At 32.5% G+C, this 72,089-nt stretch overlaps 3 protein-coding genes and 1 pseudogene across 3 annotated transcripts in view; 3 read left to right on the forward strand and 1 right to left on the reverse strand.

The window, feature by feature from the left end:
* The first annotated feature begins 29,473 nt into the window (after positions 1-29,473).
* LOC130833363 (NKG2-A/NKG2-B type II integral membrane protein-like) lies at positions 29,474-33,658 on the forward strand. Its single transcript, XM_057702936.1, has 6 exons — positions 29,474-29,660; positions 30,050-30,148; positions 30,627-30,680; positions 31,254-31,405; positions 33,123-33,223; positions 33,538-33,658. The coding sequence occupies exons 1-6, from the start codon at positions 29,474-29,476 to the stop codon at positions 33,656-33,658; spliced, it is 714 nt and encodes a 237-aa protein (XP_057558919.1).
* Positions 33,659-39,290: 5,632 nt separating this feature from the next.
* Positions 39,291-44,072, forward strand: LOC130834031 (NKG2-F type II integral membrane protein-like; annotated as a pseudogene).
* A 22,131-nt stretch (positions 44,073-66,203) lies between these two features.
* On the reverse strand, positions 66,204-67,335 carry LOC130833286 (PRELI domain containing protein 3B-like). Its single transcript, XM_057702756.1, has one exon. It carries the CDS (start codon positions 67,308-67,310, stop codon positions 66,789-66,791), a length of 522 nt encoding a protein of 173 aa, XP_057558739.1. The 5' UTR covers positions 67,311-67,335; the 3' UTR covers positions 66,204-66,788.
* Positions 67,336-68,283: 948 nt separating this feature from the next.
* The window catches only part of KLRK1 (killer cell lectin like receptor K1), a 9,181-nt gene continuing 5,375 nt past the window's right edge, over positions 68,284-72,089 (forward strand). The window contains exons 1-2 of the mRNA XM_057702933.1: positions 68,284-68,359; positions 70,294-70,401. Of these exons, the coding sequence (XP_057558916.1) occupies positions 70,296-70,401 (106 nt within the window). The 5' untranslated portion in view covers positions 68,284-68,359; positions 70,294-70,295. The remainder of the gene's footprint in view (positions 68,360-70,293; positions 70,402-72,089) is intronic.

The following is a 72,089-nucleotide window of genomic DNA, read 5'->3' on the forward strand; positions in this document are numbered from 1 at the left end:
ATCTTTTGTTAGATTTAATCCTAGGTATTTAAAATTTTTCCTAATGTAAATGGCATCGTTTATTAAACAAATTCATTGTGGAAATAAAACACTCATACAGAAAACTGTGCAGACCATTAATGTTTAATTTATAACTTTAATTAATTAATCAGAGCTTGTTTACTTTTCACAAAATAAATATACCTGTTGTGGGATATACTGATCACCCCCAAAATACATGTTAAGGTCCTAACCCCCCAGTACCTGAGAATATGAACTTATTTCAAAATAGGTTTTGGTAGCAGTAATGAAGTTAAAGCTAGTTCTCTCTTTAGAGAGAAGCCTAATCAAGTGTGCTCACATGTCGGCCCTGCTGATAACTTTATTTTGAACTTCCAGCCTCCAGAACTGTGAAAAAAATTTTTATGTTTTTTAAGACACCCAAGTTGTGCTACTTTGTTACAGAAGCCCTAGGAAACAAATACAACACCCAGGTAACCAGCACACAGGTAATTAAACAATATTACAAGCACCTGAGAAATACCTCTTGGACATTGTATCAGGAATGACTCTCCACCGTGGTAAATATTATTCATTTCTCATTATTATTACTTCTGGGAATATATCCCCTCTATGGTAAGTTTTGTCCTAACTTATAAGAGCAGAAATTAGATTTACCTGGTTTTTTAGAGTGTATAAATAAATGAATTCTTATACAATAAACTATTTTGGGTTTTTTTTTTTTTTTTGTCAAAATTGTTTGTGTTATTAATCCACAGTGACATGAACAGATAGTTTACATAAAAGAGATACCATAAAGAGATGCTCAGCATCACAAACAATAGGAAATTGTAAATTTGAATGACTCAGGATAAGCCTTTCTATTGGTAAAGACTTTATTGGCAAAATCGAAAAATGGGTAACACATTTTGTTGGTAAAGATGTGAGGAAGCAGGCACTCTTGAACGTTGCTATTTGGAGATGATGGATACACAACCTCTATTTAAATATTAAATATCTATTAAAGTTTAATTTACATACAGAAATTTTTGAAACAGAAATTACACTGCTGGAGATTTACCATATAGATATGCTCTATGGCAAATGATACTGTATTAAGTGCTATTCATTAGAGAATTTTTCTACAGTTACAAAATTCTGGGACAGAACTAAATATCCACTGAAATAAACTAGTTAAAGAAATTTTAGTGTAATACTTGCAACTGCTTACAAAAAGTGAGACAGCTCTTTATCCACTGATATGGAATAATCTGCAAGGAAGTTTAAAAAAAAATAGGACTATTCTTTATAGTTTTGTAACATTTGGCTTAGCATATAGCATGTATATAATTTTACTTTCCTAGTATCCCTGAAATAATATCTAGGCAAATATAATATTTGCTCTGAGAAGGAAATTAGGTGAATAGGAAAAAAGATGGGTAAAAAGACTATTCATTATTTCATATCTTTCCTATTTTGAACAATGTGAATATATTAATGACCTATTCAAATAAATTTAATTAAAAGATTAAGAAAGATAAATATAAAATATTCACTTGATTATATGAACTTGTTTCATATATTCTGATTTATTGGTTCTTGAAATTTCAGAAAAGTATACTTACTTTTTGGATTTATAATTTTATTGTATGTAAAACTTCTTGTTTTATCCTTGCTCAGGAATATTCGAGAGATCATAACCCATAAATCATGCACAGTTGAGTAATTCAAGTGAATATCCTGTTTTTTACATAACATCTATTAAAAACTTAAAATATTGACTCTGAACACAGTAATTCTTTTAATTATCAAGGCAAATAAGCTTCTTTTCACAAATGTAATGAAATTGTCTAGTACAAACATCAGGAATAATACTCACTGACTCGAGGTATCCATATTTTCCATCAGGTGAACTCTGTTGGACATTCCTACATCAGGAAATATATGTATTTTAGGAAAACATTCTTTAGGAAAAAATTTGATAATCACAAATTTAAAACCTCTGTGTGTAATTATTTCAATGGACATATAAATCTTGTGACAGATATACAGCTATAAAGTTATAAAGTATAATTATATATAAAACTAATAGAAATATTGCCAATTGTAACTTGATATAAAAATATTTCCAGATTGTTATGACTCAGATTAATGACTACAGAAAGCATGTGTCAACTATGCTAGCCTCACTTTGAACATAGAAAGTGTTTATTTGCATTTAAAATGAGAGCATAGGTTTTGAAATCAAGATGACTGAGTAGGAAGATCCTGAGCTCATTTCCTTCCACAGACAAAATAAAACTACAACCACATATAGAACAACTATCTCTGAGAACAACCTAAAGACCAGTAGAGCAGATTTCCTATAACTAAGGATGTAAAGACACTACAGAGATGCAATAAGAACCTACATTCCCAGTGCCACGACCTATGAGTGGGAGGGATATTACAACTGCAGAGTTCACCCCTGAGGAGCAGGGGTCCAGCCCCATGTTGGGCTCCCTAGGCCAGGGGACCTGCAGTAGGAAGATGAGCTCTCATAATGTCTGGCTTTGAAAACTAGTAGGGCTTACATCCCAAGGACCAGAGAGTTATGCAATACTGAGACTCTGCTTTTGAAGGCCTCATATACAAACTAACTTGCTCTGATCCCAGAGCAGAGGCAACAGCTTGAAAAGTACCTGGTCATACAAGAAAAAGATTCAGTGAGTAATTTTAGGGCATGTGCTGAAGAGACAGGGATATGGTGAAAATTTCTATGTGGATGGAAGCACTGGTGGGTACCACTTTTTTATTATTTTATTTTTTATTATTATTATTGTTGTTTTTTACTTTTCATCCATCTAGTTAACCTGGCACTGGTGGGCATCATTTATGTCACTCTCCATCAACCTAGATAACACTGTGTGCCCCACATCAGTATTCAATGAGGATGAGCCCTGCTCAACATGACTACTCTGGTGGGCTCCTCCAAAGTAGCACCAACCCTGCTCCACTTGGTGGGCTATACTAGCCAGCACTGGCACCCTCCAAAGTAGCTTTTGCTCTGGGGGTCCAGACCCACACACTGGTGTGTCCAGGACTCACAGACAGCCAGGCCAGGACAGGTCAGCTCCACCCACAAGCACAGCTGCAATAGTGGAGGCCAGGGGAATAGCCTTGTCCACTAGTGTGTCTGCAGCAATTACAGCCCATCCACAGCAGAAGGGTACATGCAGCCCATGCAGGAGATACCTCTGGAACAACTGGCTCTGGGAATCAGGGGGAATTGCACCACTGGACACCACAGGGCATCTTCTACATAAGGCAACTCTCTCAAGGTGAGAAGGTGTAGCAGGTACACTTATCATATAGAAACAAGCACAAAGAGTTATGCACAATGAGGGGATAAAGGAATATCTTTTAAATGAAAGAACGAGGAAAAAACCTCCAAAAGAGAACTAAAGGAAATAGAGATAAGCAATTTACTTGATAAAGAGTTCAAAGTAATAGTCATATTACAATTTCTATTAGAGAAGAATGGTTAAATTCAGTGAGAACTTCAACAAAGATATTCAATATAAAGAAAGAATCAATCAGAGCTGAATAATAAATAATTAAAATAAAAAATATACTAGAAGAAGCCAATAGCAGATTAGAGGATGCAGAAAAATGGATTAGCAATCTGGAAGACAGGGTAGTGGAAATCACCCAATCTGAACAACAAAAACAGAAAGAATTAAAAAATGATGATAGTTTAAGGGACCTCTTGGGTGACATCAAGTGTAATAACATTCTCATTATTCTCTAGAAAAGGAGGGAGGCAAAGGGACAGCAAACCTATCTGAAGAAATAATGGCTGAAAACTTCCCTACCTGATGAAGAAAATAGGCATCCAAGTCCAGAGTCCCAAACAAGATAAATCCAAAGAGACCCACATCAAGACATATTAAAAGTAAAATACCAAAGTTAAAGAAAAAGAGAGAATCTTAGAAGCAGCAAGAGAAAAACAACTAGTTACATATACTGGAACCCTCAGAAGACTATCAGGTAAATTTTCAGCAGAAACTTAACAAGCCAGAAGGGAATGGCATGATATATATTCAAAGTACTGAAAGGAGAAAACTTACAAAAAGAGCACTACCCAGTTAAGGTTATTCAAAATGGGAGGAGAGATAAAGCATTTCCCAGACAAGCAAAGCCTAAACTAGTTCATCACCACTAAACCAGCCTTATAAGAGATGTTAAAGGTGCTCTTGCACCAGAAAAGAAAAGGCCATAATTAGAACAAGAAAACTGTGAAAGAAAAAAAATCATACTGATTAAGGTAAGCATATAGTAAAGTTATGGATCAATCATGTATAAAAGCTAGTATAATGTTTAAATGACAAAAAGAGATAAAAGGCATCCAAATTGAAAAGGAAGCAGTAAAACTGTCACTACTTGCAGATGACATGATGTATATAGAAAACCCTAAAGACTCCATCAAAAATCTTTTAGAACTGATCAATGAATTCAGTAAGTTGCTGGATATAAATCAATATACAGAAATCTGTTGTGTTTCTATATACTAAAGGACTATTGAAAAGAGCAATTAAGAAAACAATCTTATCTACAACTGCATCAGAAGAATAAAATACCCAGGAATAAATTTAACCAAGACTGTGAAAGACTTGTACACTGAAAAGTATAAGATGCTAATGAAGGAAATTAAAGAGTACACAAATAAATAGAAAGATATATTGTGCTAATGAATTGGAAGAATTTCTATTGCTAACATACCTATGTGATCCAAAGAAATCTACAGATTCAATGCAATCCTTATCAAAATACCAATGATATGTTTTATAGAACTAGAAGAAATAATTCTAAAATTCACAAAAGATGGCAAATAAACAAAACAATCATAAGAAAAAAAAAACAAACAAACAAAGCTGGAGGTATAACACTCCCTGATCTCAAACTATCCTACAAAGGTATAGCAACCCAAATTGCATGGTACTTTCACAAAAACAGATCAGTGGAACAGAACTGAGAGCCCAGAAATAAACCCACACTTACAGGGTCAATTAGTTTACAACAAAGGAGCCAAGAATACATGGGGAGGAAAAAGACAATACCTTCAATAAATGGTGTTGAGAAAACTGGAAAGATAGATGCAAACAATCAAAGAGAACCACTTTCTCACATCATATACGAAAAAACTCAAAAAAGATTTCAGTGTAAGATCTGAAATCATAAAACTCCTAGAAGAAAACATAATGAGACTATATCAAACTAAAAAGCTTTGCACAGTGAAGGAAACCATAGAAAATGAAAACATAACCTAGTGAATTTACAAATGATACAGGGTAAATATCCAAAATATATAAAGAATTCACACAACTCAATATAAAAAACCAGACAGTTTGAATTTAAAAAATGGGCAGAGGACCTGAATAAATATTTTTTCAAGGAAGAAATACAGATGGTCAACAGACACATGAAAAGATGCACAACACCACTAACATCAGGTGAATGCAAATCAAAACCATGAGATATCACCTTATTTTATCAGAGTGGCATTTATCAAAAAGAAAAAAATTAACAAGTGCTGGCGAGGATGTGGAGAAAAGGGAAACTTCAGGCACTTTTCATGTGAATATAAATTGGTGCAGCCACTAGAATAAGGATGCAGATGCAGAGAATGGACTGGAGGACATGGGATTGGGGGGGTGGGGGGCAAAGGGGAAGCTGGGACAGAGTGAGAGAGTAGCATAGACATATTTATACTACAACTGTAAAATAGATAGCTAGTGGGAAGTTGCTGTATAACAAACAGAGATCAACTTGATGGGTGATGCCTTAGAGGGCCAGGACAGGGAGGGTGGGTGGCAGTCATGGGAGGGAAGGGATATGGGGATATATGTATAAATACAGCTGATTCAGTTTGATGTACCTCAAAAGCTGGTACAAGAGTGTAAAGCAATTATATTCCAATAAAGAGCTTAAAAAAATAGTATGAAGTTTCTTTAAAAAAATTAAAAATAGAACTACTATATAATCCAGAAAATTCCACTCTGAGTATTTATCTGAAGAAAATGAAAGCACTAATTCTAAAAGATATATACAGACAATGTTTATTGCATCATTTTTTACAATAGCCAAGATACGGAAGCAATCTAAGTTTCTTTTGATAGATGAATAGTTAAAGAAGATGTGAGATATATATATATATAATTACTTAGCCATAAAAAGAATGAAATCTTGCCATTGGTGACAAGACAGATGGAGCTACAGGGTATCATGTTAAGTGAAGTAAGTCAGACAGAAAAAGAACAAACATCATAAGATTTCACATATCTGTGGAAATCTAAAAACCAAAACAAATAAACAAAGAAAGCAAAACAGAAACAGACTCACAGATACAGAAAACGAACTGGTAATCATCAGAGGGGAGGGAGGTGGGGATATGAAATAGATGAAGGAGATTAAGAGGTTATAAAATAAATATAAAATAAATAAGTCAAGGGGGATGTAATATACAGCATAGGGAGTATAGTCATTAATATTACAATAAATTTGTATGGTGACAGATGGTTATGACTTATGGTGATCAGTTTATAATATTTAAAAATGTTGAATCACTATGTTGTACACTGGAAACATATTATTATGTGTTAACTATATACGTCAACAAAAAATTTAAATAAATAAATAATTAAAATGAGAATATACTTTTTTTCCCACTGACCTTAAGAACTTCCACACCAAAGAAAGCATTAAAATGCTGTGAAATTGAGCCATGAGATTAGGGAACACGGATTTTAAATTTGAGAGCAGGGGGAGGCTACAATATACAGAAGAAAATGTTAATTAATTTTAATTTTCCTCTAAATATTCATGAATCTAATTGATAGTAAGTAAATAACAAAATTATCAGTGTGAAGTCACCAACTTTTTAAATTCTGCTTGCTATTTCAATTTCTTTTTAAGGTATCCCATGGTCCTACCTGCCTCATCGTTTTGCTCCTGTCTCTTTAACCACTTTTCTCAGTAATGTTTCCAGGTTATCCTCGTCTCCCCATTATCTTAACGTTATCTTAAACATTTGTGTCTCCAAAAGTTTGAGCTTCAATTTCCTTAAGATCACTTGCAGCTTCATAGTATTGACACTGTCTTTGTACTGATGCATGCTACACTTGCATCCCCAGCACAGACCTCTAATTTGAACTTGATAATCATATACCAAAGTAACCATGTGACATCCTGTGGATAGTTAAATGTTTAATAGATTTATCCAACCTATATCTAGAGCTGAATTCCAGATATGCCATATCAGAGTTAATGGCAACAGTATCCTAACAACTGCTGACCAAAAATCTTGGAACCATCCCTGACATCTCTCTCACACATCTTTGAAATATGTTTAGAATCTGACCACATTGCACCAGCACCAGCTCTACCATTGTTCATCAAGCCACCATCATCTCTCACCTAGATGACTATACTAGACTGTCTATGACCCAATTTATATTCCCTCTACCCCCCAACACACACACACACACACACACACACACACACACACACACACTCTAACCTCAACAGAGTGCTCAGAGTGAGTATCTGAAACATGGAGGCTGCATTTGTCACTCCTCTGCCCAAAATCCTCTAATAGTTACCCTCCTGAAAAAAATCAAACTTTGTGCAATGACTTCTGATGTCCTACATGTTCCTACCCTTATTACCTGGCTGCTCTTTAATCTACTTCTCTCCCTCTTGCTCACTTTGTTCCAGCCTCGCAGGATCTCTTGCTATTTCCTCATGCATATGACATACATTCCAACCTCTGGGTTTTTACACCAGCTGTTTTTGCTGTGAGGAAGCTATCCCATCAGGCAACCCATGTAGCTTGCTCATTCAAGATATTGTACAATCATCATTTCTCAAGAAGGCTGTCCCTGGCCCCTCTATTGAAAACAATAAATATCTTCCTTTTGCCTCCATACATAAGGTGGTAATTTGTGATACAGCAGAAGGTATGGGACTGCGTGTCACTCCATAGCATTTATCATCTTCTAATGCTACATAATTCACTTGGTGTATTTGGCTTGTTGTCAGTCATTCTCACCACCAGTATCTCCCATGCATTCAAATGTAATCTTCTATAAGAGTAAGATATTTTTGCATGTTTTACTTATTGCTATAGCTTCAATGGCTAGAATAGTGCATGGCACATTGTGGGTAATCAATAAACAACATGTTAAATAGCCCATGTCTCTCATATTGTTCCCCATGTTACTTAACTTTAAATTCTAACAGATAAGTTTTTTCATTTTCTAAATTAGCTTCCTGGACATCAACTGACAAATCTATGCTGACTTACTAATGAGAGAGGACTACCAGGAATTATGTGAACTTATGCAAAATAATGGCATGAAAGATATTACCACATTAGCAATTTGAGATTAGTAAATGATTTATTAAGAAATGGATTTGTTTTAGTTCTAAAGTGATACCAGTCAATAGCTACAAATTTCACAGGGAGGGCTGAATTTAGATACAACTTTTCTTTCCTTATTACATTTTTTACTATTTCCTCCAACCACCTTTAAACACAACTGCATCATATAATATACAAGAGAAAAATACAGAAGCAAATTGTTATTTTACTATATTTGGAACAAACTTCCCTTAAAGAACTGGGAATAAATAATGCTCCTTGGGTCTGATTATTTGGAGAAATGAGACCCAATGGATTACAGATGTTCCCTAAGTCCCCAAGGATCATTTTCTGTTCTTGACCTGTAATCTATGAATCAGGTATTGAGAATGAAAGGGAGGGGAGATGATGAAATGAAAACTTACGTGTTCTGAGAAAGAGATGAGCCATCCAGCCACATCCAGGGATGATTAGCTCCTTTTTTATATAATCCAACCCAATAATTGTATTTTATTTTTGATTGAATAAAGATCTGTGGAAAAATTAGAATCACTAGTATTATTCATAATATCAATGATAACACTTTACTACAGGGGACTCTCATAAAATACTGGGCACATTTGTCTTCAAATGCCCCTATGATAAATAGAATAGGCACTAACTTCTCCATTGTAAAGAGAAGAAATGAAAGTGGAAAGGCCTCATGAGCGAAACACACAATTCTTCATGTCTGAATGAAAGGTATCAAGGAAGGGACATGGACTAAAAGAAATTTCATGTATAATAGGTTAGACAGCTTACTATGGGTACTCTAAATGTAGAATTTCTCTTCATCAAAAGCTACATTAAAGAATGTGAAAAGACAAAACTCAAATCTGGAGATATCTGCAGTATTTAAAGACAAATAAAATATCCTGATTAATCAATAAGAAAACAAAAGTATCCAATAAGAAAAAAATGGGCAAAAATTAAGAACATATTTCAAATAAATAAAACATGTAGCCAATAAATGTGGAAAGATTTCAACTGCACTCCTCGTTCAAGATGCCCATACCCTTTCTCTCTGGGTGTGTATTTCTGCCTAGTTTCTGGCTTAAGTGAATAAACTGTTTCTCTCTGTGTGCTCTCTCAAAAAAGGAAAAAGAAAAAAGAAAAAAAAAAGGTGGAAAGATTTCAAGCTCACTAGAAGTCAGGGAAATGTAAATAAAAACTACAAAGATATATTGATAGCTATTCAATTGGCAAAAATTAAGAATAACAACACTGAGTTTGTGGGGGATAGTAGAGATGAAAGATATCTTTAAAACTGTTGCTAACATTATATTGAAAAATAATTTGGAATTATCATATAAAATTGAACTTTTACATACCCAATTATCCAATGATTCCACTCCTACAGTGATTTGTGATAAAGAAAAGATAGGACACAGGGAATGATCTTTGGAAGTGATATGTCTAGGAATGTTTAATAAAGGATAATTCATAACAACAATAACTGTAAACAACCCAAATTCCCATCATCTAGACTATGGATAAAGTATATCTGCACTATGGTATATTATACAGAAGTGAAAATGAAGAAACTATACTTACAAGTTTTAAAACAGGTTGTCCCATTTGCCTGCATGTAAACTTAAGCAAATAAATTTTCTTAAGCCTTTTCCTTATCTATAAAATGGGAATCATACTCTGTTTTGAAGATTTTGTGCACTGAAATAATGCATGCAAAGTTTCTGAAACATCTTTAACATAAAAATACTGTTAATTATTTACAATCATTACTTAAATTAGTGTTTTATTCCCTTGAAATATTTTCTTACAAATGTAAATGTGGAGCTATAATTTTCTTTCCTAAAACAACATCTGTCTCTCCCTCTCGCTATTTGTTTCTTGGTCTCTCTCTCACACAAACACACCAATATTTTTCTACTGAAACTAAATTGTATAAGAAGAAAATTTAATAGTTTATCTTTTAATGTCTAGGATTATATGGGTATTATAGAGCCATATCAAAAAAAATACCTTATCATTTCTAGGTCTCTGAAAAGCACTAAAATTAAATGTCCGTTAATTTTTTTCATTTACATATTTTTGTTACATATTAGGGGTATACATAATTTATAAAAAACTCTCTATTTTCAAATATCAGTGGGTTTAAGTCACTGCTTTACCTATACTCTTAAGCTTTATAAAGCAGGGAAAGACTAAAAATCCTAAACCATTAGTGTGAGAGTAACGCTGTTCTACAACAAAGTGTGTCACAGCGTTTGCACTGTGTATAGCTTTCACTCTAACCAACCTCAAAAGTTTTCAGAACTTTCAATGGAGCTAAAATAGTTCATGGAAATATTGAGATGAAAGCTGTAAGCAGTTTCACTGAAACATCAAAGTCCGGAAACTTCAATGGTAGGAGTGAAACTGAAGAGAACAAAATTGGAAGTAACAGGAAAAATACAGGTTAAAATTAATTTCCTGAGAGTAAAACAAAACTCATATCATTTAGGAACTGATTTGTCACAACTGAGGTTTAAATTGATCAAGGCACTTGTAATCTGTATCTGGATTTTTGCATTCCTTTGATTTCATATTCTATTACTTAGAGCATTAATTTTTTATAGTAAAGAATCATACATGCATATTGTTATTTTAAGGATGTAAGAATTCTGTAAACAAGAAAACATAGGGCTTTAACCCATACTTTATAAGACACTAATGGAAATAACATTGCATGGGCTAAACATAAATAAAGTTCTAATTATTCTAAATTGAATCATTGGAAGGGAATCTACAGAATTTATATTCCCAGATCTTATAAGTGATGGCAAATGTGGCCTAGATTTTCTCTTCCAGGAAAGAGAAGCTTCCTCTGTAACTCAGGATTATGAGTAAAACAAAAAATTACTTTTGAAGAATCTTTCCGGTTAAATTCATTCTCTTTATTTTTCATTCCATATTTTCCATGGCCATGAAAGTAAAAATCTCATCTTCCCTTAGAAATGTGATACCTCCCAAATACTGATGGTGGAAGAATAGATCTCAATACAATGAGATGTTGTCTCTTTTAGACTGTTCATATCATTGAAGACTGTTTTTCTTTTGCCCCGAATTAGCCCTTAGAGGATAAATACTGAACAGTCTGATGTATACTAAAATGTGAAGATGCAATACATATAATCAAAAGACTGAAAATCATTCCATAACACCCACACCCACAGCAAAGTTATTTCTCTTGGTTTAAAAAATAATTCTTCCAGGTCTCTGTTACACCTGTGTCACCTCTTCTGCAGGTAAATCTGCACCAATATGTACAAGGTCCTCAAACCAAATAGGCCAAATAATAGCGGAGGAAAGCTTACACAATTATCCTAACTTAAGACATACGAACTTATCCTAAAGCACTTACTTAGGACTTACTAAAGCACTTACTTAGTAAAGTAAACATACTTGCTCCTCTTGGTCATCAATCTTAATGAGACTAGAGCCCAGGCTTTGACAGGACTTCTTACTCTCACTCCAAGTTTTTTCTTCTTTTGAAAAATAGTAACAGCTTTTTCCACAGCAGGACCATTTTATTCAACATGTGTCATAGCCTTTATCTTGAAAACAAAAACTACCATCATCCACAACCTCAAGACCAAGTAAAGACTTGCACTTTTTGTGTACTTCACTGTTTACTTCAGACTGAATGAACATAAAACAAGTTATTTCTCTGTGTCCCCAAAGTCTGTATTTCAGGAATAGCTCTTCAGGAATAACTTTGGGGAAAATGTATGACTAGCATAAAACACCCAAATAATCAAATAACTATGATAATATCATAGGATTTCTCTTGTGAAAGTTAAGTGTTTAATTAATGATAGTAAATAAAATGGATTCAAGAGGAAACATGAGCAGAATTAAAGTTCCTGCCAAAATTTCAACATAAAGTTTTAAAATTACATATTGAAATGGAACAAAAGGGGATAATTCCATGAAAAAAATCTGTTGATATCAGTCAAAATATTTAATACTTGCCTGTATTAAGTGATAAAACTGAGTGATTCCCAACTTCTGATGCAGAAATTTTCTTTTCTATTGTATTTTGTATTTTGCATTCACAACAGCCCTGTAACACTTCAACCCATATTAAAATTTAAGATCATGAATGGCTTTAAGAGAAGAGCATGTTATTATCATCATTTACTGCAATTCTAAATAACAAAGTGAATGATGACTAAATGGAAATACAATCAGATCAGTGAGTACATAAAAATATTTTGAAGTGTCAAAATATAAAACAAATATTTAAAATGATACCTGGGTACATTTGACCTATGTTATTTTAAAAGTGAGTAAAATAATAATAAACATTTCTAAAGCACAAAACAAACTGGAAATAAGGAAGCAATTAACTCCTTTTTATGCCGTATACTCTTCTCAAATAACAATTTCAAAGTCTGTGATTCTATTCAGCACACGTTGATCCAGGAAGGTACCCAAAATTGTTTGTTAAATGAATGAATCAAATAATGAATAACTATCAGAAAAAAGATATTGAAATGCAAGCATAATGTACAAAACTGACATGTAGTATACCAAAACTCATGGTTCACATTTTAAGCATGTGAAAAGGAGATCAAATTTATTCTTCTTTGTAGTGAAGCAATATTGCAGTAAGATAAGGAATGTAACAGTCAAGTAAAATTCTCCAATTCTTGGGCCATAGGGCAAATCCCAATTTACATGAAAAATACTTTCAAATAGATACATAAATGATGCTTTATCTAGTAAAATTTTTGTGTAATCTCAGCTATTTGGTGTGGCATAAGAACCGTATGATAACAAAATAACATCATCATGGTTACTGCGTTTTTCAACACCATCATTAATTTAACATTTCTACAGAACTTTATAGTTTACAAAGTTCAACAGCAGTTCAGTAACTACTCCTGGCTCATTGCTCTCATAATCAATATGTGTACCTGATACTCACACATATATCCTAAGTCTCTGGTTGCCAGCAGGAGGAAAAAACATTAATGCCAGGATTCCCACAACAATATGCGGTGGAAATTCTGTACAAAATCAAAAGGCAAAATATATAATGAGCAAAGCCTTCATAATTAGAGCAAAATTGAAATTATTCAGGAGTTTCAGATTAATATTACTAGTTGATCACAAATTTCATTGAATGTTGCATTTAAATACACCTCTTAATATATCAAAAATCAGACATACAATGTAAGAAATATATGACACAACTGTTATGATTTCAATTTTTCTTACTTGACATTGTTTTCAGTAAACAACAAAATATACAGAAAAGAATATTTACCTCTCTTTTTGCCAGCTGGATGTCTTTTATCCTTCCCTGAGTAGGGGAATTTCTGGTTCATGTATGAGTCTGTCTTCTCACTCATTTTTGAAGGCTATAAGCAAAGAACACACTAAGAATCCTTTACAATGTTTAGTAAGGCATAATTAATTCAATTGAAAAGTGGCAATGTATTCATCATGAATTAATGCGGAGGGCTAAGTGAATAACTACCAAGATGATCTGGAAAAGTGAAATAAAATAACCATTTCCCTGGGAATATCAGAAAAAATGGTTTTTTAAAATTTCTCTTTATGGTGCTTTTAGAACACAGTTTCTACATGGTTAAGTAATGGTCCATAATAGCTTATGGACATGTTATATTAAGCTTTCATACTATTTAAAAAAACAGTTTAATTAGTTGCCAAATTTTATAAATTGATATATTTCACACTCATACAAAAATCTGGATTAATATCTTCTCTTGAAAAAAATATATCTCATCAATTAGTTTCTGTATAAGGCTCAAATGGCAAACATATTGGGACATCAAATAGAGTAACCCCTTTTAAGAACACACACACACACACATACACACACACACTCTAATTTGGCAAACTCCCCAGACCACCATATTGTATTAAACCAGATCCTATCACTCATTTATCTTGTCCCTTTAACCTTATTGTCACTGGAGTTTATGACTCGTATCTTAGATTTTGAGAAGAATACAGTAACCATGAGATTCAAGGAAAGAGTGTTTGAGAAATGACATTAACTATGCCAGAGATCACTTGTGATTTTAATAACAACCCTACATAGTGATTATTTTTCAATTTATAAATGAGAGGAATTGAGCCTCAAATAATATAAATAATGTGCATATATATATTTCTCCAAAATATAATCCCTCATCTACACTGCTACAAAAATATAAAATAACCTCTGTCTCCTCCAGGAAAATAAATAAATAAATTTAAAGAAGACAAAGTTTCTGAATAAAGAAAAGATTTTTCTTTCTAATTTAACCCAATAGAGGTTAGGATGGAGACAATTATGTTCTCTCCAGCAAGAAAGGGATGGATATTTAAAGAATGTGGTGCCAAATCTGCCTTGAAACTTCAGGGGAATAGTAAAGGTGCAGGTATTTTAGGAAGTTGTAAATAATCTAAGACTAGTAATCTTTTTTTAATTAATTAATTTTTTATTTATTGGCTGAATTGCATTGTTGCTGCACACAGGTTTTCTGTAGTTGTGGAGAGCAGGGGCTACTCTTCGTTGCAGTGCCTGGGATTCTCATCATGGTCGCTTCTCTTGTTGCAAAGCATGGCCTCTAGGTGCATGGGCTTCAGTAGTTGCAGAGCATGGGCTCATTAGTTGTGGCTCGTGGGCTCTAAAGCACAGGTTCAGTAGTTGCAACACACAGTCTTAGTTGCTCCATGGCATGGGAGATCTTCCTAGGGCCAAAGATGGAACCTGTGTCCCCTGTGTTGGCAGGCAGATTCTTAACAACTGTGCTACCAGAGAAGCCCCAAAGATTCATAATCTTTTGATATTTAGCATCCCATAAAAGAAGTGAGTTCAAGATTTTCTGAAAGAAATTTGAACTTGAATCTGGGGCACAAAGTTATAATCCTTGTCATGCCACAAATTAATTCTATGACCTTAATAAAATAACAATTACAGTTTCCTCATTGAATAATGAGAGGCTAGAAGAGGCCATCTCATGTTTAATTTTTGAGTCTAAAATTCTATGTTAATATAATATTAAAGCAAAAGCAAGATGGATATAAGTGATTAGTAAAGTTGATCTTTAGTGAGTAGAATACACCATATTGTACTGAGGTTTTTGTATTTTTGCCTTCTGATTCAACTTGTTTTTTAACTACTTAGTGTATCTTGAATAATACATGACATGTATTAACTATATTTTGTAATTAACTAAATAATACATGTAGTTGTTCTAAAAAAGTGTATAAATTGGTCATACAATTCAGAGGCTAAAAGGAAATATCATTCAATAATGGAGCTGGGACATTTGCTTACCCACCTAGGAAAAATTAGTCTTTTCTCACATCTGAATAGATTTAAAGTACTTCACTTTTCATATTGATTCTCCAACATTTACTCAACTACAGATATTACCCTAAGTCAATCATGAGCACCCATTTCATCTTGCCAGTGATTTGGTTTAAACTTTAGAATGAGACTGAATTGTTACCAGTGGCTTCTAGGAAAGAATCCCTTATGAGAGAGAGAGAGTGAGAAATTGGTCTCTTTTATTCTTTGGGCATTGTTCTGTAGGCTATGATACCTAGAACTGCTATAATCATATCACAATTATGAGCGTGCCCAGCCTTAGAATGAGGCAGATGTCCAGCATAGCAGGTCAGAGGGATTGAAAACCAGCTGGTGCCTGAGAATTTCAGTTGCATCATACTCACAGACAGTCCTACCTCTGGATTGGTATTTTATTTTAGTTCAAGTTTAGAAAATGAACATAATTTTACCCAAATTACCCTGACACATAAGAATTATAGATAGAAAGACTAGATAGATAGGTAAATTATTGCAATTTTACAGTTTCTTGAAATACAGTTAAACATTAGTTGGACTTGCCCCTTAATTGCAACCTAGCCCTTCTTCAATTTGAAGATATAAAAAAATTCTGAGGTTTGCAAAAATGAAAAGGGAAGTTACATTGTTATTATAATTATAATGGACTAATAAATGCTACCTCATTTTTAATATTTTTCAGGTACATTAGCAGAAACACTTTTTACCTCTACAACAATAATAAAATTAAAGACAAGAACTCTCTCCAAAACTTGTCTATTTATTCACCAGATAACAATTTTCCAAATAGTTGAATAATTTTACTGAGAGAGAAAAGAGAAACAAGATACTCAAACCTATAATAAAAAATGGAATGTTATTATGATTCTCTTTAAAATTTGTCCTGAATAGAAAATAGTACAAAAAAATAAAAAGATTTTGTATACTCTCTTAAGGGTATTTTGGATAGTGGCATGTTAAATGGCAACACAAGAAATTTATGATGTGACCGAAAATTAAACAAAATTAATTATTCCCAGATTATAGAGTTAATCTATGCACTTCAGATAGTCTTTAAATGTTGAAGTCTAGACAACTTGTAATTCTATAACACATATTCAATAATTCAAAATATTTTTCTCATATATATTATTATACCAATTAGTGACATTATGTTATATACATGCTTCATGTGACATTTTAATTAGTGTTGTGAACATTTCTCAAATTTTTCAATATTTTCTGAAAACAAATGGAAAAAAACAAACAACCATAGAAGAAAACCAGGTAGAGAATGAACAATTTGCAGAGAAGAAAATAAAAGCAGCCAACTCACACATGCATACAATTTTGTCTGCTCTGTAATCCAAAGAACTACAAATACCCAAATAAAAAAGCATACCCTAATGATCACATTTCATAAATGTGATAATTAATCATTGTAATAATAATTTATATAAATTAGTGGATATTTCACATTTGTTATACATTGCTGTTGGTACTGTAATTTGTAGCAACCATTTTGAAAGCAAAATATAATAGTAATCTGTGTCAAGAGACTCAAGGATGTTCACATCTTTTGAACACCATCACATTTAAAAATTTTTATACTAAAGCAATGAACAGAATTAAGTCAATAATTCATGTACTACAGAATTTATCACAGCTTTTAAAAAATCATAGTGGTGAAATAAAAAAATCCCAAATCAAACATTAAGAAATGTTTGAATAAATTAGGTTACATCTACATAATGACATAGTATGCATCTTATAAAATTCTTATTTTAAAAGCCTACTTATAATAAAAAAATACTTTTATTTAAAGGAAAATATTTAGAATATAAAACTGTGTACATTATAATGCCTTTTATATTAAAATAAAAATAAATTCATGGAAGAAAGTAAAAAGAAATGTAATAAAGAGTTAACAGAAAACAGGTATTTATGTACTGTATAATTATGAGAAAATTTTGTATTTATTTTTATAACTTATTTTCACAGCCTTTGCTTGAGTAGGTGCATACATTATTTGAAATATTTTATTTAAAGTCCATCAACAGAGGAATGGATAAAGAAGATGTGGTACTTATGAACAATGGAATATTACTTAGCCATAAAAAAGAACAAAATAATGCCATTTGCAGAAACATGGATGGACCTAGAGATTGTCATACTGAGTGAAGTCAGACATGGAAAGACAAATATCATATGATATTGCTTATATGTGGAATCTAAAAAAAGGGTACAAATGAATTTATTTACAGAACAGAAGTAGAGTCACAGATGTAAAAAACAAGCTTATGGCTACCATGGGATAATGTCAGGGAGGGATAAAGTGGGGCTTTGGGATTGACATATACATACTACTGTATTTAAAATAGATAACCAACAAGGACCTATTGTATAGTACAGGGAAATCTACTCAATACTCTGTAATGGCCTACATGGGGAAAATATCTAAAAAAGGAGTGGATTATGTATATGTATAACTGATTCCCTTTTCTGTACACCAGAAACTAACACAACATTGTAAATCTACTAGACTCCAATAAAAGTTTTTTTAAAAAAGAAAGCATTATTTTATTAAATATGTGCCTTTCTTAAATATTTCCTTTTGCTCCTAAAACAAAAGAAAACAAAACAAAACAAAACAACAAAACAAAATGTGTCTTTCCAAATAGACTCATTCACGAAGTAAGGGCCTATTTACTTCTCACCTCGTCTCCCATCACTTGCAAGCTGCAATGTGCACAGTCAATATTCAGTGAAGACTGTGGAGTGAATGACAGCCCTTATTTTCCAAATGTTATGCTATGAACATTTATTAATTTCTAATCTATGAATATGTTTTAAATAAATGAATATAGAATTGATGTCAGTGAATCTCAAAGACTCAATACACAAATAGTTTCCAAATATTTAGATGAATTTGTGGATGACTAATACAAAATAAATTACTAAGAAAATTGAAAATACTAGTAATTAAAGGAAAAAACCCATATTTTTCCCTTAAAAATATTTTTGTGACTTCTGTAAACATAGCCAAAATATTGTTTCTCATAGGTTAGGTTGGATTCCTGGGTTCTTAAAATATCTTAATATTTCACCATTTAATTACTTTTGTAATTTGAGGAAACTTGATTAGAACAATCATCAAATAATGATAAAATGAATAAATACAATACCATTTATTTTTCAGTAAATATTATCTGTCATACAATACCAAATTATAGAGTAAATGTCATCATAGGTAAAATAACTTCCTGGCAAGCTTTTTTATTTAGTTTCTTTTTTACCATCAAATACTTGTCCTATATACACTAAAAAACAAATTTATAAATATAAAACTTGACTTCTTTTGATAGAAAAATCATCATATTACCAAACCATCAACATTTTCTTATTACATTGAACTTGAAGATGGTGGAATTTGAACTTTGGAAAATTTTTTGCTAATCAGTCAGGTAACACCAATAGCTATGGAGAAACCCCCCCACAAATTTTTAATATCAAAAAAGGAATTAAATATTTCCCCAAACATCTGGAGATAAAAAGTTTATATTCTGCATATTAAATATTTTTGACTGACTTTCATTTTGATTCACTCTGTCTTCACCTGTAGAATAAAGTTAGCATTCGATGTTAATTAACACAATCTCCAAGGTGAATTATTTCCTGCAGTAATCCAGAACCCTCCCAAACTTCTACATAGCTTACCTAGAGCAAGATTTCCTTTATCCCTCTTTGTTCAATAGTGTGACTTCAGAAGCATGGGTTACATGCCCACACTGACTGATAATATCTGTGACTGTGCCTTGGGATTTTACCAGGTGAAGGACAATCTTGGTTGGGAACACAGCTAAGATGTGATGGCTCTGCTGGCCTTTCACCTCTGCTTTGAGACTATGAGGTCCTTGTTAAAATGTATGACTGGATTCAGAGAGATGATGTCAGAAAAAAGATAGCTAATGATCAAATGGCATTCAATAATCCCACACTCTGTGTTATTCAAGAGTCATAGAAAAGTAAAATGCTAAATTTTATGAACATTTCATAGATCAACCCAAACATGAACTTCAGCAGTTAACATAAAGCTTGAAAAATAAAAGGCCATCTTCAGACTCTCATAAGATTAAGAAATAGTCAACAACTAAATCCAAAGGCTCTAAAAATAAGAAGGGAAATATTCATATGCTACCTGACATGATTTATAGATAAAAATAAAAAATATCAAACTGTGTATAAATACCAGCCTATATTTTTTAAGAAACATCTTAAGAATATCCAAACTGAGTGATACACATCAGTAAATATATTCAATATTGGATTGACTGATTTGAATAATAGCAGATTTCCATTTCTTTCTTGTGTTCTCTTTGAATTGTCTGAAGAAACAGACATTGGCTTTCAATAAAAATGATAGAAGCTAAAACTGAAAAGCTTGAAATGTTGAATAGGTTTGAAGGTAGCCCTTTAAAAGCATCAAAGTCAAAATCATCTGTTCCACTAGCTGTAGCCACAATTGTTAAAGCATTGTTTAAAAATCGTTACATGTTTAAATATAATGAGCACATCTGTGCCCTACTTAACCCTAGAAGTAAGTGCTAGTTAGGCAGGAACAAAAACAGCATTGTATTTTGTTTTTTGTCTTTTTTTTTCTTATTGACCACATAGATCTGTGCTCCTAAAGGGCCACCAATGCTCTGATGCTTTAAAATTCTTCTTAGAAATGCGTAGTAATAACAGTTGAAATTACCTCTATGTCAGCTGTACCATTTGTAATCTTTTCAAAGCACTTTGCCATGGTTTGGGAGTCCCTCTTCTATGACTCTCAACGCAAAACTCTTTTCTCCTTTTAAATAACGGAAGCACATTTTTGAGATTCTCTAGTGTTTTTTCCTGTAGATTTGCCTTTAAATTATTATATATTTTTGCTAAGATCTAATCATTTGATTTTAGGGAGTAGCTTTCTCACATTAAAAAAAAAAATGAGGAAAGCAATCCAGAAATTGTTCAATCAATAGGGCAAGTGGGGCTTTCTCCTATAGGCAAAGTACTATCAATAGTTTTTAGGCATGTCTATGAACTGTAGTTATTAATAGGCTCACAGGTATTAGTCACTTTGCTTGGCTGTTCTACATCTCTGTGTATGCCTACTATGTCAAATTTCCCAGTTCCAAATTGTGTCATTTAAGAGAAATGTATTAACATTTTTGTATGTTATGAACCAAATTATAATTTAATTTTAAACATTAGCATATCATGTATTAAAGCAATTTGGTGGCTCTGATCTTTTCAAAAGTTGTATAATTTTATATTTATCATTTTTTAATATTAACAGATTAACTGATATACACTTAATCATAAAAATTTGGGACAAAACCCCAGTGAAAAGCAATAATTAGCAATTTTAGTTCTTAAGGCTTTTAAAATAAGCTTCCTCACTTATTGTAATTCAAATAATATAATAGGTGCTAGAAAATCTGGCAAACTGTATGATTTTATTTCATGAACAGTATCTACAGCAAGTAAAAATGTAAAATATCTTCAGAGTATAAATATATCATGTTCATTTTCTTTTGAGGCTTAAAATAATTCCTCCTGTTTTGAGTAAAGAATGGGATGATTATTAATTCATTGATTAAGTGCTTTTCTGTTCTTGAACCACCCATACAATTTTTGCACCTAAAATATTAATGTATTTTTAGTGCTTCTTAGAATCGTTTCTATTCTAAGCAAATTACCTTTCAACCTGAACTTTTATTTATCTTTTAAGGTCCCATTGAAGCATTGCTCATGTTTCACTATTTTCACATCTACCAAGTCAAGCCAGTATTAGAAAACAAAACATAAGAAAGAGAATTTCAAATAGCTTTGAATGAAAGAATGATGAGATAATAGAAACCAAGATTCAACCCTAAGATGAAATAAATAAAATAAAACAGAGAGGAGACTACTTCATGATGACATAAACAGAACAATGCAAAGGATAGCAAGGTTTAGCTAAATTAATATGAACTTTATCATAAAGCAGGTAGAATACATAAAATTATGAAATAATTTTCCAAAACAAAGGTCTGAGAAAAACTATGGGGTTTTTTTTGAGGACAGCTAAATCTCTACTATGTGTTTTTAAAAATTCTTTTCTAATTGAAGTATAGTTGATTTACAATGTTGTGTGAGTTTCTGGTATACAGCAAAGTTATATATATATATATATATTTCTTTTTCAGAGTCTTTTCCATTATAGGTTATTATAAGGTATTGAATATAGTTCCTATGCTGTTTATCTATTTTATGTATAGTAATGTGTATCTGTTAATCTCAAACTCCTACTTTATCCCTCCCCTGCCTTTTTCCATTGGTAACAATGTTTGTTTTCTGTATCTGTGAGTCTGTTTCTGTTTTGTAAATAAAATCATTTGTCTCATTTTTTTAAGTTTTATTTATTTATTTATTATTTTTTGGGGGGTACACCAAGTTCAATCATCTGTTTTTATACACATATCCCCCTATTCCCTTCCTCCCTTGACTCCCCCCCACCCTCCCTGTCCCAGTCCTCTAAGGCATCATCCATCCTCGAGTTGAACTCCCTTTGTTATACAACAACTTCCCACTGGCTATCCATTTTACAGTTGGTAGTATATATATGTCTGTGCTACTCTCTGGCTTCGTCTCAGCTTCCCCTTCATCCCCGCTCCCTCCCAAACCTCGAGTTCTCCTGTCCATTCTCTGCATCTGCGTCCTTGTTCTTGTCACTGAGTTCATCAGTACCATTTTTAGATTCCATATATGTGAGTTAGCATACAATATTTGTCTTTCTCTTTCTGACTTACTTCACTCTGTATGACAGACTCTAGGTCTATCCACCTCATGACATATAGCTCCATCTCATCCCTTTTTATAGCTGATGTCTCATTTTTAAAGATTCCACATATAAGTGATATCATATGATATTTGTCTTTCTCTATCTTACTTCACTTAGTATGATAATCTCTAGGTCCAAACGTATTTCCACAAATGGCATTATTTCATTCTTTTTTATGACTAATATTTCACTGTATATATACACCATATCTTCTTTATCCATTCATCTGTCGATGGGCACTTAGATTGCTTTCTTGTCTTGGCTATTGTAAATAGTGGTGCTATGAACATTGGAGTTCATGTATCTTTTCAAATTATGTTTTTCTCTGGACATATGCCTAAAAGTGGGATTGCTGGATCATATGGTAACCCTATTTTTAGTTTTTTAAGGAACCTCCACACTGTTCTCCATAGTGGCTTCATTCATTTACATTCCCACCAATAGTGCAGAAAGGTTCCCTTTTCTCCACACCTTCTCCAAAATTTATTATTTATAGGCATTTTGATGATGACCATTATGACAGGTGTGAGGTGATATGTCACTGTGGTTTTGATCTGCATTTCTCGAATAATTAGAGATGTTGAGCATCTTTTCATGTGCCTGTTGGCCATCTGGGAAGTCTTCTTTGACAAAATGTCTATTTAGGTCTTCTGCCCATTTCTTGATTGGGCTGTTTGTTTTTTGTCTTGTTTTTATAAATTTATTTATTTATTTAATCATTTTTTATTTTTGGCTGTATTTGGTCTTTGTTGCTGTGCATGGGCTTTTTCTAGTTGTGGTGAGTGGGTGCTACTCTTTTTGCAGTGTGCAGACTTCTCATTGTGGTGACTTCCCTTGTTGTGGAGCACAAACTCTAGGTGCACAGGCTTCAGTAGTTGTGGCACACAGGCACAGTAGTTGTGTCTCACAGGCTCTAGAGTGCAGGCTCAGTAGTTTTGGTGCATGGGCTTAGTTGCTTCATGGATGTGTGATCTTCCCAGACCAGGAATTGAACCTGTGTCCCCTGAATTGGCAGGTGAATTCTTAACCACTGCGTCATCAGGGAAGTGCTGGGTTGTTTGTTTTTTTTGTTATTAAGTTGTATGAGCTGTGTGTATATTTTGGAAATTAAGCACTGCCAGTTACATCCTTTGAAAATATTTTCTCCCAGTCCATAGGTTGTCTTTTGTTTTCTTTTGGTTTCCTTGCTGTGCAGAGGCTTATAAGTTTGATTAGGTCCCATTCATTTATTTTTGCTTTTACTTCTTTTGCCTTGGGAAACTGACCTAAGTAAATATTGTTATGATTTATATCAAAGAATGTTTGGCCTATGTTCTCTTCTAGGAGTTTTATGGTGTCATGTCCAACATTTAAGTTTTTAAGCCATTTTGAGATTATTTTTGTGTATCATGTGAGGGACTGTTTTAACTTCATTGATTTACATGTAGCTGTCCAGCTTTCCCAATACTACTTGCTGAACAGACTGTCTTTTCTCTATTGTACATTCTTGCCCCCTTTGTTGAAGACTAATTGACTCTAGGTGTGTGGGTTTATTTCTGGGCTCTCAATTCTGTTCCATTCATCCATATGTCTTTTTTTTTTTTTTTTTTTTTTTTTGGTACCAGTATCACACTGTTTTGATTGTTGTAGCTTTGTAGTATTATCTGAAGTCTGAGAAGATTGTGCCTCCAGATTTGTTCTTTTTCCTCAGGATTACTTTGGCATTTCTGGTCTTTTGTGATTCCATGTAAATTTTAGGATTATTTGTTATAGTTTTGTGAAAAATGTCATAGGTAATTTGATAGGGCTATCATTAAATTTGTAGATTGCTTTGCATATTATGGCCATTTTAGCAGTATTAATTCTTCCAATCCAAGAACATGCAATATCTTTCCATTTCTTTGAATCATCTTCAGTTTCCTTTACCAGTGTTTTATAGTTCTCACCATATGGGTCTTTCATCTCCTAGGTATTTTTTTTTTTTTTGATGCAATTTTAAACAGGGTTTTTTTAACTTTCCCTCTCTGATATTTCATTGTTAGTGTAAAGAAATGCAACAGATTTCTGTGTATTAATTTTGTATCCTGCTACTTTGCTGAATTTGTTTATTAGTTCTGGTGGTCTTTGTGTGGAGTCATTAGGGTTTTCAATATATAGAATCATGTCATCTGCATATAAAGTTAATTTTGCCTCTTCCCTTCCAATTTGGATACATTTTACCAATTTTTTCTTGCCTGATTGCTATGGCTAGGACTTCCAATACTATGTTGAATAGAATTGGTGAGAGTGGGCATCCTTGTCTTATTCCAGATTTTAGCTGGAAAGCTTTCAGCTTTTCATTGTTGAGTACTATATTGACTATGGGTTTGTCATAAATCACTTTATTATGTTGAGATACGTTCCCTCTATACCCACTTTGGCAAAAGTTTTTATTGTGAATGGATATTGAATTTTATCACATGCTTTTTCTGCTTCTATTGAAACAATCAGTGATTTTTGTCTTTTCTTTTGTTGATATGGTGTAACAGACTGATTGATTTGTGTATGTTGAACCATTCTTGTGACCCCGGAGTTAATCTAACTTGACCATGGCATATGATCTTTTTATGTATTATTGCATTCAGTTTGCTAACATTTTATGAGCACTTTTGCATCCATAGTCATCAAAGATATTGGCCTATAATTTTTTTGTAGTATCTTTGTTTGATTTTGATATCAGGATGATAGTGACTTCCTAGAATGACTTTGGGAGTGTTCCCTCCCCTTCAATCTTTTGGAATAATTTGAGAAAAGATTGATATGTTTTTCTTTGTATATTTGGTAAAATTCCTCAGTGAAGTCATCCAGAACTGGACTTTTGTTTTCAGGGAGTTTTTTTTTTTTTTTTTTTTTAATTACAGACTCTATTTCACTTCTAGTTCTCAATGTGTTCAAATTATCTTTCTTCTTGACTCAATTTTGGCAAATTGTACACGTCTAGAAACTTGTCCATTTCTTCTAGGTTGTCCAATTTGTTGACATAAGTGTTAATAGTATTCTGTTATGATTTTTTGTATTTCTCCAGTATTGGTTGCTATTTCTCCTTTTTCTTTTCTTATTTTGTTTATTGGGTCCTCTCTCTTTTCTTCTTGTTGAGCCTGGATAGAGGTATGTCAATTTTATCTTTACAAAAAAACAAAAAACAAAAAACAGAAAACCAGCTCTTGGCTTTATTGACATTTTCTATTGTTTTTTTTTTTATCTCCATTTCATTTATTTCCTCTCTGATCTTTGTTATTTCCTTTCTTCTGTTGCCTCTGGGTTTTATTTATTTCTCTTTTTCTAATTCTTTTATGTGGTTGGTTTGTTTATTTGAGATTTTCTCCTTTATTGAGAAAGGCTTGTATCACTATGAGCTTCCCTCTTAGAACTACTGTGTCCCATAGATTTTGTAAGGCTGTCTTTTCATTGTCATTTGTCTCCAGGTATTTTCTGATTTTCTCTTTCATTTCAATGTTGACCCATTGGTTTTTAGTATACTGTTGTTTAACCTCCATGTAATCGTTTTTTTCTCTTTTTCTCTATGTGGTTGATTCCTAGTTATATATGGTTGTGGTCAGAAAATATTTTTGAAATAATTTCTAATCCTTACATTTCTTGAGGCTTATTTTGTGTCCTAACATGTGGTCTATCCTAGAGAATGTTCCATGCTCACTTAAAAAGAATGTGTATTCTGTTTTTTTTTGTATGTAATGTCCTGCAGATATCAATTAAGTTCAACTGTTCTATTACATCATTTAGGATCTCTGTTGCCTTATTGATTTTATCTCTGGAAGATCTGTCCAGTAATGTCAGTGGGGTGTTAAAATATCCTACTATTATTGTATTTCCATCAATTTCTCTGTTTATGTCTCTAGTGTTTGTTTTATGTATTTAGGTGCTCTTATATTGGGTGTATATATGTTAACAAGTTTAATATCCTCTTCTTGTATTGATCCCTTTATCATTATATAGTGTCCTTCTTTGTCTTTCTTTATGAACTTTGTTTTAAAGTCTATTTTGTCTGATATAAGTATGGCTACCCCTGCTTTCTTGTCATTTTCATTTGCATATGCCATTTATCTTGTGATTTAAGTCTTCTCTTCCTCCCCTTCCCAGTGTTTGGTTAGGTGATATTTTTAAAAATTACCTTTTCTTGCATTGCAGAATTTAACTTGGGTTTATGTCATTACATCAAATATTCCTAGTAAAATATGGACAACTAGTCATGATTGGAGGATGAATTCATGAATAATATAATAAGTAGTTATTTCATATTTCAACCTTTTTCATAGTGATACAGTTTAATATTGTTTATATTTTATCCTTTCAAGGGACATTTATTTTTTTCAGAGGAAATATGCAGATTAAATTATTTATTTAATAAGAGTAAAACTGAATGTAAGAACTAGGGCAGAGAAATAGAGATGGTATTTTGAAAATGATCAACTTTGTGCCAGGTACAGTATGGTTGGGAATGTAGTAATTCTTCAGAATAATTAGTGACAAATATCCTTAAATACTTGTTGAAAATGGAATTATGATTTTTAGGACTGCTTCCATGACAATTGGAATGAAATAATAATGGATATGAGGAAAAGGTGTGTGTACTGCCAAGATTTAGCAACCTAGTTTTAAAAGTAGAACTTGAGATATTTGAAGTTTCAGTGTTTGTGACTGAGATGGAAACAAGATAATTGCATGGGTGGTTAAGCCTCTGTCTCCTCAGATCTTGTAGAATATGAAAACAATTTCTCAGAGGCATTTGAAAATGACAAACCTAAATGACAACTTAGAGGTCCATTTGTCCTTTCAACTGGAGCCCAAAGTCTCCTATTTTCTGGAGGTGTGTGATGAGGTAAACTATCTTCAAAATAGCCTAAGAGTGAGAATTTCCTGTTCAAACCTAAAGTGACACATTGATGAGAAATCAACTTTTTCCACTCTTGCTTCACTCTGAGCTTTCAGAGGGCAGTCTGTGAAGGTCACAGACATTGTTTATTCTTGTCCTGGATTTATGTTTTTAAATTTCTCCTTTTATTACCCAGCTATAGCAGGCCTCTTTTATGAGAGTAATCTGACCTCCCCACTAAAGGATGCACGACTTTCTGGCCAACAGAAGGTATGTGTCCCTCCTCTCCTGTCTCTCTACCTAGACCACCTCACTTAGTGGGAAATAACAAATGTTAGATGTGATGCAACAGAGGTACAATTAATATATAACAAAATCAAAATAGAACATTTGTTTTCTTTAATAATTCAGGGTAAACAGCAACCATAAAATATGAAATATGTTGGAAGATTTCTCGAAGTATTCAATTTATTGTCTGTAGGAAGTTAGTCAAGTGCATACACACATGCATATTTGGGTTTGTAAATCAATATAATGTTAAGTGAAACCCACAGACATCATGACAGGGAACCATTAGTTTGGGATTTTATAATCAGTAGAAGGTGGGTTTTTTGGTATGATAATATGTTTTGTATATTTTCCTCAACCTTTATAAATAGATTCTTGGAAAGGAATTCATTGCATCACAAGAGCCAAACATAATTCCTCATATGTGTACTTAGATTGAGTGAAAGCAGCTTGATTTTTAATTAAATTAGGATGAGGTAGCTTCCTCAATGCTAATTTAAACTTAATTGTAAGTAATGAGAGGCTCTTTTTAAAAAATCGAACAAACATTGCAAAAAAGATGTACCATATTAATTAAAGACACTCCTGCTTAATAAATTACTTTATAGGGTCTAACTGATATGAATTAGAAATAGTAACATAGAAATTGTGACTAAAATAATACCTAAAACTGATATTTATTGAGAATTTGTAAGTGCCAGGTTAAGTGCTCAGTGGTAAATGATTATATATTACATATTCTTATTTCCGTTTTAGGTTAGTAAAATAGGTTACTGGATACTAAATAATTTTTTAAATGTCACACTTTTGTAAGTTTCAAAACCATAATTAATTTCCAGATCTTTCTGACTACTGAGTTGTTATGTTATCTGGATTTTTTAAAATTAGTAATTACCATCACTTATACACCTAAAATGACCTTTACTAACTTTGACATCTATAGGATCTTTCTGGAAGTTTGAATCAACAGTGTTCTTCCATAAATGACCTTTACTTGTTTATCATTTTGTGGGTTCATATCTTAGCCATTATGTCAATTATCAATTACTTTTGTAAAATAAGTAATTTTTAGTCTTTTTCCATTGTTTTATTTTCAATATTGTTCAGGTTATATGTAAGTTTAGTGTGCTGTGTAACATTTTCCTATATATGAAGTATTTTCTCAGTTTTCAACGTTTTCTTAGAACTCCTCAACCATTCAAAATAAAGACCATTTGGTAATTCTTTTAATAAATAAATATGTCACCAAATAGTGTAATTTACTGCAGGAAATTGTTGTATATGTCAACATTACTCTTTCCCCATCTTTAAAGTACTCAGTCTTTAACCATTATTGGATTTCAAAATTATCATAAATATAAGTGAATCTCTCTTTTCTAATACAACATTTTAATTTTAATATAAGCATTATAATGATGTTAAAATATTTCTGTGAAATCTGACTTTTAATGAGGATATTATTAGTCATGAACTTCTTTATTCCTCCTTAATTTATTGCTTTTCATTGCTTCAACCAATAGTATGTTGTCAAATGTAGAATATCTTTAAAAAATATTCTACAATGAGACACTTGTTTAAAGCTTTAAGGAATTTAACCTGCCCTTAAGATTGTTCAACTGCAAAGTGAGCACTAAACTCTTCACCCCGCCCATTTTATTGTAGTAGGGATCTCATCTTACATATACCATTCATTCTGAAGTACACTTAGAGCATAGTCCTTGACACCACTCAGTTGCAGAGATGAATGACCAGGGAGTAACCTATGCAGAACTGAAGGTAGCCAAGAACTCAAAGAAGCAGCAAATAAAACCTAAGGGCACTAAAAGTTCCATTTCAATAACTGAGCAGGAAATAACCTATGCAGAATTAAAACTTGAAAATGCTTCTCAGAATCTTCAACGGACTGACAAGAACTACAACTGCAAAGGTAAAACATTTAATAGTCACACAATGGAATTGTTCTAGGACATGCAGTTGGGGTGCAGAGGTGTGGAGAAAGAGTAGAGGGTAAGCTCATACATTTTTCATCTTGGGGAAGAGAACTTGAAGTTGGATATGGTATTCTAATGTGAAATCGGAGGACTATTTTTATTCTGACATTGTTGTAATTTGTAGTCTTTGATCAACAATTCATAAAGCTTTATATTTGCTGAAAATGCAATGGTATAATTCTGAGAAAGATTACAGTGATAGAAATGGATTTGGGATCTAAGTTTACATATGACTCCCTTTTTATCTGGGTTCTTTTGTATGTAATCTTTCTAAACAATTGTCTCCATCACTCCTTTCTCAGTGTTTCTGTTTCTCTCCCTGCAGATTCACCATCACCTCCAGGGAAGCTCGTTGCTGGGGTCCTGGGAATTATTTGCCTTGTCTTGATGGCCAGCGTGATAACAATGATAGTTGTTACTCACTGTAAGTAAACTTTTGAAAAATTGTAAGGGAACTTTTCACTTTAATGATGGTCAGTGCCTCTAAACACTTCATAGTATTGTGGAAAGGTCTTGTCAAAATGTATGCATTTAGATAATGAGGAGTGGTTATTCTGAATTTGTCAAAACCATACAACAGAAATAATTATACATACATGACTGATTTCATAGCTGATTTCATAACTCAAAGACATTCTTTAAAAGACTGAAAGACTTTATTGAAAAAATACAAATTAATTCTTGAGATTGGTTAAAAAAAATACTGTAAGAGGTGGTGAAGTCTGTTCCTTTAGCCTTTTGAAATATTCTTTCTTCATTACTAGGTTAATTTTTCTTGCTAAAATCAATTTTATTCCATATTATTCTAATCCTAAACAATAAACCAAATTTCAAACTAAGAAACTAAAATCATTATAATTTATTTAGATCAACATTAATTTTTATAATGATTAATTTTTTAGCTACTGTAATACCGGAGAAGAATAACTCCTCTCCAATAACAAAGCTCCAGAAAGGTACACAATGATTTTCAAACTTTTGATATAAATACAGTTTCTATTTTGTCTCTATCTTAGAATAGTGAAAATAAGAATAGATTGGGGAGCAGTACATAAATTACAAAATCAGGCAATAAATATTCTTGAATGATTTTAGGAGCGTGTTTCTCTCAATGCAACAATATGATCACCATACCCATTGCTGCCAACTGTCCCAAATTTCCTCCACTGTAATATGATGAGAGACAAATAATTTTGCTATTCTAAAACAGAAGTCCCATGTCTTGACTTTCAGGACTGTAAAGAGTGGATATTTTTGTGTGTTTGTTTTATATGGAGACATAAATCGGGGGATAAGAGACTGATCCTTCTCTGTGAACGTGTGTATGAGTGTGGTTTGTTATGTAGTTACCAGGCTTGATGGTGCAGAGATACATTTTATATATATATAGAGAGAGAGAGATAGATAAATAGATAAACACACACGCAGACACACATACACAACATGTTTATACCTATGCAGATATGTAAGTTAATTTTTATTTTTTAAATTCAAATTGTTTTGTATAATAATTCATAATCTTTCTTCAGAATGTCATCATGGTCATTGTCCAAAAGAGTGGTTTACATATTCCAACAGTTGCTATTATACTAGTCTTGAAAAAAAAACATGGAATAAGAGTGTGACAGCCTGTGCTACTAAGAACTCTACTCTGCTTTATATAGAGAATGAAGAAGAAAAAGTAAGCTATTAAATGTTTCAAACACTTTGTCAAAAGCTTGATCCAGTCAATATTATATTTGTTAGGATTCACTTGTGTTTTTGTACATATTTGTAGTTTGTTTATTTTAAAGCCTGTTAATGTTCCTTTAAACAATGGAATACAACTTTATGATATTTTATTTATATTTTATACCATTAATGCAAATTTGATAATTTCCATTTCTTGCTTTTCATAAAAAACCTTGCTTTTACAAATGCTATTATTTTCTAAAATAAACTGTGCTATTTAATTTTACCATATATTAAGGAAAATAAACATATCATGATTTTGCATATTGATCACAAAATGGACAGAACCATGTAATTGCAAATCAGATCATGGAACAGAAGTTTCCACCTCACAGCAGTCCCACTCCTCTGTATTTTCTCATCACTTCTCCATGCTCCTTATTTACCCACTGTCCAGACTTTTGATATTATAAAATCTCTTTGCTTGTTTTTGAACTTCATGTACATGGAATCATACAGTATGTTATCTTCCTGTCTCCTCTCACTCCCATATGCTATTTTTTCAATTCATCCATATTATTGCATTTATGTGTAGTTTGTTAGTTACGAATGCTCATTATGTAAATATAACATTTAAAGTCCATTCTCCCCAATGTCTCTGGGTAGAGATGGAGTCTTATGTCCTCAGGGATAAAGAGGCTTCCTGGGCTCAGTACTTTTAGTCATGGGATCCCCTTTGCTGGTCCCTCCTCCAACCCCACCTCCAAACTCTGTTTCTCTTGGTGGGGGGAGGATAAGCACTTCCTCTGACTGCTCCTTGTTGGCAGGTGTCCTGATGGATCACCTTGTAAGGCTCACCTGGTGTTGCCCACAGGATTCCCCTAAACACAGAGAAGGAATGGCTGACCTGCACCACCTTCTACAGCTAGGTTGGGTTTGGGAAGCAGCAGGTCAAGGTCACTTTCTTCTGATGGCTGGGGGATATAAGATGCCCCTGATTGTTGTTCCTTAACCCCAGGGTCCCAAACCATTGCGCTTTTCTCTTTCCACCTTTCAGATTTCTCCTTGACTTGCGTCTTTGATTAGTTCCAGTGGTTATATACTTAGCAGGGAGTAGCCGGGAGAAATGAGTCTCTGTCCCCTTGTCTGGTCCATTGGATTCCACCAATACAGAAACAGATTGATTTGGGGTTTATCTAATCAAAGAATGGTGTGGGACCCAGAAAACCAAATCTTTGGTTTTATTGTTTGGTTTTATATGTCATTTATTTTCTCAATTTCAATTCCTTAATTTCCCTCTAAAATCAGAACTCTGAGAAACATAGCAGAGAAATCCCTTGATATAGTCACAGTATCCACAGAAGTGAATGTCACAGAATCTAAAAACTTATTTAAATCCTTGCTATGTTAGTTTTTACAACATGGGTAACAATTGAGTTACACGAATCAGAATTTTCCTTATTAATATAAGAAAAATATAACAGTGAAACTGCTAAGCATAAATGTTTGAGTGAATTTTAAATCAAAAGTACAGACATTAGTTAATGTTTTTGGCAATATTAAAACTTTCAACTTTAATATATCTTTAGTGTTAGATTAGGATCTAAAAGTCTCATTTTGTTCAGAAAACGAAGGATCCTATGAAAGAACATACTACTTGTATTTTAAAAATTAATCAAAAGCTTTTATAATGACTATTTAAGGGAAAATTCTTTATTTTTGGCTAGAAATTCCTGACTTCCCTATCAATTATGTCATGGATTTCAGTCTTTCGTAAAGGCCGTGATCATCCATGGATGTGGCTAAATGGTTCAACCTTCAAACTAAAGTAAGTTTTTAAAAAGAATGCCATATAAAGGAGGAAAATACAAAAAAGTCAGAATTTGAGAATAACATTAACACATTTGTTTTAGTTGAATTATGGAAAGGTGAAGAAAGATGTTGATGGTTTATGAAATGTTGATATAAATATTAGAGAATGGGCTACTCAGTTTTTCTAATAACAAACTCTTACTAAAATTATATGAAAAACATCATTAGCCATTTCCAAAATATCTTTTAAGACAGTTACATGGAAAATGCTATTGTTTCTGGGTTGCCCGCATATGACATAAGAGAATTATGCATTTTTATCCATTACAGGATAACAGAGTCAGCATCACGTGGTAAACGTAACTGTGCTCTGCTGTATGCAAGTGGCATTAAATCAGACAGCTGTGAGTTTCCATATACATATAATTGCAAGCATAAGCGTGAGAATTAAAATGTGAGTTTGGATGCTATTTTATTTTTAACTTTACCTTGTATGAAATGGAAATAATATTATGATTGCATAAAGTTTTAAATGCATTATATTATTTGTTCTAATAATGCACGTTTTCTCAAAAACTATTGAAATGTACTATGCACACCAAAAAGTATAGATATCATTACTTTTGTGTCTGGATTTTTATGTTCAACAATATTGTTTATGGCCTTCAAGCTGTCTAAAAGATCGCATGTTGTATGAGCCCATTTACATGAAATATCAAAAACAGAACAGAGACGGAAAGTAGATTAGGGATTACCAAGGGCTGTGGGAGGTGGGTATAGGAAATGACTGCTAATTGATCAATGATGAATAGTCTCAAATTTGATAGTGGTGATGGTTGTAAACTGCGAATACATTTAAAATCACTGATTTATATCTTTAAATGGATGAATTTTATGCTGTGTAAATTTCACCTCAATAAAGCTGTTTTAACAAACTGCTTGCGACTGCATTTAATCTTTAAAATAATTTGTAAAGATAGTTGTCTTTACAATACTGACGCTTCCAGTCAATATCATGCTTTATCCTTCCAATGAAATAGGTTTTCTTTCATTTCTCCCTATTATATTACATTATATTTTTATTCATTTATTAATTTATTTATTTAGGTCATGCCATGAGGCATATGGGATCTTAGTTCCCTGATCAGGGATCCAACCCATGACCATCCCCCCACTGGGAGCATGGAGTCCCAACCACTGGGCCACCAGGGAAATCCCTATATTATAGTTCATATTTTTCAATATTGAAATCTTACAGAAATATGGGTACTTCATAGCCATGCTTTTGTAAATGGCATCTTTGTTTTTATATTTTTAGTAATTGTTGCTGCTGCAAACAGAAATACATTGAGGTTTACAAGTTGATCTTATGTCCAATGACTTCTCTGATTCTATGTATTAATTCTAGCATTTCAAATATATATTCCTCTGGATGTTTTCTATAAACAGCTATTGCATCTATAAATAATCACACTTTATTTCTTCTCTCTAGGTTCAACTGCTTTTTTTTTTTCTTTCCTGGACTTATATTCACAGGGTAGGGTTTTATTTACAATGTTGACTAGAAAGTACAGGAAAGGTCCTATATTGTATCCTTCCTATACTAGGGAAAATATTTCAATATTTCATGCTCAAGTATGAGATTTGTTTTAAGGTTTTTTCATCATACGTTTTTCCTATGACACCAATTTCATAGTATTCATATTTTTCTTATAGGTTTTGTAACCAATCAGTGATGTTGCATTTTTATTATTTTTCCTTCAATGGAATGAGACTTTTTTTTAATAATGTGTATGAAGTATGTATGTCTTTCAAATTAACCAATCTTGCATTTCTGAAATAAAACCATAATGATCATTCTGTATTTTCCTTATTTCGAAAATCAGTTTATGTATCATACTTAGATTAAGATGTTTTCCTTCACTCCTTATCACAGAGGGTTTGGACTGAGTTCATTAACATTACATAAGCTGACAGGTTTTGTTATCAAGGCTAATTTGGGAAGCATTCCCCTTTTTGTTCCACCTGGAGACTTTGTGAAAGTCCTATTATATTTTGAAGTGTTGTTATTTACTAGCAATACCAGTAGAGCTTCTAGAAGTATTTTTGTCGGAAGGTTTATACAATGAATTGAACATGTATAACACATGTTAAGTTTATTCAGCTTTCTACTTTTTGTACTACATTTGGTAATTTGCATTTTCTAGACATTCTCTGTTCCATATAGATAGTAAAATGTATTCATAGTGTGGCTTTCTTAGATTAACATCTGTAAAAGTCACAATGGTATTGTCATGGTATTATAGATATAGAAGATTTGTGCCTTCTCATTTTTTTCTTCGAAAGTCCTTTGTAAATTGTATTGTCTTTCGAAGGAAAATAACTTTGGCCCTTTTATTCCTTGCTACTGTAATTTTTTTCTTTGCCATGATTTTGTACTACTTATTATTTTCTTCCTTCTTCTTTATTTGGATTACTTTAATTTCACCTAAATTGCTTTTTCATTTTTAGTTTCTTGTGATGCAAGCTCAGATTTCTTCTTTCATTTCTTTGGTTTGTAGAGTATGCATTTAAGATTATCATTAGTCACAAGACAAACTTTTTCTGTTATATTTTTCTTTTAATTCATATAAAAATTGTGAACTTTCACTGTGGGTTTTTCTTTGGTTAATATGTTATTTAGAAACACATTACTGAATTTAAAACCAGATAAAGTTTTACAAAATTTTGGTTGTTGACTTCTATCTTAGGTAAACTGTAATTAGAGAATTTCTGTAAATCTGGAAACATTCCATATCTCTTTTAAACATGGCTGGGTGAATGAGGAACCACTCTTAATTTTTTGTTTCTTTTTAATTAATTAAAAATTAAATTTGAATATTCACACTTTAGTGCCCATGTGCCAAACTTGGCTAGAGGCTACTGCAGTGACACCACAGTTCTATATATTTTATATTAATATAATTGGATTTCTGAGTGTATAGTGAATTTTTGGAAAATTTTCATGTGAACTTCAAAATATGAGTATGCTGCACTAGTATCGGGTTGGCCAGAAAGGTCGTTTGGGATTTTCCATGGAAAATAAGTGTGTGTGTGTGCGCGTGTGTACACACGCACATATATATTGGTTAATTGTCTAGTTTAGATCTCTCTATAGCCTTACTGGTATATCTGCTTGCTTGATAAGCAGTGAGAGAGAGTTGTTTAAAATGCTATGTATGATTGTATACCTATGCATTTTTCTCAAATCGATATTGAACTTGTGTTATTAAGTACATACAGATTTTCTAAAAATTGCTAATGGTTTTGATACTCAATATATTACTATGAAACATCCTTCATGTTTTCTAATGTGGTTCTTGCCTTATATTGTGACAGTACATTAACTATAGCAGTTCTACTAGCTTGTGTTGAATGGTATTTTTTTCAACTTTTTACTTTCATCTTTATGTTTTTGTTAAAAAAAATCTCCTTAAGATATCAATTATAAAAATAACTGTTTTATATATATAGCTGTATTAAAGTATTTTAAAATATAATCATTCTTAGAATGTAAATTGAAAGCTATTCCATATATTTAAGATGTTTTAAATTATCATATACTTACACATATTTTTTATGTGTAAGTATATGTAACTAATTTTTAAGTATAATATATCGTTTCTTTGAATTCTACTTTATCTTTGCTTTCTTATATTTCACTATAAATATTTTTAACTTTCCTTTACAGGGACTTATGAATTTAATATGCTTTAGTTTTATCAGTGCCCTACATTTTACAGCATGCATTCTTTACTAAATAAAGTCCAAGTTAGTACATTTCCCCCCTTCTCAAACAGGGAAAAGACATAATTCCTCACTACTTTTACTTACTGCTCATGCCTGTTTGCTCCCTTGAATTCTAATACAAATATATATTTAAATTTGAATCTGATCATTAATAGTTTACCCCTCAATATCTATTTGGATATATCCACATAAGTTCTTTTCTTCCATTCTTTCCTTGTGCATATCGAAATTTTCACCTAGAATAAGAGTCTTTTCTTTAGAAGACCCTAAAATATTTCTTTTACTTAGAGGCAGTTGGGAATTAATTTCCCTCCATGTAAAATCCCTTGAAAATGAATTCATCTTGCCATCATATTAAAAATATATTTTCACTTGGTATTGACTTCCAATGTATCTGTCTTTCTCAGGTCACTAGGGATTGCCATTAGTAGACATAGTCACAAACACATATGTTTATATCATAAACAACAAATTCAAACCACTCATTATTTTGAGCAAACTTATCTTTTCTTTATATTGTCTGAACATAGATTTTATTAAAAGTAAATGCCAGAAGGTTGAACCCATATTTTGGCATCTAACAAAGCACATGATGTGTATAACATTATTTAATTGAAAACAACAAAGTGAATGACAACAGGACTAGTAGACATAAGTACTTCAAAATTTGAAAGCCAGCATTAGTGAATTTTACATGATTGGCATCACTAATGAATGCTTCAATTGCTGTAATTCTCTGTTGTGGGTAATAGAGGAGAAAATTATTACTAGTTTATGAAAGTAAAATGTAATTGATAGATATAACCATATAGATAGTCATCCATAACTGTTGTTTTAGAAGGCTCAAATATTAGTCTAGATTACAAGGACATAACTATGAACTTACATTTTGTTTTTCTAGATTTTAGAAAGCTAAAAATTAGATTTGGCCTGAACTCAGTGTCCTAGAGATATTTCACGTGCATTGAAAGTGAATATCCTTATGAATGATAGATAAACATTCCCCCTTTTCTTGATACAGATGAGGATTGATGAAAAAAAATCCATTTGAGGCAAATTTGAAAATTTACTTAATGTTTTATGTCTTTTTATGTTCACATGTTAAACTTGTTTTAAAAGTACTTTTTCTGCCTTCTCCATTTTTTTGTGAAGTACAATTGTAAAAGATTATTTTCTTTTCCCTCAACATCAGCTTGGGCTTTTGTTATTTACAACAAATATTCCTATTAAAATACAGGCAAGAAGTTATGATTGGAGGATCATCAATGAATAATATAACAAGTGGTTATTCAATATTTCAATCTCTGCCATGATGATATAGTTTGATATTGTTTAATGTTTTATCCTGCCCAGAGGCATTTATTTTTACCAGGGGAAATCTCAATAACTTATTTAGGAATAGCAAAATTAAATGCAGCTATTTTAAGAACTAGGGCAGAAAAATTGAGAAGTAAGCTTGGGCATTCATGTCTGTGTGACAGTTACAATAAAGTTTAAAATGTAGCAAATCTTCAGAATTAGTGACAAATATCCTTAAATACCTATTGTTAATGGAAGTATGATTTTTGCATTATAATAGAAATGACATAATGAGAATATGAGGAAAAGAAATATGCAATGCCAAGACTGAGCAACTTTGTCTAAAAGGAGAACCTAAGTACTGAAGATGCTCTTAACAAGGCCTAGGTTTTCAACGTTTGTAATTGAGATGAAAGCTTGTCAACAGCATGTACGTCATGTGTTTTGTCTCCCAATGTCTTTTAGAAATTGAAAACAATTTCTCAGAGGCACTTGCCAAAGAACAAACTTATTGACACACTACACACCCAGTCTCCTATATTCTGAAGGTGTGTGATGAGATAAAGTATCTTCAAAATACCGAAGTGTAAGAATTTCCTGTTTAAACTCAGTGACACATTGAGGAGAAATCGACTTTTTCCACTATTGCTTCACTCTGGGCCTTCACAGGGCAGTTTATGAAGACCACAAATATTGTTTGTTTATAGCAGTAACCTGGTCACCCACTAGAAGAGGCAGGACTCTGGCCTACAGAAGGTATGTGTCTCTCCTCTCCTTGCTAATACCCCATCTCATTTGGTAGGAGATTACAAACGCTCCATGTGGTTCAACTTAGGGATGTTGGTATACAACCAAATCAAAGAGATACTGGTATCTTGATTTGAATAATTCAGGGAAAAAAGTGAGAATAAAATATGAAGTATTTTGGAGGATTTCTTAAAATAGTCAAATTCTTGCCTGTGCATACACATGTGTGTAACTGAGTTTGTAAATCAATGCGATTTAAAGTGAAATCTCGTAAGCATCATGGTGAAGATAATTAATTTAATATAGTTAGGATGTTTAATTTTGAATATCATAATCAATATAGATATAATTATATAATTATTGAATATTAGGTCAGCCTTTGAAAATAGATACTTATAATGGATTCATGGAATTGTGAAGGCCAAATGTGGTTCCTCATTCACCTAGACTGAATAAAAGCAGTAGAGTTTTAATAAAAATCAGGATGAGGTAGCTTCAGTAAAATGCTAATGTAAGCTCAATTATAAAGAATCAAATGCTTTTGAAAAACTGAAACAAAACATTGAAAAAAGATAAGCCACACTGCGATAGAGTCTCCTGTCTAAGAAATTATGTTACATGGTCTAACTGATATGAATGGTATCATGGCAATGATATTAAAATAATAAATAAAATAAAAGGACAAATTTAATATTAACTGTTTCACATGCTTTATATCATACATGTTTTTATTCTCATTTTAGAGTAGTCAACTGGATGCAGTTTATTGTAAAAAATAAAAAAAAAGTTAGGGTAGTCAACTGGGTTTCTAGATACTAAATAATTTATAAAGGTCTTGAATTATAAATTTCAAAGCCAGAATTGATTCTAGATCTCACTGACTACAGACGCCATTGACTGAATTATTAAAGTACATTATCTGTCATTATAATGGCTTATACAACTAAAGCTACCCTCATTGACTTCACAGCTGTAGGAACATTCTGGAAGTTTGCATCAACATTGTTCTTCCATAAATGATCTACACTTTTATTTATCATTTTATGATTTCATAACTTAGCCATTATCAGTTGCCAATTACTTGTGTAACAATAAGTATTTATTTAAAAATCTTTTTATATTGTTTGGTTTTATTATTTACTAAGTTATGGATAGTTTAATGTATCATGTAACATTTTTAACATGTAAAATATTTCTTTCAATTTTTAATGACTTCTCAGCATTCTACAATCACTCAAAACAAAATAAAAAATTCTTTGATAGTACCTCATTCCCTTTAAATAAATGAAAGTAAGTCACTAATTAAAGCAACTTAGTGCAGGAAGTACTGTATATGCCAGCACTACTATTCCCTCATCTTTAGAATGCTCCATCTTTAACAACAGTGGATTCTAAAATTATCATAAAAATGTATGCTTTTTTCCAATATGGCATTGTAATACAGTTATTATAACAGTTTCAAAATGTCTCTGGGCATGTTGACTTTAAATTGATAAGGATATTACTATTCATGAACTTTATTTTTCACTAATTTATTAATTTTCATTGTTCCAAAAATGAAATAACATTATGTCAAACACAGAATATTACTTTAAAAACTCCCAACTCCATCATGAAACACTTATTTAAAGCTCTACGGAAATCAGAACCAAACTTGTACGTTGTTCAACTGCAAAATGAGTGTTATTACTCATCTTACACACCACCCAGTTTACCTCCTCTAGGCTTCTTGTGACTTTATACGTCATTTTTTAACTACTTAAGTACACTTTTCATAGAGCACCATCCTTGATATTACACCCTGCAGAGAGGAATAACCAAAGGGAAAACTATTCAGAACCGAATCTGGTTAAGGATAGAAGACAGCAAATGAGGTAAGAGCATGAAGAGTTCCATTTCAGTAACTGAACAGGAGAAAACCGATGTGGAATTAAACTTTCAAAATGCTTCTCAGTATCCTCAATGGAGTGACAGGAACTGCCATTGCAAATGTAAAGCATTTAATAGCTCACGCCCATTTTATTTATGAAGATCAGAGCTTGAGTCTGAAACACAGAATTCTAATATGCAATCTGAGGACTACTTTTATTTTGGCATTGTTGTAGTTTGTAGTCTTTGAGCTACAACTCATGAAACATTATATTTGCTGAAAATGCAATGCTATATTCTGGCTATATTCTGAGAGAAGGATTACAATGGTAGATATGGGTTTGGGGTCCAAGTTTATATCATGACTCCCTGTTTATGTGGGTTCTTTTCTATATAATCTTTCTAAACAATTGTCTCCATCACTCTTCTCAGTGTTTCCATTTCTCTCCCTGCAGATTCACCATCACCTCCAGGGAAGCTCATTGCTGGGATCCTGAGAATCACCTGCTTTGTCTTGATGTATACTATAGTGAGAGTGAGAGTTTTCATTCCAAGTAAGTAAATTTTTGAAAGATTATAATGGAACTTTTCACTTTAGTGACTGTCAGTGCCTCTCAAATTTCATAGTATTGTGGAATAGAACTCATTTGAAAATGTGCATTTAGGCTAAATGTGGAAAGGTTATTCTGAGATTGTCCAAAGTGTAAATAACAGAATGATTGTAGAGAATATTATATATCTACATATATATTCTGATTTCATAACTCAAAGACATGCTTTAGGAAACTGAAAGACCTTATTGAGAAATACAAATTAATTCTAGAGATTGGTTAAACCAAATGCTGCAAGAGGTGGTGAAGGCTCTTCCTTTAGGCTTTTGAAATATTCTCCCCTCCCCCAATTTGCATTACTTTATTAATTTTTTATTGGTAAAAATCAATTTTATTCCAGATCATTCTTTTTTAATATAAACTTATTTATTTCTTTGTTTATTTATTCATTTATTGGCCGTGTTGGGCCTTCATTGCTGCCCGCGGGACTTCCTCTAATTGCATAGAGTGGGAGCTACTCTTCGTTGCAGTGCACAGTCTTCTCATTGCGGTGGCTTCTCTTGCTGTGAAGCACAGGAGCACAGGCTTCAGTAGTTGAAGCACGTGGGCTCAGTAGTTATGGCACATGGACTCAGTTGCTCTGTGGCATGTGGGATCTTCCCAGACTGGGGTTTGAACCCATGTCCCCTGCATTGGCAGGTGGATTCTCAACCACTGCGCCACCAGGGAAGCTCTATTCCAGATCATTATAATATTAAAAACAATACATTTAAACTGAGACTAAAATTATTATGACAGTTCGATCAATGTTAATTTTTTTAAAGATTACTTCATTTTTTTCTAGGTATTGAAATGCCAGAGCAGAATAATTCCTCTCTGATGACAAGGCTCCAGAAAAGTACATAATAATTTGCAAAGTTATGATATTAGTACAGTTTGCATTTTGTCACTATCTTAGGCTAGACAAAGACAATAATAGACTTTAGTGGGAAAAACATACATTATAAACTCAGACAGTAAATGTTGATAAATCATGTTTACAGGAGAGTGTTCCTTCTTATGCAACAATATGCAGAAATATTCATTTAAAATCTTTATACCCATTGCTGCCAATTGCCTCAAATTTTCTCCCATGATCATATGAGAGAAATCAGTTTACCATTCTAAAAAAGTAGTAGCATTTATTGACTTTCAGGAGATGTAGAGAGTGGATATTTTTGTTTGTGTGGTTGCTTCATGTGGGCACATCAGTTAGGGAATGAGAGGAGGAGCCTTGTCCGTGAGTGTCTGAACAAGCCTGTACCCACCTGTGGGAATGCAGAGTTAATGCTATGTACGTGCATGTTTACACCTATGCAAATATGTAAATGAATTATTTTTTAAAATTCAACTTGTTTTTGGGTAATAATTCATAATCTTTCTTCAGAATGTAATTCTGATTGTTGTCCAAAAGACTGGTTTACATATTCCAACAATTGCTATTATACTAGTCTTGGAAAAAAACATGGAATGAGAGTGTGACAGCCTGTGCTATGAAGAACTCTACCCTGCTTTATATAGAGAATGAAGAGGAAAAGGTAAGCTATTAAATGTTTCAAATACTTTGCTAAAGGCTTGATTTAGTCAATATTATATTTGTTAGGATTCACTTGTGTTTTTGGACATATTTATAGTTTATTTTAAGGCCTGTTAATGTTCCTTTAAACAATGGAATACAACTTTGATTGTATTTTATTTATATTTTATACCATTACTGCATGTTTACTAATTTCCAGTTCTTGCTTTTCATAAAAAAATCATGCCTTAATAAATGCTTTTTTTCCTAAAATAAACCTTTCTATTTAATTTTACTGTACATCAAGGAAACTGAACATATGCTTGTGCAGATTGATCACAGTGTGTATAGAACCATGTAATTATATATCAGATTATAAAACAGCAGTTTCCTGCCCCCAGCACCCCTGCTTCTGTGTACTCTCTCATCACATCTCCTCTCTCCTTCCTAACTCCTGACCTGACTTTTAACATTATAGGATCTCTGCTTCTGGTTTTTGAATTTCCTATGCATGGAATAAGGCAGTATATATTTTTCTTCCTGTCTCCTTTCACTCCCATATGCTATTTTTGCAATTTACCCTTATTATTGCATTTATGAGTAGTTTGTTAATTTCCACCACTCATTATGTAAATATAACATTTAAAATCCATTCTTTCCAAAGTCTCTGGTTAGAAAAAAAACAAAAATGAAAACAAAGTCTTGGGTAGAGCTGGAGTCTTATATCCTCAGGGATAAAGAGGTTTCCTGGGTTCAGTACTTTTTGTCATGGGATCCCCTTTGCTGGTCCCACCCCCACCCACACCCCCAACTCTATGTGTCTTGGTGCAGGGAGGAGAAGCACTTCCTCTGACTGCTCCCTGTTGGCAGGTGTCCTGATGGATCACCTTGTAAGGCTCACCTGGTGTTGCCCACAGGAGTCCCCTGAACATGGAGGAGGAATGGCTGACCTGCACCACCTTCTACATCTAGGTTGGGTTTGGGAAGCAGCTGGCCAAGGTCACTTTCTTCTGATGGCTGGGGGATATAAGATGCCCCTGATTGTTGTTCCTTAACCCCAGGGTCCCAAACCATTGGGCCTTTCTCTTTCCACCTTTCAGATTTTTGCTCTACATTATTTTTATGGCCTTCAACCTTCCCAAAAGATCGCATGTTGTGTGAGTTCATTTATATGAAATATCAAGAAGAGGGAAACCTAATCTAGAGGCAGAAAATAGATTGTAGGTACCAAGGGCTGAGGAGAGGTAGGATTAGAAAATGACTGTTATTCGGTACAATGTTTCTTTTTGAGGGAATGAAAACGTCTGGAGTTTGTTAATGTTGATAGTTGTAAACTCTATGAAGATATTTTAAAAAATCACTGATTTATACTGTTTAAATGGATAAATTTTGTGCTGTGTAAATTACACCTTGATAAAGCTGTTTAAAGGAAATCCTGCAGACTTCCTAGGCAGCACAGTGGTTAAGAATCCACCTGCCAATGCACGGGACACAGGTTCGATCCCGGCTCCAGGAACATCCCACGTGCCCATGGAACAACTAAGCTTGTGCACCACAACTATTGAGCCTGCGCTCTAGAGCCTGTGAGCCACAACTGTTGAGCCCATGTGCCACAACTACTGAAGCCCATGTGCCTAGAGCCAGTGCTCTGCAACAAGAGAAGCCATGGCAATCAGGAACACGGGCACGACAGCAAAGAGTAGCCCCTGCTCATTGAAACCAGAGAAAACACTCGTGCAGCAACGAAGACACAACACAGCCAATAAATAAATAAATAATTTTAAAAAAGTCTTGGAATTATGTTTGGGATTGCATTTAATCTTCAAAGTAATTTGTAAAGATAGTCATCTTTACAGTGTTGACTCTTCCAGTCAATATCATGCTTTATTTTTCCATGAATTAGGTTTTCTTCAAATTCTCCTTATTATATTTTGTATGTTTCTATATTGAGATCTTAAAAGATACATGGGTATTTCACACTCGTGCTTTTGTAAGTGACATCATTAGTTGAAAATTTTTAGTAATTTTTTCTGCTGTAATACAATGAGGTTTACATGTTGGTCTTATAGCCAATGATTCTCTAACTTTACTAATTCTGTCATTTCAAATATACATATATTCGTCTGGATTTTTATATAACAGTTATTGCATTCATAAATAATCACACTTTATTTCTTCTTTCCAAGTGCAATTTTTTTTCTTGACTTATTTTTAAGGCTATAATTTTATTTTCAACATTGATTAGAAGGTACAGTAAAAGTTCTATATGTGTCCTTTTCTATTTTTGAGGAAAAGATTTCAATATTTCATCAATATGAGGTTTGTCATAAGGCTTTTCTCGTCATATGTTTCTCATATAAAAGCAATTCTATAATATTCTCATTTTTCTTTTTTTTTCTTTTTTTAGTCTCATTTTTCAAACCAATTTTATAATCAATTGATGTTACATTTGTGTTATTTTTCCATCGATTGGAATGATAAATGTTTTCTCTGTATAATGATTATGAAGTAAATTACCTTTATTTCTTTCACATGTTAAATCAATCTTGTATTTCTGAAATAAAATCACAGTGATCATTTGTGTTGTCCTTTTTTTAAAAATCAGTGCATATATTATATCTAGATTAAGTTATTTTCCTTTATCTATGTCCACAAAGAGATTTGACTGAGTTTTCATTTATGTTATGTACTTGATGAGTTGTTGTCAAGGCTATTATTAGGAAGTATTTCTTTTTCTTTTACCTGGACCTTTGTGAAAGAGTACTGATATATTTTCAAGTGTTATTATTCACTACCAATGTCATCTGAGCTTCTAGAACTTTTTTTGTAGGAAGGTTTATATAATGAATTCAATTTCTTTACAATATGTGTTAGGTTTACTCAGGTTTCTATTTGTTGTGCTGTATTTTGCTTTTTAGGATTTTTCTGTTTTATATAGATGCTAAAACATATTCTTAATATTGCTTTTTTATCTGTTTAATATCTGTAAAAACCATTTGGTATCCCCATATTTATTATAGACATAAAAGATTTGTTTCTTCTCAAAACTTTTTTTTTTTTTTGGCAGCACTGCATGGCTTGTGGGATATTGGTTCCCTGACCAGCAAATGCATGAGTACTGAGTCCTAACCATTGAAACGCCAAGGGAACTCTCCTCAACTTTTATCAGCACTTTTATCAATTTTATTAAATGTTTTCAATGTGAATACATTTGGCCTTGCTGTTCCTCTCTATTGTAATTTTGTTCTTTGTCTTGATTTTTTACTGTCTATTGTTTTCTTCCTTCTACTTCATTTGGTTTTAATTTCACCTAATTTTAGCTTTTCATTTTTAGTTTCTTATGATTCATGCTTGGATTTCTGCTTTGTTTTGTTTCATTTCATTTGTAAGGTAAGCATTTAAGGCAATCAGTACTTCACAAAACAGACATTTGGTTTTATATTTTCCTTTAATTCTTACAAAAATTTTGAACATACATGGTGGTTATTTCTATGATCCATCTGTTATTGAGACATTTATTACTGAATTTAAAACCATATAAGGATTTTCAAATTTTTGGTTACTGACTTCTACATATGGCAAAGAGAATTCTATTTGGTCAGAGAATTTTCTGTGAAGCTAGAAATGTTCTACATCTCTGTTAAATGTGGCTGGTGTGAATGAGGAGCCAATATTAAAATATTTATTTTTAACTAAAATTAAATTTGAATACCCACATTTCAAGTTCCCACTTGCCAAACTTGGCTAGCAGCTACTGCAGTGACACCACTTCTATATTTTTATATGAATATGCTTGGAAATATGATTGAGTGTATTTTTTGAAAATTTCTATGTGAAAAAATATGAATAGCCCATACTAGTATATAGTATGTGTTGTATACATACTAGTATATAGTATGTATTGATTAATTGTCTTAGTTTAAATCTTTCTTTAACCTTACTGATATCTGCTTGTTTGTAAGCAGTGAGAGAGAATTGTTTATATCTCTATTTGTAATAGTTTACTTCACTTTTTTTTCACTTATGTTGAACATGTATTATTAAGTACATAATGTTTTTTAAAAGAACATTGCCAATATTTAGATTCTCTATCTATCATTGTGAAACATGCTTCATCATTTCCAACATGATTCTGCCCTTCTTTTATAACAGTATACTAACTAGAGCAGTTTTCTACTGGCTTGTGTTGTATGGTATATTTTTCATCTTTTTACTTTCCTCTTTCTTTAGGCTTTTGTTGAAAGAATTTCTCATTAAGACAGTGAACAGTTATTTTAAATATAAACATTCTTAGAATTTGAATTAGAAGTTACTCTATATCTAACCTGATTTTTAAATTATGTGATATATTTACATATGTTATTTATACATATAATTAAGTATAACATAGTTGTCCTTAAACAGAGAGGAGTGCTGCCATTTCTTTGAACTCCACTTTTTCTTGTTTTTTTAATCTTTCACAATAAATATTTTAACTGTCCTCTGTAAAAGGTTGTCAATTTAATTTGCTTTAAATATTATTTTATTAGTGCCCTACATTTTACAGCATACATTCTTTATGCATTAAAGTCTAACAAATTAGTACATTTACCCCTTCTCAAAAAGTGAAAAGACATAACTACCTTCTACCTTTATTTGCTGCTTATGCTGTATTTGCTCACTTGAATTTAAATACAAATATACATTTTAAAATTTGAAACTTTATTGTTAACATTTCATAGACTCAATATCTATTTAGATATATCCACATAATTTTTTTCAACTCTTCTTTCCCTTCTGCATATCCAAGTTTTCACCTAGAATAAGGGTTTTATCTTTAAAAGATCCTAAATATTTCCTTTATTTAGAGTTACTTGGTATTTAATTCTCTGTTTTAAAAAATTCCTTGAAAATTAGTTCATTTTGCCACCATATTAAAGGGATATTTTCACTGTTATTGACTTTCAAAAGTAGCTAGAAAAAAAATGGCAAAAGCTATAATAGTAAACATTATACCTGACTACATAATTTTCTGTTTAATGAATATTTCCCAGTTAACTCATTTTAGACTCATTAACACAGCTAAGCCAATAGGCTAAAAAGTAAAAATATCAGTCAGATCATTGTTTCCTTCTCCAATTCTGTAATGTAAGTAATCTTCTTGATGCCATTAACACATTTCTTAATTTTGTTATTTTAAAAATAAAAACCTATGGCTTGAAAAATCAAGCTTATAACTTTAGATAATTCAATCTTTTTCTCTCAAAAAAAGGAAAATTTCTGCTATCCTTACTTTTTCTAATTAAAAAGGATGTGATTCACTAAAAAAAGTTGTTCGTGCTAATGAATTGCAAGTTTTTAAGACACCATACTTTTATCACATAATTTTCTGACCTCAATTATACTTCTTAGAATACAGCAGCTGATGAGTAAGAGAATTGCTCACAGGGCTTTTAAAGTTGCACTCAAAAATGAGATAAAAACAAAAATGACAAGATTTCCTTTTTCTCATGGCTAAATAATAATCTGTTGTATGTATTTATTTATACAACATTTTCTTTATCTAGGCATCTGTTGATAGAAACTTATGTTGTTTCCATACCATGGCTATTGTGAATCATGCTACAATAAATATGGGAGCACTGAGATTGCTTTGAAATCCTCTTTTCATTTAATTTGGGTATATATCCAGAAGTGGGACTGCTGGGTCATATGGCACTTCTATTTTTAAATTCTTGAGGATCCTCCATGCCGTGTTTCACAGTTGCTGTACCAGTTTACATCTCCACCAACTGTGCACATAGATTCCCGTTTTTCCCCACATCCTTGCCAGCACTTGCTACCTATTGTCTTTCGATAATATCCATTCTAAAAGGTGTGCGATATTATTGCAGTTTTGATTTGCATTTCTCTGATGATTAGTGATGTTGAACACCTTTGCATATACCTTTCACCATCTGAATGTCTTCTTTGGTAAAATGTTTGGGTTCTTTCCCATTTTTTAAATTGGATTATTTGTTTTATGTTGTTGTTACATGCGTTTCTTGTATATTTTGAATATAACCTCTTATTAGATATGTGGTTTGCAAATATTATCTCCCATGCCATAGATTGCCCTTATATTTTGCTGATGCTTGTCTTTGCTGAGCAGAAGCTTTTTAGCTTGATGTAGTTTTGTTTATTTATTATTGCTCTTTGCTTTTGGTATCAAATCCAAACAATTATTGCCTAAACCAAAGTTGAGGAACTTAACCCCTATGTATTCTTCTAGGAGGTTTATGGTATCACATCTTATGTTCAAGTATTTGGTTCATTTCTAGTTGATTTTTGTGAATGGTATAAGGTAAGGGTCTAGTTTAATTATTTTACGTGTGAGTATCCAGTTTTCCCAGTATCATTTGATAAGATACTGTCCTTTCCCTGTTTTATATTCTTGGCTCCTTCATTGAAAAATAATTGGACATATATACATGGGTTTATTTTATTGTTCCATTAATCTATATGTCTGATATTATGTCAGTACCAGAACATTTTGATTACTATAGCTTTGTAATATAGTTTGAAATCAGAAAGCTTGATGCCTCCAACTTTGCTCTTCTTTCTCATGATTACTTTATTTAGGTCTTTTGTGGTTCCATACACATTTTAGGGTTGTTTTTTCTATTTTGTGAAAAATGCGATTAGAATTTTTATAGGGATTGCATTGAATCTATAGATTGCTTTGAATAATTTTAGACATTTTAGCAATAATAATAATTCCAACCCATGAATACAGAAAATTTATTTGTGCCTTCAATTTTTTTCATCAATGTCTTGTAGTATTCAAAATGGAGAACCTCACATCCTTGATTAAATTTATTCCTAGGTATTTTATTCTTTTTGATCTAATTATAAATAGACCATTTTCTTAATGATGATTTGCTATTAGCATTATAAATGTAACTGATTTTGTGTGTTGATTTTTTTATCCTGAAATTTATTTAATTTACTGATTTGTTATAACAGTTTTATAGTGAAGGCTTTAGGGGTTTATATATATAATAACATTTCATCTGCAAATAGAGACCATTTTACTTCACCTGGTCCAATTTGGAGACCTTTCATTTATTTTTCTGGCCTAATTGCTCTGTTTAGGACTTCCAGTACTGTATTGTATAAAAGTGGTAAGTGGACATCCATGTCTTGTTAGTTTATCTTAGAGGGAAAATTTTCAGCCTTTAACCATTGAGTATGATATTAGTTATGGGTTTGCCATATATGGCCTTAATTATTTTAAGGTGTATTTCCTCATTAACAATTTTGATGAGAATTTTTATCATGAATGGATGTTGAATTTTGTTAAATGCTTTCACTGTATCTATTGAGATGATCATATTTTTTATTCTTCAATTTGTTAATATCATGTATCACATTGATTGATTTTGGAATGTTGAGCCATCCTTGCATCCCAGGGATAAATCCCGCTTGATTATGGTGTATAATTCTTTTAAAGTATTGTTGAATTTTGTTTGCTAATATTTTGTTGAGGATTTTTGCATCTATTTTTTATTGGGGATATTGGCCTGAAATTTTATTTTTTTGTAGTTCTTGTCTGGCTTTGTCATCAGGGTAATGCTGATTCTCATAATATGCTTTGGAAGTGTTTTCTACTCTTCAATTTTTTGGAAGAGTTTGAGAATCATAGGTATTAATTCATCTTTAATTGTTTGGTAGAATTCACCATTGAAGCCATCTGGTACTGGACTTTTCTTTGTTGGGAGGTTTTGATTATTGATTCAGTAATAGCCTTACTGGTAATTGGTGTGTTCAGATTTTCTATTTTTCTCTAATATAGTCTCATTTGGTTATGTTTCAAGAATTTATCCATTTCTTATAGGTTTTCCAATTTAATATTGTGTAATTGTTCATTGAACCTCCTATGATCCATTGTATCCTTTTTGTGATACAATGTATCACAAAGAAGTAACAGTTGAAAGTCACTTCTTTCATTTATAATTATATTTACTTGAATTCTCTTTCTTTTTTCTTGGTTAGTCTAACAAATATGCTGTCTGCTTTGTTTATCTTTTTTAGAAAAACAGCTCTTAGTTTTATTGATCTTTTATATTGTTTTTCTATCTCTAGTTTATTTATTTCCCCATTTTTCTTTGTTATTTCCTTCCTTCTATTAACTTTGGCCTTAGTCTGTTCTTCTACTTGAGATTCTGTGACGTGGAAGGTTAGGTTGTTCATTTGATCTTTTTTTTCTTAATGTTGGTATTTCTTGCTATAAATTTCCCTCTTAAAACTGCCTTTCCTGCATCCCACGTGTTCTGTTATGTTCTGTTCCATTTTCTTTTGTCTCAAGATTTTTTTTTTTATTTCTGCTTTGATTTCTTCTTTTATCCATTGATTCTTCAGGAGCTTGTTGATTAATCTCCACATAATTGTAAACTTTCCTGTTTTTTTCTTGTAATTGGTTTCTACTCATACCACTGTGGTCAGAAAAGATGCTTGGTATGATTCAATCTTAAATTTACAATTACTTGTTTTATGACCAATATATGATCTATCCTGGAGAATGGCCTACATATATTTGATAAGAATGTGTATTTTGCTTCTTTTGGCTGGGATGTTCTATATATGTCTGTTATGTCCACTTGAGCTAGTATATAGCTCAAGTTCAACATTTCATTGTTGATTTTCTGTCTAATCTCTCATTTGATGAAAGTGAGTATTATAGCTCCATAGTATTATTGTATCATTGTCTATTTCTTCCATCATATTTGTTAGTATTTGTTGAATATATATTTGCATTGCTATATCTTCTTGATGAATGACTCTTTTGTCATTTTTTGCAATGACATTCTTTAGCTCTTGTTGCCATTTGTGTTTAAATTCTATTTTGTTTGATATCAGTACAACTACCCCTTCTCTGTTTTGGTTTTCAATTCTGTGGAATATCTTTTTTCATCCCTTCCCTTTAAGCTTAAGTGGATCCTCAAAGCTGAAGTGGGTCCCTGTAAGTATATATGTAATTGGGTCTCAGTTTTCTTATCCATCCAGTCACTCTATGCCTTTTGGTTGGAGAATTCAATCTATGTACATTTGGAGTAATTATTAACAGGTAAGGGGTTACTTAAGCAATTTTATTGTTTTCTGGCTGTTTTGTAGTTTCCTTGTTCTTTTCTCTTTTTCTTGCTGCATTTGTTTGTGAATTGATAATTTCCCATAGTGGTATGTTTTGATTCTCTTCTCTTTATTTTTTGTGAGTCTATCATAGATTTTCACTTTGTGGTTACCATCAGGCTTATATAATACATACTATAGACATAACAATCTATTTTATGCTGATAACAACTTCAGTTGCAAACCAAACTTTACCCTTATACTCACCCTTTTTATGTTTTTGATATCACAATTTACCTCTTTTTATATTGTGTCTTTAAAAAATTATTATTGCTATAGTTATTTCTAATACTTTTATCCTTTAACCTTTATACTAGTTCAGTATTAGAGTATTCTGGATTTGACCTTTACCAGTGTCCTGTATATTTTCTATGTTCTCATGTTACTAATTAGCATCATTTAATTTCAGGTTGAAGAATCCCTTTCAGCATTTCTCATAAGACAGATTTAGTGATAATGAATTCCCTCAGCTTTTGTTGTTTTGAGAAGAGCTTTTTCTTTCAATTCTGAAGGACAACTTTGCCAGATTGAATATTCTTGCTTGGCAGTTTTGTTTTGTTTTTTTCTAGCACTTTGACTAGCTAACACTCTAGCACTCTCTCCTCGCTTGTAAAGTTTTGCTTGGAAATCCCCTGATAGCCCTCTAGGAGTTCCCCCTGTAAGTTACTAGCTTCTTTTTCTCCCAGTTTTTTGTTTGTTTGTTTGTTTGTTTTTTTCTTTTGGTTTTGTTTTGTTTGCTTTTATTTAGGGTTTTATTTTTCATTACTAAATAGTCCCTTGGGATTTTCTAACTTGATATCTATGTCTTCTATTATGTGCCAGGAACCCCAAAGGTCCAAGACACATAGTAATTTGACATTTTTTAAGCTCTTTATTGGAATATAATTGCCTTACACTGTTGTGCCAGTTTTTGCTGTACCACAAAGTGAATCAGCTGTATTTACACATATATCCCCATATCCTCTCCCTCCCATGACTCCTTCCCACCCTCCAATCCCAGCCCTCTAAGTCATCACCCATCATGGAGTTGATCTCCCTGTGTTATGCAGCAGCTTCCCACTAGCTATCTGTGTTACATTTGGTAGCATATATATGTCAATGCTACTGTCTCACTTCGTCCCAGCTTCCCCTTCAACCCCCATCCCAAGTCTTCAAGTCTGTTCTCTGCATCTGCATCTTCATTCTTGCCCTGTCACTGGATTCATCAGTACCATTTTATTTTTTAGATTCCATATATATGAGTTAGCATATGATATTTGTTTTTCTCTTTCTGACTTACTTCACTCTGTATGACAGACCCTAGGTCCATCCACCTCACTACAAATAACTCAATTCCATTCCTTTTTATGGCTGAGTAATATTCCTTCATATATATGTGCCACATCTTCTTTATCCATTCATCTATAAGATTATCTCCTTGTCCATGATTTTTTTTACAATTTCATTATAATGTGTCTTGGAGAGAATCTCTTTAAGTTGATTTTGATTGGTGACCTATGAGCTTCATGAATGTGAATATCCAAATCTCTCAGCAGATTTGGGAGGTTCTCAACCATTACTTTTTCAAAATAAGTTTTCCAGCCTCTTATCTCTCTCTTCTCCTGGAACTCAATTAGTCTGCAAGTTGTTTCTTTTGATAATATGCTGTATATTACATAGACTTTATTCACTTTTTAAAGTTATTGTTTCTTTGTCCTCCTCTGACTGTGTAATTTCAAAGGTCCTCTCTTCTACTTTACAGATTCTTTCTTCTGCTTGATCCGTTCTGGTGTTGATGCTTTCCATTGCATTTTCATTTCATTTTTCACATATTGTTTTACTTACAGTGTTGAATTATTTTTCTTTTTTCTTGTAGCTCACTGAGCTTCCCTAAACAGCTATTTTAATTTTTTACTGGTTAATTCATAGATTTCCATATCTTTGGGGTTGGTTGCTGGAAAATTACTGTGATCCTTTGGTAGTGACATTTTTCATGCTTCCTGAAGTTTTGTATTGCTGTCTATGCATTTGAAGTAGTAGTCATCTTCTCCCATCTACTCACTGACATCAGGAGAGAACCACCTTCCCTTAAAACTGCTAATGATGGGCTTCCCTGGTGACACAGTGCTGAGGAATCCACCTGCCAAATCAGGGGACACGGGCTTGAGCCCTGGTCCAGGAAGTTCCCACATGCCGTGGAGCAGCTAAGCCCGTGAGCCACAACTACTGAGCCTGCAAGCCACAACTAATGAGCCCATGCTCCACAACTACTGAAGCTCTTGTGCCTAGAGCCTGTGCTTTGCAACAAGAGAAGCCACCACAATGAGAAGCCCATGCATCACAACAAAGAGTAGCCCACACTCTCTGCAACCAGAGAAAGTCTGCGCGCAGCAATGAAGACCCTATGCAACCAATAAATAAAAATAAATTAATTAATTAATTTATTAAAAAAAAAACTGCTAGTGATTCTGAGGCTTTCTAGGACCTTTTATGGATGTACCTGCTCCACACTTTGTGCACCCTCTTGTGGCAAAATTTTTAAGCTTGTATACATTATTTCAGTCTTGCAATGAACCAGGCTGGGTGCTGAAAGCCTTTCTTTTGTTTTCACAAACATGATGCTAAAGTTCATTTTTGTGGTCTCTTTTTGGCCTTCAGATTCAGGCTGGGTTTCTGCACATGCTCTCTAGCCATCCACCAAAGCTCACTCTCTCTGTTGCAGTTGGGAGTGCTTACAGGGAGGCAATTACTGGGTGTGGGCGCTTTCAGGTGAGGTGCACTTATTACTGAGGGTACATGTGGGCCAGTTGGGTGGAGCCAAGCAGCTCATGGACAGGGTTCCTGATGGAGTCAATGACACAGTTAGTAGGATCTGCATCCTTTTAATGCCCTTCAAGAGTCCTATTTGCTGCTATCTTAGCCTCATCTCAGTCCCCAGTTATGCGTATGATTCAATACCCTGGATGAGGCAAGAGAGAAATAAGCCTCTTTGGAAGCATCCCATATAGCTGAGAAGCTGGGTGCTCACTCACACTCTCTTACTTTTCCTGGTGGAAAAAAACCACGGGCCAAGAAATTCTCTCTTGGCCCTAAGCTGTGTTTCCATGGAGGCAGGGTAATGTAGCTAAAGTCAGATTGCTTCTCTTACCTTCTCCAGTGCATCCAATCTCATATTCCTTTGTTCCAGTGGTGCAGTGGAACTCCTTCTCTGGAAGCCTGGACTTCCACAAGGGTTCTTCTGTCTGTGAGTGATTGTCTAAGACATAGTTTTCCAGGAGCTCTCTGACTGCAGCAAAGAGGAACTGAAGCTGATTCACAGGCAGCTTCAGGGTCCACAGATGGGACTGAGTTCTGTATCACTCAATTTCAAATCATATAAAGTGGCAAACACCAAGAAGAGTCAAGATAATGTTGGTGAAAATCATGAAGGATATATTTTGACGATAGTCCAAGGAACTGAACCAAATCAGAAAAAAAAAAATGTCTACAGATATATTGAACAATAATATTTGGTTGCAAGGGTGGTATTACAGATACTAAGAAAAGAATAGATGATTCAAAAAAGGTGATGGAAAAAATCATGTCCCTGTGGAAAAGTATTGAATATCAAAAATCTAATTATGAAAGAAGTCCTCAAAGTTTAACAGAAAATATAGTTGAAAACTTCAAGACCTTTGGTGAAGGATACACTTACTTAAATTTCCAAAAAGCCACATCATAAATGCAAATGATGCTACAAAGTAATAATTAAATAAGTAAATTTATTTTCTGGACAATAAAATATATCATTAAAATTGGAAAGATACACCCAGACTAGCACAAATTATACAATCAGTGAGTCATTTGCTGGATTGGACTCACAGCTGATCAAAAGAGATAATTGTTAAAATTTCAGGAATTTTGAGAGAAAGTTGTTTAACACAATCATTACTAAAATTCAGTTATATAAACATAAAATACTATAAATCATATTAACAAAAAAAGCAATAAATACTCAAAACATTATTTTTTAGTTACTTTGCTAAATTTACTATACTTATGAAGTTATTTGCATCTATCATACCTGAGTTGTGGAAATACTGTAAAATGGTGTACTACTTACTATAAATCTCTTCCCTTCTCAATTCTGCATTCAGTGATATCAGGTTAGTAGCATTAAATTTGATTATGGTCAGAGTTACTTACACAAAAAAATTAGCAAACACTACCAATGAGATCTTCCCCACCACCATAGGGATAGTTATTAAACATTTACTAATTTACACTGGGTTCACTTGGCAATAGATTTCTATCTAAAATATATAGAGAAGTTGTGTAAGTCCATAAAAAGGCAATCAATTCAACATAAAATAGGAAAATATGTAAAAAGACAATTCACAGAGAATTAGACCCAAATTTTCCTTAAAAATACTATTATATATGTTAAATATAAGTAATTATCATGGAAAGGCAAACTAAAACATCTTAACAAAATTTTGTTTTCATGATATTAGAAATATTAAAAGATTGTAGATTTCAAATCATGGATATGGTGTAGAAAAGTGGAAGCTCTCATATACTTCTGCTTGGTGTGAAAGTAATACAAAAGTTTTGAAAAGCAATTTGTTAATATTTGTGAAATTTTGAATATACTCATACCAGCACCCAAAAAGTGATAAGTACAGAGTCCAGAAGAAACACTCTTGTAAATGTGGTTAAGGGAAGATATTGAAAAATATTCAAGACAGAATTCTGAGTGATAGTAAGAAAAGGGGAAAAAAAGGAGAATCTGAATATCCTTAGGGGAAAAAAAGGGTAAAAATACTGTGCTATGCTTATAGAATAGACTATTTTATAAGTGAAGTGAATAAAACAGCACAATACTGAGTATATCAATATTAAGGGATGTTAAAAATATAAATTTAAGCCAATGTAAATAATTCCAAAAATGCATACTACACAATGTTTGTGTCCATTTTTAGAATACATGGAAGACGAAGCCATATGCATTGGATATAAATATATTGGTAGTAGGGATCCTCTAAAGGGAAAAGAGGGAATTAAATTATGAATGAGCAGATAAAGACTACATCTATTAATAAGATATTTCCTAAGGTTGATAGTGGGTACATTGGTGTTTGTCGTGTTATTCTTTAAGCAAAATTTATTATGAATAAGGCAATTTAGAAATGCTTCAGAATATTTGTATAAACTTAGAGCAACAGAAGTCTTTGTAAGCAACCCAGCAAACTCCCAAGTAAATAAATAAAAGACTAGAAACATTTATCTACATAATGTTATGTCAAATAAATAATAGAAAAATACATAAAACTCATAACTAACTTTTGATGAACACTTCCCATGTACCATACATTACTTTTGTGCTAAGGATACATCAGTGAACGAGACAAACTTCCTGTCCTTTCATAGTTTATATTCTGATGAGGAAGAAATATAAAAAGTGAAATAAACAGGTTAGAATAAATGATACAAGTAAAAATAAACTAAGAAATGAAACATATTAATAGTGTGTTCAGGAAAAAAACGCTAGAAGGTAACATTTGACAGAATTTAAAGGAAATAACAAACCTATTTGGGTAAATAAAATTCATATCTGTGGGAGTAGAAAGGTCAAAGAAATAAATGGCATTGGTGGGGAACAGTAAAAAGTACAATGAGCCTGAAGAGACAGAGAGGAAATGAGCAATAGGTCAAGAGAGAAGAAAAATTGATATCGACTAGTGCTTGACCACTACTGAGTATTAAAAAGCAGAAATAATGTACATATTTTGAAAGTACTTTTTAGGTGGTTTTCATTCTTTTGACTGCATCACTCCACTGAGACTAAAAATGTGAGTCATTGCTTTAAAAGATACAAGAAATATGTCATTAATAATCTAAAAAGATACCTAATTACAAGAAATATTTTGCTTTCTGCTTTTTGATCACATTTGGGAACCACTGCTTGAACACTATTTTAGTGTAATGATTATTCTTGTTAACCCTGAGAACATATCACTTTTTAAAATTCCTTTTTTAAATATGTCTTCTTGGCATTCCTTATTAAAAGAAAATTCTGCAAACCAGAGAGGATCTTTTAAATAATCTGTCTAAAATGAAAGATATTTAGAAAGTAATCTTCTGTGTTTTGAATCATAAAACTAAGTCCCATAGATCCACTTGCATTTTAAATTAGAAATTGATTAAAAATGCCCACTGGGTTTACACCTTATTGTGTCCATATATTGGGTCATCATCCCCTTCCCTAAGCTGCTTACTCTGGTATTCTCTGTATTAATGGCACCATCATCATTTCATTCAGTAAAATCTAAAAACATGTGCATCTTTCTCATCCTTCCTCTCTCCCAACTCTTGTCTTCACCTACTGTCAGATTTAATGTTATCAACTATGTCAGTAACCTCCTTAATTACTATCATCTTCACCACTCTTAACATCACAGTTTTGGATCAAAACACTATTTACTTCTACTGCCCCTAACTATTGTTCTTATTTGTCCTATATCCCCATTAATATCAAATATATCATCCTCTGAACAGGTCAAATTGTCTATTCACAGCATGGAAATCTGACCTTGTCAATCCTTGCTTAAAACTCCTCTAAGGATTTTTACTATGTGGTACTATTCAAGCAATGTAGCTTAGATTATGAATCTTTCTTCTCACTCACATTCATTTCTTTTTTATTTGCTTTAATTTGATTTGATTTTTAATTTTTATTGCAGTATAGTTGATTTACATTGTTGTATTAGTTTCTGTTGTACAGCAAAGTGAATGAGTTATACATTTACATATATCCACTGTTTTTTAGATTCTTTTCCCATATAGGTCATTAGTGGGTTCTTGTGCTATACAGCAGTTTCTTATTAGTTATTTATTTTATATATAGTAGTGTGTATGTGTCAATCCCAATCTCCTAATTTAATTTGAAGAGATACATGCATGCCAATGTTCATAGCAGCACTATTTACAATAGCCAGGACATGGAAGCAACCTAAATATCCACCAACAGATGAATGGATAAAGAAGATGTGGTACATATATACAATGGAATATTACTCTGCCATAAAAAAGAAAGAAATAATGCCATTTGCAGTGACACAGATGGACCTAGAGATTGTCATATTGAGTAAAGTAAGTCAGACAGAGAAAGACTCACACCCACATCCTGTCATTCCAGACTGTTCCAGGTTCCAGGCATCTCCAGATATTCATAACCCCACCTAATAAGCCAACAATGCTGGACTGCATATAGCTCTCGTTATTCATTTTACCATGTCTTTCTTCTAAGTTTTCATTTCCATCTTCAGTTCTTGGTATGTTTTAACCCCATTCAACTTGATATCTAACATATTTTTTAAAATCTCCCTCCAAATTACCCAATCCAGGACATCTTCCTAACACCATTTCCTCATAGTTGATACTGGTAATCCATTGTGAAATTGTCAACTATATTCCTATCTTCTATAATAACCAGTAATTGTGTTTACCATTGCAAATTACATATTAATTTAAAGCCATATGCTTTTGTCTATGGCTTAAATAGATTGTGAACAATTAGATGATAGGGATTGTGCTTTATACTTTATTAAACTATGTCTATCCATTGCCAAATAATGTGCTTGACACATAGAAATCCTTAACAGATACTAGCCTAAACAATAAATAGGAAACAGTCTTCATGAAAATACAGTAGTTTCCTATTTGTGTGTTTATTTATATAATCTGTGGTGCTTTGATGTTGTTAATTCTGTGTAAAATAATGAAGAAAAAAAATTAATGCAGTATAAAAAGGCCCCAGGAGGGGACTTCCCTGGTGGTGCAGTGTTTAAGAATCTGCCTGCCAATGCAGGGGACACAGGTTCGATCTGTGGTCTGGGAAGATCTCACATGCCATAGAGCAACTAAGCCTGTGCGCCACAACTACTGAGCCTGTGCTCTAGAGCTCGTGAGCCACAACTATTGAGCCCACGTGCCACAACTACTGAAGCCCATGTTCCAGAGCTTGTGCTCTGCAACAAGAGAAGCCACTGCAATAAGTCCATGCTGCAAAGAAGAGTAGCCCCCGCTCACCACAACTAGAGAAAGTCCGCACACAGCAACAAAGACCCAATGCAGCCATAAATAAATAAATAAATAAATAAAAATAAAACATTTAAAATAAATAAATAGAGAGATAAAAATAAAAAATAAAAAGGCCCCAGGAGATGGGCTAACACCTTAGAAGGAAGATTGTAGGCTTTTAGCACTTATTTTCAAACTCTCCAAGAGGATAATGTGAGAATTGTAGAGTTTAACCTGAATGAATTTTTATTCCTGTGTACATAAATGAATCTACTAGAAATAAATGAAGAAGCAATTAATCAATTAGAATTTTACCAACTGCTATTAGCTGTATTTAGAAAAAAAATTTGTCAAGTCTGTCATACAGAGTGAAGTAAGCCAGAAAGAGAAAAACAAATGCCATATGCTAATACATATATATGGACTCTAAAAAAATGGTACTGATGAACCCAGTGACAGGGCAAGAATAAAGATGCAGATGTAGAGAATGGACTTGAGGACACGGGTGGGGGTGGGTAAGGGGAAGCTGGGATGAAGTGAGAGAGTAGCATTGACATAAATACACTACCAAATGTAGCATAGATAGCTAGTGGGAAGCTGCTGCATAACACAGGGAGATCAACTCGATGATTGGTGATGATCTAGAAGGGTGGGATAGAGAGGGTGAGAGGGAGGCTCAAGAGGGAGGGGATATGGGGATATATGTATATGCATAAATACAGCTGGTTCACTTTATTGTACAGCAGAAACTGGCACAACAATGTAAAGCAATTATACTCTAATAAAGATCTGGAAAAAAAAGTTTAAAAAAATTTTTAAAAAGTTGTGACTTGGGAGACCTTGGTTCTACCAAGATCTGTAACTAATAAACATTTTTCCTTGGAAAAAGTGCTGTCTTATTCCTAGATCTATTTCCTTGGGCTCCTGGGATAAGTAGTGTCCAAACTTCATGATATTTGCAAAATTCTACTATTCTTTGATATTTAAAGTACTGAAATAAACACAAAATCCACTTGGATGCAAGACGCAGAAGTTGTAATTGGCATCTTTCTTTTTTTTCCATGAATGTAGAGATTACCACTGTGGAAGGAAATGTAATGTTAAATGGCAAATAAACAAGCAAACAAAGAAAAATAACTAGGATGCTAACAGTAATTTGAAGACATCTAACTTGTAAGTCATGCATGTTCTTTACTTGAGAGCAATTTTGAAAAGAGTTACTATTTACATGTTACTTCACAAATTCTAAGTTAATACCACAGGGGAGGAAACTTTTATGTTTCATTATATCATATAGATAGATGTTAAACAAAAAATGAAGTTTCCTAGCATGGGCTAAGTTAATATAATGAAAATATTTCTTTGTGAAAGAAATGACATCTCAGTAAAATTGCTTATTTTTGGAATTACAGAAAGTTTCAACTGAGATGAGGCCAAGAAATTATTTATCCATTACTAGCTCAGGAAACTGTGCCAAGCAATATTAGTTAGTTGCCAAGATGGTGATCTATTCTCTTTCCCTTCCTGCTGAAGTATACATTCGAGATTTATGAAAGATCTGCCTTGTGTTCATTCTAGTACAGCATACTAGTTGGAGTTATACGTGCCTTGCCCAGTATGTAATATCTAGCTAAGTGTTCTGAATAAATATTTAGGTTCTAAATAAATATTTCTTCAAATATGTTTGCAGATTTTTCACTTTTTTGTCATTTAGCACTTCACTTCTGATTCAATATGCCCTTGCATATCCAGACTCAGCTCTGTTTCTCGCCATCCCATTTATTTACTTCATTGCTCATGTGAATTTTAGAATCTTTTTGTCATGTCTCTTATCGATTCAAACACATTTACAGAAAAGTCAAGACTACAAAACTTTCACTTGGTCATAGCCATACATCATACCCTGCATTTCTGGGCAACTGTCCAGTAAACAACCCTGACCACATCTACTTTTAGTGTCACAGCTTGAAGTGAGCATCCTGCCCAGAGGACCGTTTCTCACCACAAAATTGCATTGGGTCTCACCACCTCCTCCCCTATGGTACACAGGAAATGCTTAATACAGGCTCGGTCATATTAGCCAGCCTGTACCTTACCGGCCAAGAAGGGCTGTTGATTAGGCTGCGGTGGTTATTCTCACTTAAATTTAGTTTCTGGATAGTTTGTTGAGGTGGTGGTGGTTATTCTCAGATGACTTGAACACAGGCTATTTACAAAGCATTGTAAATTTCTATCTCCAGTAGTTTTAAGTCAAATAAACATGTCCTTATGAAACCTATACATGTATTTTTGTAGTCAAATTACTTTCTGCATAAATTCATTTTGTTGGTTTTATTTCATTTATTAGAAGTTATGTTTTCTGAAAGCAATGTCACGTCCTTCTGCAATTTCACATCATCAAAACATCACTACTGTTCAGCACAGCCTTGATAAATGGTCCATGATAGCAGATGCAAGGTGAATATAAGCTTAGCATTGAGAAAGATTTTGGAATTTCTTTGTACATACCATCTCTTGGTACAAGTACATTTTTAACCTCTCCCCTGCCTTTTAATTTTTTAAAATCACCATCCTGCCTCTGAATACATTCTTTAAGAATCCTTAAAGACAGATGTTAACTAGATGTTTATGGTGATTATTTTGCAATATATACAAATATCAAATCATTATGTTATACATTTGAAACTAATTCAATATGTCAATCACACCTCAAACCCTTGCCCCCCCACCTTCAAAAAAATGTTGGGGGGAGTCGAGGGAGGGAGGGAATACGGGAATATGTGTATAAATACAGATGATTGAACTTGGTGTACCTCAAAAAAATAATAAATAAATAAATAAATAAAAACAGAATCCTTTGCTCACTGCATCAATTTATGTAGGGGGGGTTTACATATGACACTATAACTCCCGTGCTCACCTTTATCTAGTTCCAGAAACTGTACTTGCAGGTATGTTTTTGTGACTTTCCCACAGGACTCTAAGGTTTTGTTTTTTTTTTTTTAACTAAATGAAATGAGTATAATACTCAGATGTTATTGCTACCTCTTTTTCTTGGTCTTTTATTTAAGAGACACATAGTATCAGTTAAATCTAAAGCCACTAACATAAAAAAATAACTCTTCAAGTAAGTGTGATTTAGATTTCCCCATAAAAAGCCCACATTCATTTCCTTTTATAAACCAAATATTTTTTAAAAATGTGGTTGTAAATGTCAGCCTACATTTCATATATAGAAAGCTAATTTTACTCTGTAAAGTAGTCAATGGAAAATGTGGATTAGCCAAAAAGAATATCGGTCTAAGACACTCAGAAACTATTATTCTTTTTTCCTTCAACTTGTTTCATATTCACTTATCTTGTTTATTCTTGAACTTGTTTCACACTTTATTGTCCATTTTTCTATCACCTACACTAAAATGTAAACTCCAGAGTGGCAAGAAATTTTGCCTAGGTTGTTTAACATTTTCAAGGGTTAGAAAAGCACCTAGCAAATAGTTGCCATTAAAAAAACTATGTTGAATAAAATTGTTTATTGTTCAAGTTGAAACATATCACCAAATTTGCTTTCCTTCTTTCCTTATTATATTTTTAAGAATTCTGACTTTGATATCTTACTTTTCCTTAAAATTTTATGATGTTTTATTATCTTACTTTATATTTTATCTCAGTTTTGAATAAATGAAAATAAATAAAATGTATACTGAATCAATCTTATAAACTGATATCAACTCTCATATATTTACTTTTTTTTTTAATGCACACCAGGGTTGTATTTAAGTTTCTAATTCTTCTGCATATGATGTATATACAATAGAGATTCAACTTTGTGTTTTTATATTGGCATAAAAAAGTTCACAGCTGTAATTATTTAATAGTATCTCATTTCCTGCTTTATCTGCAGTGCTACCTCATCTATTTTTTCATCTACGCACACAGCTTTTTCTTGCCTTATTTTTTATCTTTCAGTTTCTCTGGTTTGTCTACATTCTCATGTCACTTTGTTGTAATGAACATAGCTTTACCAAAGGTCTTAATATATAATAGAACAAGGCCCTCACCTTTTTTTCTTCTTCAATAGTGATAAGTCTACTCTTGGATTTTGCATTAATGAACATAGCATAACCTGGGATGTTAACTGGAATTGAATTGAATCTCTAAAATATTTTAGGATTAATTGACATCTTTATTAGATCTAGTGGTCCTGTCAAAATTTGGTTGTTTTTAAAAATATTTCTATAAAATTATACAATAAGTTCAGTATAGATCTTGTCTATTTCTGTTAGATTCATTCATAGGTACCTTACAGTGTTTCTATTGTGGTTAATTATTTCTGTTCATTTTTTAACTTTAATATAATAGTATTTGCAAATTAATGTTACATTCAGTTATACTAATATTATTTCTATTAACTGGTCATTAAATTATTTTTTATGTTCTATGTGAATAAATATGTCATCAGCAAAATTTTTTTTTAGGTCCTTAAAATTTTTTGTAAGTCCCTAAAATTTTTTTAAGATTTTTAATTTTCTATGGTGGTCTTAAATGTGCTGGAGAATCTCCTCAATTACATTGAAAAGAAGTGGTATCATTATCACTTTGTCTTAATGATTTTCTAAAAAGTTACTAATACCTTGAGGTTAAGAATGATGTTTATATAGATTCTGGTATCTATGCTAAAGATTGTTTTTATCATGAAAAGCTGTTGAATTATAACTAATATGCATTCCATCCTGATGTAATCATCTTCTTCTATTTCTTTAATTTATTGTTTGGAGCAAATTTCATTTAACAATTTTTCTTTCAAAAGAAAATTATTATTACAACCCTGAAATAAACTCAGTTTCGTCATCTGTACACTAGAGAGTTTTATACACTGTTTGATTTGGTGTGGTAATGTTTTAGGATTTTGCAACAATTTTCACAAATAAGATTTTTTCCTTTTCCTATTTAACACATTCTCACCTAATTTGGACATCACGGTAACTCTAGCTGTAGTGAAAAAAAATAGCAACAATTCCTTTTTCCCTCTATAGTTTAGAACATTTTTTATAAGTTATAATTATTTATTTCTTGAAAGTTTATTATTTCTCTCCTGTAAAAATACTTGACTTTTGTGTTATCCACATAGGAAGATTTTAAATAATGCATTGATTTCATAAAAATTATTATAGCTTTATTAAACTTTGCAGAGTTGACTTTTACCTGTGTTAAATATATCTCATGTATATTGTGCATAATAAATAGTTACAGTGTCTATGTAATTGTTCTATTAACTAAAAATCATTGCCTGATAATTATCTCTTATTGATTGAATAGAGTGTGGATTTACTGGTTGAAGTTCTGTTTTCATAAGCGTGTGTTCAGTGAGAGCTCACATGAATGAATCCTTTTCAAGCTATTTCTCTTTAGAGTGGTCTTTTGGTTTTCTTTTTCAAATTGCCCCATCTAATTTATAATAATAATAAAAATAATGATTATTACTATTCTGTAGAATATAACATTATAAAGAAGTACCAATACTTATTTTTAAATAAATATTTTATCTCAGAATAGTCTTAAATTTACAGAAAAATAGCAAAAATAGTACAGAGAGTTCCCATACACCCCATGTCCAATTTCTTTTATTATTAACAGCTTACATTAGCATGGTGCATTTTTCACAGTGAATGAGCTGATATCGATATATTATACTTTATTCATATTTCTTTAGTTTTTACCTAGTATCCTTTTTCTGTTACATTATCCCACCCAGGATACCATGCTACATTTAGTCATTCAGTCTCTTTAAACTCTTGGCTGTCACAGTTTGGCTTTCATCATTTCTTTTTTTTTTTTAAGTTTAGAGTGCTGCAAAATTCCAGTAATGACTTTATTTTTTCAGTTAACATAACCAGCCCACGATACAGCATACAAAGTCATAAAGTACAAATCCAAGGAAGGTAATACCTCCACAAAACTTTGGCAAATCAATACAGTACTCTTTAACACAATAAAATATGTTTTTGTTGGAGTCATTTATTTCGTGATAATTTTTACTTCAAAAATGTTTAGTACCAAGTAAAACACTGTGATTTTTAATGGCGGTTTATAGCAGAGCAAATTATTAATGTCTTTTTAAAACTCTACGATTTCTCCTTTAAAAGTGAGTTCCCTCATGCAAGTTCTCCAGGTTTATTTCAGCAGGGCAGCTGTGCCCATGTAAGAGATGGCTCTGCTTGGTTCTGGGGTTGGTCCAAAGCCAGGTAGAGTTCCAGTGTGTGGAAAGCTTTAAAATTCTACCTTAAGGAGGTTTAATCAGCCAATACCAATTTCCAAGTACTTTTCAAAAATTGTTAAATTTTCATATAAATACGGGAATCCTCAAGATCAGATAGTCATTTCAGACAACGCTAGTTTTAGCTGATCCCTTTTATTTAGAAACCCTGCACCTCTTTGTTTTGATCAAGTCACAGTCTTTCTTCAGCTTATTAAAAAAAAAAAAATTCTACCTAAAATATAGTTGTATTTTTTAAATAACAAATAAATATACTGCCAGCTTGTAGAGACCTGCGGAACTGGGTGTTGTTTATCAACTTTCATTATCATTTCTCCACAAATGCCGCTGCCGCCATCAGTGTCCTTATGCTCCCTCTTGCCGAAGCCGTCAGTGCCTCTATTTCAGCATTTAACTTATGTATGACCCACTCCATTGCTTCTCGGCCTTTATTAGCATTTGACCATATCGTACTTGCCATCAGTCCTTCGAGGTAACTGCCGAGACTGACTCCTTTCACGGTAATTATGGCTTCTTGAGTCAAAACAGTTTTTTCTGGGTCTTGAGGGTGTGGTTTGTATATAAGTATCTCATCTACTGAAACCATATTTGTAAATGAAATATTAGTAGATTTAAGCTCCATTGTCTTCTCTACGGGATCCACTACAGAATGTTCTTGCACATATGTTTTGGTTCTTGCTGCACCAATAAGAGATTTCACAATGGAAGGCAGTCCCCACTCTCTGCTAAGAAGTCTATGGCTGTGCAACTTTCCAGAGGGATCTATGTGTCTGTCCAATACATCAACTCCAACCACACTGGGGTTCATAGGGTTTGGGTATTTCTGCATTGCAGCTGTTGTAACAGTTTCCCATGGGTGGCTGGTTGGCGGCTTGGTGAGCTGTCCAATTTCTTCACTCAAAGTCGTGCTCCGAAGTCCAGATCTTCATGGTGCCGGCGACCCGCGCGGTGTCAGGGCGGCGCTGGGGCACAAGGAGGCAAAAGCTGTCATCATTTCTTAATATAACAGAAAGTATAAATAGCTAAAAATAAGAACATTAAGACATTAGTTGATTATGTTACTATTCTGGCAAGAGATTTGGTGCTATCGTTCTGAGCAATAAAAGGAGAGTAATATAATGAGTGGTGTCCACAAGGAATAAGGAGAAAAGAGCCCTATTTAGGAGCAGAGCTAGATCTGAGACACTCACATACATCATAAATGAAATAATATTGGCCATAAGTTGATAATTATTTAGGCATATGATGATTCATCACAGAATTTTTATTTTACATGCACATATTTTCATTATTAAAGGGTCATGTATGTACACATATATGCATATTACATATGTGTGTTTAGGTATGTATGCCTACACATGTATCTATGTAGCATATATGTAAAAGCTCTCTCTCTGTGGTTTCTACATATATGGTACAGCATACTTAATTCCACTCAAGCTTATAAAAGCCTATGCACAAAATGATTAAGAAGTTTAACTTTTTCTTTACTTTTTTCACACAGTACTTACAACCATAATTTATAATAAATTTTTCACTTTTGAAAAAAATTCAAAAAGAGATTGTTATCCCACCATTTGTTTCTTAAACCTCTGGTGATTTCTTATCAATGAATTCATTATTTTTAAGTCATAAAATGATGTTAGTATCTAGTATTTATTACACCAAAAAGGGAAATTTTCTGTGTAGTGAGAGGCGGAAGTACTGTGGTTTGTGCTGTGCTTTTTCAACAGAAAGATGAGATTAGAATAACACGTGTCGTATCTTTTTCAGGGATCAAGATTGACTGGATATTTGCTAGTATCAATTCTAAATCATGTCAGATTTTTTTCAGGAGGCTCTTATCCACAAGAATCAAGACCTTCCTTCTCTAATCAGGTGTGTGTCTGTGTGTGTTTGTGTGTGTTTTTCGAACAACTATTCAAGAAATAAGAAACTCTTGAGGTTTTAACCTCAAGAAAGTTTCTAAAAATATTTACGCTTATAAGGTAATTCTAAATGTTTCTTAAGTGTTTGAGTTGACTTACTGAAGGCAAGGAATGCTTATTCCTGAGCTATATTCATTTTCACTTAATTTAATGATAGGAGGTAGGATATACTTATTGAAGAAACAGAAGTTATGATGTTGCTATAAGATGGAGGCTTGTCTCAACAAAACTAAAAGACTGAATCTTTACATTTGGGACTAGAGAACTGAATTTCAATTTCAATTTTCACACTTATGAGTTTTCTGCTCTTGTGCAGGGCACTTACCTTCTGTGACACACAACCTTGCTTGCAAAATAAAACAAATTATTTTCATTGTTTCCAACTATCATGATCAAACATAAAACAGCTTCTATTTTTTAAAATCTAAGCATTATGCACATTTATTAAACATCTTTTTTTTTTCTTCTGAGAGCTCTGCTATACAATGTTAAGATGTTACTATATAAACAGATGTGAGATTAGTTTTGTTAATGATGTTGGTGATGATTATGTGTAAATGACAATGATACAGACAGAACTTGATTAAAGTATACTAGGAAAAACCATTCAACAAAAATTCATACATCCTACCCAGATTTACCTTGCAAGGAAAGCAATTACCACCAAATAAAATTACCACCAAATAAAATGACTATAAATACAAAACTGTGTGTCATCATTTGATATCAGCAGTGAAAAACATCTTTAAGTATCTTAGTGTAGGTGAATTAAAAAGTCATTACATTTTTTAACATTTTGAAATAATTGCCTTTTATTTTATAGCAAGAGAAAATTTAAAAGTTAATTTTACTTGGCTTTATATGAATTCACATTTCCATTCTTTCCTTTCTCATGTCTGCATGAGTGAAATTTTTCTGTATTGTCACTTTTCTAATCTAAATATATCAACTCACCACAAGGAGAGGAAACAGGAAAAAATTTCCATTTTTATTTTATTCAGGAATCCTTTGTAAAAATGAAGACTTTGGATTCATCTGTGGGATAGATAAGCAGTCATAATTCTATGATGGGGTTGGTCCGAGATCAGTGGGCCCATCATGGCACAGGTACACACTTTCCACATAAATGTAATTTGGTCTTCTATATAATTTTGAGATACTCAGAATTTGATACAAGCATATAAGTCATAGAAAAGTAATTTACTCTGATGCACTTATGTTCCTTTTTTATTATGGTCATGTTATATTTTAAATCCTGGCTTCAAAAACTTGAAAGTTTTTTCCCCTTCTTATTTCATTTCCTAAAGGAATGTATCTCACAATTTGAGGCAGCCTAAAATTTTAACAGCCTTAGGATTTGGAGTTAGAATTGAATGTTAATCAAACTTTTACCAGTCTCTAGCTTTGAGATCTGGCATAATCCACAACTTCTGTGGACTTAGATTTCTTTTTCTGTTAAATACAGATATAAAACATGCCATATTTACCTTAGTGGATTTCTATGATATTCAGCTCAAGTGACATAAATTTGAAAGTGCTTCTTAAACTAAAAGTATTATAAATTACTCACAGGTGATAGGATTATACTGAATAAGCAGTGTGACTTTGGCCACCTCTAAATTCCATAGAATCATTACACATTAAGAATTAACTTATTTTAATAGTACATACAATCTTGCTAAAGATATCTTGCCATAGAATAAATATAATTTTATTTATATTGTAAAGTGTAAAAGTCATAAAAACAAAGTAATACAAAACAAAAGCAACTTGATGTTATACTCTAAAAGGAATATGAATGAAAATGGCAACTTAAATTTTAAACATTTATGGCTCAAGTGGCAGAAAGGCCATGATATAGTGGCCTGAATTGTTTTTTTCCAGAGATGAGTGAATCTCCTAATTACGCCCATAAACTGGAAAAGTATGGTGCTCCTACACGACAACAAAAGAGAACATGTACACCAATCGCAAGCAAATGTGGAGAAAACTGTAAGTCCTATATCCCAATTGTCTTCTCTCAGTGTACTGAGGTGAATCTTAGAAACCAATTAAATTGGTGATAAACATTCAGTTTATTTTACCTTCATGAGGAAAGCAGAAATGAGATTAACTCTCAATATTACTGGAATATATAGTAAAATTTAGCAGAAACTGTTATGTTTAGGATCTTTTCGTGTCCTAAAAATGATGAAATAATCATAATAATGAAGACAGTAGTTTCTAAGGGATTGGTGAACAAGCCTTAAGGAGGAGTAAATAGAAATGAAAACAGAAGAGAAAAGAGGTATCAAATATCCTGTAGGTATGTTCTTAAACAGTATGGAGGAGATGACTTGATTGCTAATCACAGAAATGTTTCTGGGTGGTAAAGAAGATATTCTCTCTGTCCTTTACCAAGCCAGAATATCATGAAAAATAGAGCAGGAAATAGCTTACACAAAGGCAAAAACAACAGACTACTCTCACCTATAGATCTCGATTAAATGGTAAAAAATAAATGATCAAATAGCATCATTTTACAATGATTAATTACAGAAGTGAAACTGTGCCGTATGTAATAATCAAAGGAGAAGGATTGTATGATCATATGCACAATGTTGAAAAGGTTTCAGATAAAAATCAATATGAATTCTTAATTAAAAAGAACTTAATTTTAAAAGTCTCTAAGATATAAGTACTGCCTTTGATATATTTTTTTCAAAAGCTATCACACTTATTGATAAGTGGTAGCAGCATTTTCATTGCAGTTAGAAAAACAGAAGAATTTTTACTATTATTACTGTTGAGTAATATTGATTGTTTTGCTGGTGTTAGCCAACATGAATAAATAAGAAAAGGAAAAAAAAGTAAATGACATAAACTTAGAATTAAAAGGCAAAATTACTATTACTTGAAAAAATATGTGATTTAAAATATTTTTCAAAACCATGAAAAATATTACAAACTATAAGGATATCTAAGAAGAGAACTTGACTGAAAATAAGATATAAAAAATCAATTGCCTTACTAACTACATAAACAAGGAAAATATGATCAAAGTGCTGTATTATAAAACCAAATATCAGAAAAATACAGAAGTAAACTTTTAAATTGAAAACCATAGAAATAAATGTATTAAAGTTGTATTGATGAACATTAAATAAGGACATGCATAATAGATATAGAAACTATTCAAGGATAAAAGATAACATTTTAAAGATGTAAATTATCTCTGTATATTTATTCATTTAGTGTGATTCTATCAAAATACCATTTGTATCATATTTTTAAGGTTACAGGTTCTTGAAAAGCTGATTTTAAAGTTCTTAAGGCACATATGAAGTGTAATGATAGGGAAAATCATCTGAAAAAGAAATGTAATATTATATTGTGGGCACTAACAAATACTCAAGCATATTAGAAAATTTTACATATAGTTTAAATGGAAAGACAGACTAAAAAATATAGGAATAAATGCAGGTACAAATTGAAATGTACTACATGCTAAAGGTAGTATTTTATATCAATGAGAACAATTAATTTATTGAGCAAGTATATTAGAAAAATTCAGTGCCCACTTGGAAAATAATTTTTTTTTATAAATTTGAGTTCCTACATCATTTATTACACACACACACACACACACACACACACCCAACCAAGTAAACCAAGTACAAAAGGAAACCATATAATATTAT

The sequence above is a fragment of the Hippopotamus amphibius genome, chromosome 12 (genome assembly GCF_030028045.1).
Source record: "Hippopotamus amphibius kiboko isolate mHipAmp2 chromosome 12, mHipAmp2.hap2, whole genome shotgun sequence".
In the NCBI taxonomy this organism is placed as follows: domain Eukaryota; kingdom Metazoa; phylum Chordata; class Mammalia; order Artiodactyla; family Hippopotamidae; genus Hippopotamus; species Hippopotamus amphibius.

What these genes read in the sequence shown, in the direction of transcription:
- LOC130833363 (XM_057702936.1), top strand. Translation starts at nt 29,474, where the DNA reads ATGAATGACCAGGGAGTAACCTATGCAGAACTGAAGGTAGCCAAGAAC. An exon ending in AATGATAGTTGTTACTCACT is followed by an intron (nt 30,149 to 30,626) that starts GTAAGTAAACTT and finishes TTAATTTTTTAG; the next exon opens with CTACTGTAATACCGGAGAAG. An exon ending in AATAACAAAGCTCCAGAAAG is followed by an intron (nt 30,681 to 31,253) that starts GTACACAATGAT and finishes ATCTTTCTTCAG; the next exon opens with AATGTCATCATGGTCATTGT.
- LOC130833286 (XM_057702756.1), bottom strand. Translation starts at nt 67,310, where the DNA reads ATGCAGAAATACCCAAACCCTATGAACCCCAGTGTGGTTGGAGTTGAT.